This window comes from Ornithodoros turicata, chromosome 3 (assembly GCF_037126465.1).
Source record: "Ornithodoros turicata isolate Travis chromosome 3, ASM3712646v1, whole genome shotgun sequence".
NCBI lineage: Eukaryota > Metazoa > Arthropoda > Arachnida > Ixodida > Argasidae > Ornithodoros > Ornithodoros turicata.
In genome coordinates, this window is record NC_088203.1 from 58,483,244 (window position 1) to 58,555,332 (window position 72,089).

The window sequence follows — 72,089 nt, forward strand, 5'->3', positions numbered from 1 at the left end:
CTGAGACTCCAAGTTGGGCAGCTTCCCCCTTTGAGATTTCATCTTGTCCACACTTGCCATGTTTTGTTTGATCTATTACTCTGATCTATTTTAGCACAGGTATGCTCTTTTTATTGCTGTTTATCCAGGTGCGCGCGTCTGCGATCAAATATATGCTGTATCCCTGTAACTCCAATTCGTGCACATTCTCATCTGAGGTGAATATCATAACATATTAAGTACCAGAGAAATGTAAAAAAATACTACTCAACAACAACAAAAATTAAGCTAAATACTAGAAGAAAGACAACACAAAAAAAGAAAAGGTAATTGCAGAGGCTGATGGAATGTGAAGTCGGAAGACGCCACGGCAACTCAAACTTCAAACGGCGAGAGCCGAGAGAGAGAGGAGAGGGCGAGAGGCGAGAGTGGCAGGTGGCAGCAGTGTTGCCACACCTACAGATTTATCATGACATCTACCTACTTTTTGAAAGATCTACAGATCTACAGAGATTTCTGAAAATCTCATGATTTCCTGCTCCAACGAATGAGTCACTCAACCCAGTGTTTCGCATTAGTGCACAATTAATGCACCATTGGCGAGCGAGGAAATTTCCTTGAGTGTTTGTGTTCGCGTTACCAGTCTGCCTTACAGACTTGGATTGACTAGCTTTGAAGTGAATCCACAACGTTTATAATTCACGTCATGCATGTACGCTTTCATTATGTATGGTGAAATAATATATTGAACATTATAACAACAACAACTTTATTTTCGACCTTGGAGAGTGGGGAGTTTCATCGCCACAGGCGACACTCTACCCCAGTGCTGGGTGGAATGGGGGGAATAAAATAACGAACCCCTTCACAATAACGATCGAAGTCCGATGGTGTCCAGAAATGTCAGAAGAGCTTTGGGCGCAGAGCGTTGCTGGGCTGGATTGGGCCAGGCACCAAGCAATTTCGATAGGGAGAAAGGGCGATAGTCCAGCTGACGAAGAGACTCGGAGAACATTGAACATTATTGTTTTTGTGGTCCATCGCGATCCTCGCTCACCACTGTGATGGTGGAACAAAAGAGAGAAATGTTCCTACTACACGCGATACGGCGCCCGTGCGTTATTCTTGCGTTGGAGTGCCACAGCTGATGTGAATGCACATGTCAAAGTATTAAAATCTACGTGCAGAGACACTTTTCGTTGTGTTTTAAGTACGCGACATCGCAAACCGAAACCGAAAGTTCCAGCGCGTAATGGCAGTGCGCCGCAGCAATGAATTCCGGCTGTGGTCTTCACCAGTGGACCGAAATAAGCCCTTGCTCTTCCACTAATTTAGAGACGCAGGCAGACATTCCAGATTTGAAGGCAAAACGTTCAAGAAACTGAGTTTTGAGTGACTACAGATTTTTAGCACGATCTACAGATTTTTCGGACTCGGATCTACAGATAATTTTAATTTACGTGTGGCAACACTGGGTGGCAGTTGGAAGCACTGATCTCTATGTATAAAGGCTGGATAGCGGATGGGTGAGGGTATCGCGGGAAAGGGTACGACCACCGGCCGCCATATTGCGGTGCTCAAAAGAGCGATTACAGCCCATAGGAATGCATGTAAGCTGTGACAAGTTTTGCTGTTTGTGAGCGCTTCCCTTGCTGCTTCGCTAAGATTTTGCCACGGATTGCTGCAGAAATCCCTCGTGATTGAGTTCCTTACGTTTTTTGTGTGAAATCCCGTCACATACATGTTATTTCCTGTCTATTTTGTACTCGTGTGAGCGCGTGTCGTTCCAATCTTGTACTTTGAACTACGATTATGTGATTTGCTGGTTTTGTGTGGTCTTGTATTTGTTGTGTTACGTTTCCTTTGTCGTCCGTCAGCGTGTTGCTTCCCGTGTCTCTCCCATTTCCTTTCTGCTCGGGGGTGCGGAATGCCAGGGAATGTTTGGCACGTTTGTTTATGCTTTGAGTTTAGATTAAGTTTTGTTTAAGTTTAGATATGACTGGTTATGACACGAAATGCCGAACGGCACTAAAGCACTTCCAAAGGACTAGAATGATATGTGATATAAAGGCTATATGACGGTAAAAACATACCGACTAGAAATATGTGCACTGGGGAAATAAATGGCGGTAAAGACAGTTCAAAATGACTAGAGGTAGAGTGAATAAGTCATAAAAAGGCTAAGTAGCAAGGTCTTGTCGTGAAAGTTCCAACATCAAAGTATCACAAGTCCAGTTGCAACAGCAAGTTTGAAGCAGTCAAGCAGGTAAGTGGGCAGAGTGCATTACTGGTTGTTGAATATGATCAACCTTGACAATTTCTTTCGCAGCTGAGGCCTGGCTGTCACCTTCTCTGTATATTCTTTGGCAAGGTGGTACAGTCCGATACTGCTGTAGCACTGGGAAACTTCTTTGATCAGACGGATCACATTGTTTTCATTTGGGCTGCATTCAAACATGTGTTGTCGCAAGCTTAAGCAGCGAGAATAAAGAGTAGACATTCGAGGTTGAAAAATTATTTATTGTCTCTAAGTAAAGTAAACATGCTGGAATGCACCAAAGAGACATGTGGCTGGTGTGTTTGTATGTCCCACTAATACGAGTTTGTACGTTAGTCAACATGTTCATGCAATACTTTTTTCTTTATATGCTTTTGCCCGTCTTAGTATTGTCCAATCCAATATGGAGTGGCTTTTAACTGCATATGAATGCATAATTCGGGAGTGTTTTCATATATTGGACTAGCTGCAGCTTTAAGGTGCTCTTCGTGCAGTACTGATTCCAATCATCAACCATCGCTTGGAACTCTTAACTAGGGAACATGATTCTAGAGGCTAGATTTTCATGCAAATACACACTTTCAACCAGAGTTCGAGGTAACTCGTTACTGTAACTAAGTTCCTTTTCTTGGACTTTTGTGCCGTGTTAATTTTCAGAGGAACTCCTTTTTCAGGTAACTTTGCCAAAGTAACTTAAGCTACGTTCCAAGTTACTAATTCGCTTTTCACTCACGTCCACTTATTTCCTTGCTTTCTTTACGGTTCTTCCACAGCATTTTATGTCATAAAACATGATGTCCAGCCAATGACAGTATTCTGTTCAGGAAGTAAGAACTGCTGCTATTGAAATGAAGCTGAACCATCGTGTGCAGACAGGGAATAAGATGTAACACGTTCGAATTGTTGGACATAAACGAAAACTCAACGCAGGCAACTCAGGGTCGAACTCAGCTGCACCTGTATAGTGTTATTTTGTGTCCGAAGTAACTTGGGAGCAACTCGTTCTTTTTTTTAAGTAACTCTGTAACGTTTTAAGCTACGTTTCGGGCTGAATAACTTAGTTGCAGTTTTCACACGGCAACTTTGTAACGAGTTTCTTTTGACAGGCAACTTCTCGATCTATGCTTTCAACTCTGCATGCTTTTTGTACACTACATAAAGTAAGATACTTTTGCCCCAGTGTGTTTGTTGCGTATTTTAAATGCATGCAAGTGAATTCCTAGAGGTGCATATTTTGAGCAAGATAAATGAGTTTTTCATGCATGTGTGTTCAACTAGCTTTTAGTGGATATATAAATCTGGCCTCTACATATGTTGCATGCATTATTACTTTCTGGAGGTGTTCTGGGAAGTCGAACTTGTTGGGCACAGTGTCAGGCCTCAGTCGAACGGTTTGGCCCGTTCTGTCGAAGCATTTGTTTTTAAAATGTTTGCTGCAGACCAGTGATGTCGTCGACGGCGTCCAGTCCTTTCGCCTGACATTTACCGCACACTTTGTTTAAATGTTCTGGGCGGCCGTGAGGGAACCTGCATTGAACAATTTATGCCATCGATTATGGAAGGGATGACAAGGCTAATCCAAGCAAGCAATCGTCGATACCGTGACCAACAAACTGAGCCGTAGATATCACAGCTGACAAGCGCACTTCAACGCTTGCTGAGTGCCGAGACCATACCCGTGAACTGCAGGAAGGCTAGACTATCACAATGACTCTATGCAGATAACGTACGGCTTAAAGTTTAACGCTTACATCTTGAGATACGATTCACAAAGTGCCGCGCACATGCATCAACAGCAACGTTTTGTCACTCCGCTCGTGGACTAATAAATCACATTTATTTGTAAAATCATGTCACTTACTTGTGAAATGTCGTCCCCGGTGCCTTGCCAGTACGGTCAGCACACCCATAACCACAGCAGGCGGGCATGACACCACAAAAGTGCTACGCAAAGGCGCATGCACATAATGCAGCTGAGTGGCGGACGGCAATGTTTTGAGCTTCCCAAGATGGCGGCCGGCGACCGTACGGTTGCACCCTCAATCCGCTATCCAGCCTATTACTATAGAGATCAGTGGTTGGAAGGGTTGGAAGTTGGAACTTGTACGTTGTACGCGTCGCAGCAAGTTGGTTTTGCTTCAGTAGCCGTCGCAAGGATGGTGTATCTCCTGTGCAGTATTTACATGTGTTTCAGTGCGCTTTGTAAGGCAATGCGATGACAATGGTTCCTGTGCAACACATTGTCGATTTCCCGGAAGAGTTTTGACGCCAAGAAGACGTAACGGCGTAGGGGCAAGAAGGCACTGTGAAACGCCGAATGGACTGCACGTCAAGAATGTTTGCAGGTATGAGTGATAACCGTGATGTTTTGATTACTATTAATTAGATGTTTCACTTCGGAGGAACTTGAAGAGAAACAGGATAAGATGATTCTGAACGTACTTTGAAGAGGAATGGAGTGTATGTCGCGACCTGCATGGAAAACAGGAGTGCCGTGTCATCCTCTCTGAGAAAATACAAGATGTGAGGTGGCCAACGAACGAAAGCTCCCAGTGGTCCGTGAGTGCATCGCACAGTCAGGCATATGCTTTGTCTAGGCACAGTGAGTGATCAGACTTATACTACGTGGTATGTACATGTAGAGATGTATTGATTATTTCTTTCTGCTCAGTGTATGCTTTTCGCAGAATAAAAGGTAATTACTTGAGCAATATGTGCATTTCTACGCATTATTTTCTGTCATGCATTCAGTGGTCCCAGCTGCTAAGTGGCCGGATCCCGGACCACTTAGCAGAGGGGACCACTGGATCAATTCCACTGGTTCCACTTTCAACTGGTCCCAGTCACTAAGTGGTCCCACACTCAAAGTGGGACCTGTCCAATAAACCACTTGGAAGTGGTCCCACTCCAGATTTTTGCCTGGGTGTGCTGCCAGGAGCTCGAAAACACTGCCGAATGACTGCAGTATGAGTGCATTACAACCCACGAAGATTTCCAACTTCTATGCTTCAATATGACTGTCCTAAAGGTCGCATATTGAACTCCGTGGGCAGCGCGAACCTACGAGCGACTATATTCACAAGTAAGTCACATGTGTCCTTGTCGAACGATGTTAAAATTTGGGCGCCCAAAACTGGTTTGGTCCTGCATTAAAGTCGTTAAAAACTCCAGTACAGGGCGCAGCACGTAAAAAGACTGTACAGTACACAACCCTGAACTGGAGAAAACCAATAGTTTGTAATTGTCAGTGTGCTGTGTCCTGAGCACGTTTTTATGTATTGCCCTGTGCATAAGGTTTTGGCGTAGGTTTTTAGCGATATTGAGTGTTCTTGATTGTCGATTCAGTGAAAAGTAAAACAATGTTGGTTTCTAAAAGAACACAGCATGTGTAGTAATGTACAGGGTGTGGGCAGGTAAACTGCCGTTGCTCTCAGGTACATGTAGAAATGACAATGCACACACACTGTACTGTAACCGGTTACCGATTTGCCTAAACTATATTTTATGTACATCTGTGTAGACGATGCAGATACACTGCGTATCGCCAGTTTCCAAGGTGAGTATGGCACAAGCTTGGGAAAACAAGAGCATGGTCATCCCAGCCTGTGCAGTGAAGAGGGTCTGGCAAGCCTTTCCCACAGTAAATGCCACAGGCTTCAAGTACCCAAGATCCTAACTGGAGGTACCTCTTCGCACAGCTCGTCTATCGCATTTAAAATAATTCAGCATCTGTATTTGGGATGATTTATAGCTCTCAGGATGATGCATGGTTCATGAGTTCAATATGTTGTGTTGAATCACAACACTAGTCCTTTTTAATGAGTCTTGCGGAACGATAGATGAGCACTCCTTTCGTGACATTGTGTACCATTGCTACAGTGAACAATTTCTTGAGCAAGACTGATGAACGAACGAAAAACAGAGTCTGTCTTCCAAATATGTATGTTCCTTGTAACTTCCGTATTTGTTAAGTGACCCATGTTGATGTCCCCCTTCATGTAATGCCTGCGAGGGCCTTTGAGATATATTCATAAATAAATAAATGTCAAAACGGGAAAAAGATGTAACACCTATCCTCTCTTTGTGTGAATTATACATAAACATTCTCAGAAGATCCATGACTTGAAAACCCGAGACGAGGTAGGGACGATAACAGACAAACACAAGCACGGTGTCAGAGACCGTGTTTGTCTGTTATCGTCCCTACCTCGTCTCGGGTTTTCAAGTCGTGGATCGTCACCACCAGCTCACTTTGCTACCTAACTTTCCTTTCGTTATCATTCTCAGAAGATTTATACATAGTCACACTTTGCCTCATTTTGCCTAAAGCCTAGTTCCACCTCTTACATCATCTCCACATCTTCAATCCCCAAAGCAGTACAAGGCTAAAGTAATCAGCTACTACATAAAAAGAAGGAGGGGGAGGAAAACAAAAGCTGGCACATCTAAAATTCGAAGAAACCCTGGTGCTTTCACGGGGCTACTCACGGCTCAGTCCTGGATCAGATCCCGATGGAAGACAGCTTTTCTGAGCCTCAGTGATAGATTCCCTTGATTGCACTGACTGTGAGGCACAACTCATTGGCTTGGTGGCAAGTGGGCTTGCGTCTGATAGTACAATTTGGAATAAAGGGAGCAAGGAACATCTCTCTACGGTCTTAAGAAGGATATCAACATTACCTGTCAAGGTACAGCATTTCATGTTGCTTTCAGTAAGTACAACACTCCTCATAGCCGTTACCATTCGTGTTGGGAAAGCGTGCTGAAGTTAGCTCAGGCAGTGCATCCAGAACTGTGAATCAGGTTCATAGAGAGCACCCGGTGAGAGGGACAGCAACAGTGTCCAGTAAAGACTCTCCAGGACTTTTATGCAGGTTTGGGGGTAACACCTTTTAATAGTGTTGATGGAAAGCAGGGTGTGTGAAACACTGACCTCTGGTAGATGAATTCTTGTTATTTATAACCAGGTACCCATGCTCTAGTAATCTAGAAAAAGCCTTGGCTCTCTTGGAGGAAATTGCTAATGAATCTGAATGTCTTTTGTGGAAACATGTTGTAACTGCCTTTCTATCCACCCTTCTTAGTTGCCCTAGCAAAAGCAAATATGTAATGCTGTACACCATATCTGATGCTAGCACACTAATTGCGTTGAGTGTTCTCAGGCTTCTGAAATGGAGCTACCTTGTACATATGCTGTGCAATTTCGGCAAGAACATAAATCAGACTGCCTTTACTTTTTAAATTGGCCCTTCAGTGCTTCATGTGACTGCAAGAATGGCACCCCCAAAATGATAGGCAATGAGAATGATTTCTGCAATGTATTGAGCTTTGTAAAACAACAACTTTATTTGAAAATATATTCCAAAAGCCGGGTGACGACCTCATAATGTAGCCTCCTTTACTGCAAACACCGCTCAACACAACGATTAAAAACAGAGCGTAAACGTTGTGTCGCCTATCCGGGTGGCATCAACAGTACAACACAGGCCAAAGACGAGCATATCAGCCTATCTAAGGGGGCATCATACACATCCGATAGGGGGCCACGGTTTGTATTACAGGCTGAAGCATCACGCATGATAAAGCAGGATTCTAAGAACTTTCTAGGGCCCCATCGCTAGTCATGTGCAAAGGTTACTGCACCATCAAAATATATGTCCTTTAGGACAGCAATGGTAGATTAATTCGGTCTTGGTTAGTTAAGCTAAGCACTAGTAGCCCTGGCAACGTCCCTTGTGTGCTCTTTTAGTCTTGTCCCGCGTCTTTTGTCTATCTCGCCAATGTAGGTTGCATCACATTCTATGCACTCAACTTGATATGCACAGTCAAAATGCCTGATGGGCATAGTGCCCTCCAAATAGCGTATGAAATACGTTGGATGAAAGGAATGCGCACCACCGATTTGACTCCTTTGATGTTGTTTTTGATTGTTTTCTGTTGTAGGGATGATGCCACCTGGATAGGCAATGAAACGTTTACTCTATTCTTAATTGTTGTGTTAAGCCGGTGTTCTCAGTAAGGGATTTTACATTATGATCTTTGTTTGAATGATGATTAGTGGCGAGCTTCATACCCTGGGCCACTACTCTAACAATTGCTTGTGGTAGTGTGGCGAAATGGAATAACGAGCCTTGTAAACAATGTACTTGGAAATATATTTATTTATCTCTCATAGGTTGAAGAACCCAGTGTGGGGTTACATAACGGAGGGACATGTAATCATACAAGACCGATCACCAAAAGGCCTTGCTTTTGACTAGATTAAAATGTGAAGCGATTGTAACATAACAAATGCTGCATGGTGGCGATATGATAGGTTCTTCTCACGAGTTGTCGCAACGGTTACGGTTAGTTGAGAAATTGCATATCCAGTTAGCAAGATCAAATTTTAATTAGGCTACTTTGGCCAACACGCGAGCATACAGCACAGTGTCAAAAGCCCTTACAAAATAAAAAAATACTACATCTACGTGGACCCAGAAATCAAGACAGTTCAAAATGCTGTGAACGAATTCCACTACGTTAGTTTTGCCTGAATACCCTTTTCTAAAGCCATGCTGGAATTTAAAAAAAGAAATCGACAGGCTCAACTTGGTTGACAACATGGTAGTACATGATGTGCTCCATTACTTTACAGGGAACCCTAAAAAGTGGAGCTGGTTAATAGATAGAAGGAGCATAGTGGTCACCTCTTCTGAAGACAGGAATTAGCTTGAGACCTATGTCCTCGACTCACACACATACTAAGCACCTTTCACACAGGTTAACGTATCTTCGTTCCAGCTCTTTCACTTTCAGATGTTCATCTCTGTTGAGTGGTCTGTCATTCTTGTAATACAGATTGGAATTGAAATGCAGGTGCATAAGGGATGCTCTGAACGAAAAGTGTTTGGTTTTAGTCCTCTTAATGTTTCCGAAAACGAAAACAAACTTCACGGTGACTATTATTCTGAAATGAGGAATTCCAGGATGACAGCAAAAAATATATCTCGCCATATTATTATATCCACCTGGCTCTTCAATTGAATAATGTCAGTTGAAGATGATGATGATTCAATTTAATGGCGCATAAGCAACTCGGGCTAGAGTGCGCCAAAACCATGGTAAAACTGTGACTTGTTAAATATCAGACGATTATACTAAAATAATATACTTTGTTGGTTGGTAAATTGAGATATAGACAAAAACATTATATGATAAAAATAAGTAATTGAAGAAAAGGCAATTGTTGGCTTTGTGTGATTGATGTCGAGTTTGCCACACTACGTGTTGAATAATAATGTACGCTGATATGCTGTAGCATATAAAGTACAATCATACACACGCTCAATGTTATGGTGGATATGTGAAACCAATATACACATACTTACATTTCAAACTTTCTTGAAAAAGGCAGTCCAAGTCTGTCGGATTTGCCAGACTCTATACAAAGCCAGTAAGCACAGTGTGGAAAGACTGTTTCATCTTTCGAAAGCGGAGGTGCAGCTACCACGACGCTTCCCCATCTCAGTGCTTCGGAGCGGCATAGCCTAGTAAGAAGTCATCAGAAGGATCTCATAAAGATGACTTGGTTGAAAAAGTGCAGGGTTCTGTGGGATACGTAAGAAAGCATACGCCTTACACAACAGCTACGAGAATGATCGACTGCACTTGCATGGTTTTCAGTACGTAGACTTGGAACTGAAAAATAAATCTGCTAACCTTGTTGAAACTACTTTTCCGTCAGGACCACACGAGAGCACACTTGGTTTCTTTAGTTGAAGGTATCATCAGGTCCCCATGCTCCTTTGAGATGCAGCAGACAGAATTTCGCTTAGGCGAGTGACTGCCGTTGCGGTTCGTCGCTTCGCAGCAGATCAAGAACAGTACACCGCAACGATAGGTGAAACGTTCAGAATATGGCGACCAACTCCAACACCAACCCAATGACCCGAACAAAGAGAATCGGGAATCCCACAAGTTCGCAGTTCGCAAGCTCGGCATACGGCATCCATTACAGCTGAAGCTATATATGGAACGCGTGTACAGATTGAAAAGAAAATCGTAGAAACTGTTGCAGGTGATAAATGCAGGGTATATTTTTCTTTTTGAGGCTCTGTCATAAAAACATATTAACATAGAAATGCCATTTCATGAAGGAAATTGACAGGTATTGCGTGACCACGTGACGCGTTTGAGCCAATAGACGATTTCAGAAATTGCATGGATGGCCCACCAGAGAGCTCCGTGTTGCGAAAGCCCCGCTGCACCTTGGGATCTAGTTTTCATGAGTCAGAGAGAAGAAGAAGAGCGCAAACAGTTTCGGTTTTCTCTCTCCTTCACCTCCCGCACCTTCGAGCAACAGGCAGACGAGCACGAATGTAAACCATTTCCCACGACGCATTGCGCGTGACTTGGGCGACGGAAGGCCCCCGTGCGGAGCACAAGGGCAGTATCTGAAATCGCCTATTGTGGGTGTTGCGAGTGGTCCCCGTGTTGACGTCATCTTGATGGTGGGCCGGGGTGGATATTCTATATAAACGTATGTTTTCTCGGTCTGACGCTAGGCGTGCTGCACTCGGATGAAGTTGTGTGTTTAAAATTCGAGTTTAGAGAAATCGCGGGGTTTTAATGCATGAATTTTCGCATGGAGAGTCCTTGTTGGGTGCTTTATCGACTGCAAGTACGAAAGAGCTCCCACAGTTTCTGGTCCTTTAAGGAGTTGATGGTCCCCATTATATTTTTCAGCTGCCCATTAAATCGTTCGAGCCTGTTATTTGTGGTATTGCTAAACGACCCTTCCATGAACTGGGGTCCCGTATACCACTCATACTTGGTCGTCCTCCAATTCTTCTCGCAGTACTGGATCACGTTAGGTGGTGCAAGTTCATACAGCTTTTCTTCGGCTCTTGCCATAACCATACCCTGCAACACCTGCAAAATCTTCTCTCTTAAATTACTGGAAATATTCATCTTCTGTGTAGTGATCTCCCGGTTGAAGGTCCACAGCATATGATATCCTTTGAAAGTACTATCTGGCCTGTCTGCTCTTGAGGGGCCCGTGCAACACGCTTCTTGTTGCAGCCCAGCTGAAGGAGCCTTTTGGTGTCCTTTTGCGCCTCGATGGTTAGCTTTCGATTGTGGGGGAGGTGCAAAAACATCTCCTGAAACAGTGTTGAAAATGAACATATTTATGTGCGCACTTTAGAGTCACAATCTGCAATCTTCACCTCTGACATATCGTGTTTGCTATGCTCATCTGCCATGTCCACAACCTCTATAGATTCTCCGTCAGTCGACACGCGGCAATCAGTCCGGAACGGGCAGTCCTTGACATATGTGCTGAAATTAGAAAAAATAAACCACACACAAGCCTTCAAACATGTTCATTGCATGTAGAATCCAGGCAAGCGTGACCATACCTTGTCTTCCGAACTCCCTTTCCGCGGTTTTTGTGCGTCCTGCCACCGTGTATGCAGCAGTACTTTATTTCGTACACGGAGATGTTTTCGTTGACATGACGCTTGAGACCTTTCGTCCTACGGGCCGTCGCAACTGACACGGAGCTCCGCGTATACAGCTGGGTAAACGATTCCTTGCAATAGGACTTAATACGTTCTTCCAGCTCCTCAAACGTTCGGAACCTGGCGCCAAGTTTCATCACGACACCTTAACCACAAACCACACAAACAGCAACAAAAACACAACAAACAGGTGAAGTGCACGTGGTAACTGTGTACACGGGAGGACCGTGGCGGTGGTGGTGGCACCTGTCGGCGCTGTGGTCGGCGCCGCCGAAACGCCCGCCTTGTCTCAAAAAAGCACATGATACGAAGACACCGAACGAACTTACTTACATTATCAAAATCGTGATCAAGACTTTTTTTTCTTTCACGCCTGTAGCGCTTGACGTCTGCCCTGACTCAAAACTGATGAAGTGCATTCACTCAGCTTTATATTTACATTACTCACGTTCACTACTCATCGGCCATCGGATTTATCAGTGCCATAACTTGACTACCGCTGCTGTAACGCCAACCGGCCGTTCCCGTTACCGCTGCTGTAACTCCAACCGGTGGCACCCGTTACCGCTGCTGTAACCCTAACTGGCTGTTGCCGTTACCGCTGCTGTAACGCTAGCCACAACGCAAAAATAATTCCAGGTTTACGTCGCGAGAGAACTGAGATCATGAGCGACTCCATAGTGCTTGGTCTGTGGATTAATTTTGCCAACCCGAGGGTTCTTTAACGTGCGTGAAACCTCACACACCGGGCACACGGCTTGACGTCCCTCCCGGAGACGGCGTGCGCATACAATTCGTACCCGCCACCGAATCGCTAGCCTCCTCGACGGAGTTCGAATCAGCGACCTCGAGATTGTAAGGCCGACACGCTACCAACCAAGCCACCAAGGTCGCCGTAGTGTAAACACGAGAGGTTAAAATAGGATCAGAGGTTGAACTGGAAGCGCGTTACGAGGTTCACTTACGAAGAAGCGTCATGGACTAGGTCAGGCTGCCGACCTGTTAGCATTAATAAATATCATATAACGAATTCTCGAGCAGAAAGTACAGGCGGTGGAGTTTGCAACCTGACTTTTCATGACCCTCCCTGTGAAGTTTACGCCATGTCTGTTATGCAGAGTGCTGTGTAGAACGCTGTGCGTTGAAGGGCGTACGGCCGGACAGTTGTCTGTGTTAATAGGATGCATTAAATTAACATAACTTAAATCTAGTTTCATTCCTGTCGGTGATGAGGACGCCCGTATACTAGTTGTAACTTAACATTTTATAAAAAAGAAACGAATGCATGAGGTAAAAGTTGTAACCTGGTTGCATGATGCCAAGTTTTATTTGCGACCCAGACCGCTGGTGTGCATAAGCTATTATCAGCCGAATAATTTATTTCCGCTGGATAAATTGTCAGATTTAGGAACATTTTTCAAGGCCTTTAAAGGGACTCTGACCAGAAACTGTGGGAGCTCTTTCGTACTTGTAGTCGATAAAGCACCCAACAACGACTCTCCATGCGAAAATTCACGCATTAAAACCCCACGGTTTCTCTAAACTCGAATTTTAAACATTCGACTTCATCCGAGTGCAGCACGCCTAGCGTCAAACCGAGAAAACATACGTTTATATAGAATATCCACCCCGGCCCACCATCAAGATGACGTCAACACGGGGGCCACTCGCAACACCCACAATTGGCTCAAACGCGTCACGTGGTCACGCAATATCTGTCAATTTCCTTCGTGAAATGGCATTTCTACGTTAATATGTTTTTGTTACAGAGCCTCAAGAAGAAAAATATACCCTGCATTTATCACCTGCAACAGTTTCTACGATTTTCTTTTCAATCAGTACACGGCGTTCGATATATGCTTCCGTATCCGGTCAGCTGTAATGGATGCCGTATGCCGAGCTCTCTAACTGCGAACTTGTGTGACTCCCGGTTCATCCTCTTTGTTCGGGTCATTGGGTTGGTGTGGGAGTTGGTCACCATATTCTGAACGTTTCACCTATCGTTGCGGTGTACTGTTCTTGATCTGCTGCGAAGCGACGAACCGCAACGGCAGTCACTCGCCTCAGCAAACTTCTGTCTGCTGCATCTCAAAGGAGCATGGGGACCTGATGATACCTTCAACTAAAAAAACCAAATGTGCTCTCGTGTGGTCCTGACGGAAAAGTAGTATCAACAAGGTTAGCACATTTATTTTTCAGTTCCAAGTCTACGTACTGAAAACCATGCAGGTGCAGTCGATCATTCTCGTAGCTGTTGTGTAACGCGTATGCTTTCTTACATATCCCACAGGACCCTCCACTTTTTCGACCAAGTTATCGTTATGAGATCCTTCTGATGGCTTCTTACTAGGCTATGCCGCTCCGAAGCATTGAGATGACGAAGCGTCGTGGTAGCTGCACCTCTGCCTTCGAAAGATGAATCAGCCATTGCACACTGTGCTTACTGGCTTTGTATAGAGTCTGGCAAATACGACAGACTTGGACTGCCTTTTTCAAGAAAGTTTGAAAGGTAAGTATGTGTATATTGGTTTCACATATCCACCACATATTGAGCGTGTGTATGATTGTACTTTATATGCTACAGCGTATCAGCGTACATTATTATTCAACACGTAGTGTGGCAAACTCGACATCAGTCACACAAAGCCAACAATTGCCTTTTCTTCAATTGCTTATTTTTATCATATCATGTTTTTGTCTATATCTCAATTTACCAACCAACAAAGTATATTATTTTAGTATAATCATCTGATATTTAACAAGTCACAGTTTTACCATGGTTTTGGCACACTATAGCCCGAGTTGCTTATGCGTCATTAAATTGAATCATCGTCATCTTCAACTGCCATTATTCAATTGAAGTGCAAGTGGATATAATGATATGGCAAGATATTTTTTTTGCTGTCATCCTGGAATTGCTAATTTCAGAAGAGTAGTCACCGTGAAGTTTGTTTTCGTTTTCAGAAACATTAAGAGGACTAAAACCAAACACTTTTTCTTTCAGAGCATCCCTTATGCACCTGCATTTCAATTCCAATCTGTATTACAAGAATGACAGACCACTCAACAGAGATGAACATCTGAAAGTGAAAGAGCTGGAATGAAGATACGTTAATCTGTGTCAAAGGTTCTTAGTATGTGTGCGAGTCGAGGACATAGGTCTCAAGCTTATTCCTGTCTCCAGAAGAGGTGACAACTATGCTCCTTCTATCTATTAACCAGCTCCACTTTTTAGGGTTCCCTGTAAACTAATGGAGCACATCACGTACTACCACGTTGTCAACCAAGTTGACTCTGTCAATTTCTTTTTTTAAATTCCAGCATGGCTTTAGAAAAGGGTATTCAGGCAAAACTAACGTAGTGGAATTCGTTCACAGCATTTCAAACTGTCTTGATTTCTGGGTCCATGTAGATGTAGTATTCTTTTTATTTTGTAAGGGCTTTTGATACTGTGCTCTACGCTCGCGTGTTGGCCAAAGTAGCCTAATTAAAATTTGATCCTGCTACCTGGATATGCAGTTTCTCAACTCCCGTAACTGTGGCGACAACTCGTGAGGAGAACCTATCATATCGCTACCATGCAGCATTTGTTATATTACAATCGCTTCACATTTTAATCTAGTCAAAAGCAAGGCCTTTTGGTGATCGGTCTTGTATAATTACGTGCCCCTCCGTTATGTAACACCACACTGGGTTCTTCAACCTATGAGAGAGAAATAAATATATTGCCAAGTAAATTGTCTACAAGGCTCGTTATTCCATTTCGCCACACTATCAGAAGCAATTGTTAGAGTAGTGGCCCAGGGTATGAAGCTCGCCACTAATCATCATTCAAACAAAGTTCATAATGTAAAATGCTTTACTCAGAACACTGGCTTAACACAACAATTAAGAATAAAGAGAGTAAACGTTTCATTGCCTATCCAGGTGGCATCATCCCTCCAACAGAGAACAATCAAAAACAACATCAAAGGAGTCAAATCGGTGGTCCGCATTCCTTTCATCCAATGTATTTCATACGCTATTTGGAGGGCACTGTGCCCATCAGGCATTTTGACTGTGCATATCAAGTTGAGTGCATAGAATCTGATACAACTTACATTGGCGAGATAGACAAAAGACGTGGGACAAGACTAAAAGAGCCAGGGCTACTAATGCTTAGCTTAACTAAACAGGACCGAATCAGTCTACCACTGCTGTCCTAAGGGACATATATTTTGATGGTGCAGTAACCTTTGCTCATGACTAGCGATGGGACCCTAGAAAGTTCTTAGAATCCTGCTTTATCAGGCGTGATGCTTCAGCCTGTAATACATACCGTGGCCCCCTATCGGATGTGTAAGATCCCCTCTTAGATAGGCTGATGTGCTCATCTTTGGCCTCTGTTGTACTGATGATGCCACCCGGATAGGTGACAAAACGTTTACGCTCTGTTTTTATTCGTTGTGTTGAGCGGTGTTTGCAGTAAAGGACGCTACATTATGAGGTTGTCACCCGGCTTCTGGAATATATTTTCACATAAAGTTGTTGTTTTACAAAGCTCAATACATTGCAGAAATCATTCTTGTTGCCTATTGTTTTGGGGGTGCCATTCTTGCAGTCACATGAAGCACTGAAGGGCCAATTTAAAAAGTAAAGGCAGTCTGATTTATGTTCTTGCCAACATGGCACAGCGTATGTACGAGGTAGCTCCATTTCAGAAGCCTGAGAACACTCAAAGCAATTAGTGTGCTAGCATCAGATATGGTGCACAGCATTACATATTTGCTTTTGCTAGGGCAACTAAGAAGGGTGGATAGAAAGGCAGTTACGACCTGTTTCCACAAAAGACACTCAGATTCATTAGCAATTTCCTCCAAGAGAGCCAAGGCTTTTTCTAGATTACTAGAACATGGGTACCTGGTTATAAATAACAAGAATTCATCTACCAGAAGTCAGTGTTTCACACACCCTGCTTTCCATCAACACTATTAAAAGGTGTGACCCCCAAACCTGCACAAAATTCTTGGAGAGTCTTTACTGGACACTGTTGCTGTCCCTCTCACCAGGTGCTCTCTATGAACCCGATTCACAGTTCTGGATGCACTGCCTGAGCTAACTTCAGCATGCTTTCCCAACACGAATGGTAACTGCTATGAGGAGTGTTGTACTTACTGAAAGCAACATGAAATGCTGTACCTTGACAGGTAACGTTGATATCCTTCTTAAGACCGTAGAGAGATGTTCCTTGCTCCCTTTCTTCCAAATCTTACTATCAGACGCAAGCCCACTTGCCACCAAGCCAATGAGATGTGCCTCGCAGTCAGTGCAATCAAGGGAATCTATCACTGAGGCTCAGAAAAGCTGTTTTCCATCGGGATCTGATCCAGCACTGAGCCGTGAGTAGCCCCGTGAAAGTAAGGGTTTCTTCGAATTTTAGATGTGCCAGCATTTGTTTTCCTCCCCTCCTTTTTATGTAGTAACTGATTGCTTTAGCCTTGTACTGCTTTGGACATTGAAGATGCGGAGATGATATAAGAGGTGGAACTAGGCTTTATGCAAAATGAGGCAAAGTGTGACTATGTACAAATCTTCTGAGAATGTCTATGTATCATTCACACAAAGAGAGGATACGTGTTACATCTTTTTTCGGTTTTGATATTTATTTATTTATGAATATATCTCAAAGGCCATTGCAGGCATTACATGAGGGGGGACATCAACATGGGTCACTTAACAAATACGGAAGTTACAAGGAACATACATATTTGGAAGACAAGACTCTATTTTTTGTTCGTTCATCAGTCTTGCTCAAGAAATTGTTCACTGTAGCAATGGTACACAATGTCACGAAAGGAGTGCTCATCTATCATTCCGCAAGACTCATTAAAAAGGACTAGTGTTGTGTTTCAACACAACATGTTGAACTCATGAACCATGCATCATCCTGAGAGCTATAGATCATCCTAAATACAGATGCTGAATTATTTTAAATGTGATAGACGAGCTGTGCGAAGAGGTACCCCCAGTTAGGATCCTGGGTACTTGAAGCCTGTGGCATTTTCTGTGGGAAAGGCTTGCCAGACCCTCTTCACTGCACAGGCTGGGATGACCATGATCTTGTTTTTTCCAAGCTTGTGCCATACTCACCTTGCAAACTGGCGATACGCAGTGTATCTGCATCGTCTACACAGATGTACATAAAATATAGTTTAGGCAAATAGGTAACCGGTTACAGTACAGTGTGTGTGCATTGTCATTTCTACATGTACCTGAGAGTAACTGCAGTTTACCTGCCCACACCTTGTACATTACTACACATGCTGTGTTCTTTTAGAACCCAAAGTTGTTTTACTTTTCACTGAATCGACAATCAAGAACACTCAATATCGCTAAAAACCTACGCTAAAACCTTATGCACAGGGCAATACATAAAAACGTGACTCAGGACACAGCACACTGACAATTACAAAATTGCCTATATTGGTTTTCTCCAGTTCAGAGTCGTGTACTGTATAGCCTTTTTATGTGCTGCGCCCTGTACTGGAGTTTTTAACGACTCTATTGCAGGACCAAACCAGTTTTGGGCGCCCAAATTTTAACATCGTTCGACAAGGACACATGTGACTTACTTGTGAATACAGTCGCTCATAGGTTCGCGTGCCCACGGAGTTCAATATGCGACCTTCAGGACAGGCATATTGAAGAATAGAAGTTGGAAATCTTTGTGGGTTGTAATGCACTCATACTGCAGTCATTCGGCAGTGTTTTCGAGCTCCTTGCAGCACAAGCATTCGATCTCCTTCGGCATTATGACACACCAGCCACACCGGCACCATGAACAGCAAGTGCGCATTAGATATCAGAACACGAAATTTCTGCGAACGTTTACATGTTCGATCACAGTGTGCGTTAAAAAGCTCATCGCTTACCTGAAGACAGGCGACTCATGCTGTTTGCTTCATCTGTAACTGATGTTCGTAGAGCTCTAACTTCGTCTCGCATTCGCGGCATCGGCGACGTTTCGAAAGCCTACCGAGCTGTTCAGCACGCAGAATTTTCTTCTCGATGTCTCGATCGCAGAAAGGTCAGAAAGAAGTTCCGGGCTCGAAGTCTCCGCATTTCTGCCTTCGACGTCCATATTGCCCGATCGGGCATTCCGGACGGATGCCGGCGCTCTCACAGACTCACTAACAACAGAACTTCCGGTCCGGGCGCCCAATGAAACGTGGCCCTCGTGACTTCGTCACGCACACGGAAATTGGCGGATGTCCACTGCAAAGAGGCTAGATTTCGGCCCCGATTGCGCGAGTTGAGGGGGAAAAGCGAAGCCGGTTTTCAGCTCCCTGTTTGGCAAACTTTGCCTCCGCGCACAGCCAAAATATTTCGCGTGTGGCTTGGAGGCATATTATACCTTCGTAATAGATGCAAACGAAATATTTGTCGAACTTCTGGTCAGAGTCCCTTTAAACTCTTTTACTATCAATGTTCCACACCTGAAACCTCACGCCTCTCAGAATGTACTTTCAGATTTTCTATCGTCGCAGCTGCCGGCTTCGGGCGAAGGCACACGATCGGCTAATGGAAGCAGCAGCGAGAGAGGAGCCCGCAGCTAGAACACAGTGCCATCACCTTTTTTCGCCTTCACAAGCTTATCTCTTGGAGGCAACCAGCAGGTTAAATTTCTAACCAATAGCGGAATAATAATTCCCGCTACAAATTTTGGCAACGTGTCCGATGCTGCTACCGCTACTTTTTCGCTACTTTAGTGGGCAAGACAAAAGAAGTAACTCGTATTCCACGCCATTTCACTTCGACAAGGCAGTATCCGTGTCTGAACACTGAAGTCTTACAATCCGGCATGACGAAAGTGATATTTTCTGATTTCTGTACGCTCTTATTCTGCCTAAAATAAAGTTTTCAGAGCTGTTATCGACATTTTTCCTGGTTATTGTTCCTGCATAAAACAATATTTTATTGCCTAAGCGTTGTGTGGGCTCTACTCATCATGGTTACATGTTCGTCATACAAAAAATATCTTACGAGGCAGCTTGGCAGTAGCGCCGGTACATATTTCCTTCCGGGAGCGGTACCGCGCTACGTTTCGGAATGAGTAGCAGCGTTTCAGAGGAGTAGCGAATAGCGGTACTCCGCTACCTAACTGTCGACCGAAGGGCAGGACACAGACAAGCTGGTGCATAACCCGGTTCCTTCCGTTCGATTAGAAAACAATGAAGCAAAAAAAATAAAAAATAAAGGAACAAGATGAAGAAGTGTGTGTTTGGGAGACGGAAGAGAATTAGCTCGTAGCCTTTTCTGTGTTCACGTTCATTGCCTAGCAGTGACAATTCTTTTGTAGGAGCCTGCTTGTTGCCCCTAACAGCTTTATCTAACACGCAGGATGTCAGTGACACTGCAGTAACTGAATATGATTCAGCATGCGCAGTGAGGTGCGCAATTGCTATTATTCAAAAGTATTGCGATAATTAGGTTAATTACGATAATTATGTTGATGATACCGATTACAGTTTTATATTCCCCTGAGACCATGGCTGCTTGAGTACCGAAGACAGTGCTGCACGAAATTATACAGTCGTTCATTGTACCGCTACATTTGGTCCACAGGCACACTACACGCATGTATTGCTCTCTAGGCGCAAAAATAGGGTTCTACGATTTTTAGTTCGTCCACAACAACGATTATGATCCAAGGCCAATACGTTAGGCCGAGGAAACGTTTCGAGAATACGAGAAAGACAAACAAGGAAGCACACAAGAGACACGTTTCGAATAACAGTCTTATGCGTTCTCCCACGATTTTCTTTTACAATTAGACAGGTGGTACAACAACCGAAGGAATGTGAACGGGCGCGCTTTCCCATTATTTGTCTCGGTCATCTGTCCTCCTCTGGCCGTGTGCCATGCTAACCCGATTGCAGCATCTCGTGCAAGTTGGTCTAGTATTTCCTGCTCTTGCATAACGTATTCCAAGTGTTACAAGACTTTTGTGGGAGAAGAATCTATTTTGCTAATAAGCACGGTAACTTTTCATGAGACCGCAGGACGTTGGAGAAGGTAAAAAAAAAATAATAAGAAGAAGACAAGAACGTAGGGTGAGACTAAAGGAATCTACGGGTCAAATTTCAGGTATGTTAGTACGGGCATTGTGATATTGCTATGAACATGCCCATGCTGAGTTCATCGTGCTGCGGAAGCGGCCATTCGCTTGGCGAGGGTAAAACAACGGGATGAGGCAGTGAGGCAACTGTAGCAAAGATAGAAAAAGAGGAGATGGAACACAGCCATTAGAAATTGGTAAATGCATATATTGTTTATGATAACATCCGGGTCGAGCTGAACCGCATCACATTGTACGCCTGTGTCTTGGATAGCCGCAAGTGAAAGTTGACACCACTGTGGTAATCTGAAAAAAGCAAAATGCACAAAAACTGGGCAATGCTCTCATGGGCAGAAATGAAATATCGAAGTGAGATACACAGCAGAAGACAGCTGTTCCAAACCTAGAAAACACTGTCCATTCTAACCCTTTTACTCCTGTACTGTACCTCAGACTATACAAAAAAAATCATCGCGGGAGAGTCGTAATACAGGTGTAAAGGAAGATGAGTCACCGCTGGCTTCGTGACCTCGCGCCTTGTATCCGCCACCGACTTTACCTTTTCGTTTTGGCAATAAACCCGAACGGTTCCTTCGGTACGGACGTCTTGTCTTCACTTCTTGCTATATTTGGTGCCGAAACCCGGGAGCCCCGGACTACAGACGACCAAGGAGCGTTGACAAGACTTTGAAGGAGGGACCGTACCGAAACAGGACAATGGCGAATCTCGAGCACCTGAAGAAGCTTCGAACGTCAGCACGATCTTCGGTTACTCGCACTATCACCGAACTGAAGACTACGACGCCTTTGCCTCGCGATCAACTACGAGATAAACTAGGCTTCCTGGATGAGAAGTTTTCAGCCCTTAGCCAGCAAGACCAGGTGATTCAGAATCTCATCACAGACGAGCTTGTGGAAAGTGAGTGCGAGGCCTGCGACCGCTATCTGGAGTCGGTCATAGCGATCAGGTTTCAAGTCCGCGCTGCACTGGGCACTTTGACCTCGGCGCAAGTGTCGCCCGCTACAGGTGATGCCCCATCATTGCCGACAGTCCAACGTCTCGCATCCCCTGCGGATGGTATTACCCTGCCGAAGCTGAAGATCGACACCTTCAACGGAGACCTGTCTAAATGGCAGGGTTTCTGGGACCAATTCCGGGCAACAGTTCACGATAACCAGCGTCTGACTGACGTCAACAGGTTGAAATATCTTGTCTCCCTCGTTATCGGACCAGCAGCTCGTGCCATTGAAGGCCTTACGATCCTCGACGGGAATTACGCGACTGCAGTTGAGATCCTTAAGAAGCGGTTTGGAAAGAGCGAGCTTCTGGTGACCGAACACATGGGATCGCTCTTTGATCTCAAGCCGGTGACGTCCATCAGCGATGTCAAAGGTTTGCGTGAGCTGCACGAGACGGTTACAGTCAGAATAAGGAACCTGAAGAGCCTCGGAGTGGCGCAGAGCCAGTACGCGATTGCCGTTCGTGAGGCTGTTCTGCGGAAGATCCCCAAGGAACTCGAATTGGAATACTATAAACAGAAGGATGAACAGTCGACTGTTGACACACTGACATCTCTTCTGGACTTCCTTGAGACTGAGATTGAGTGCCGCGAGCGAGTTCGACGTTCAGCGGAGGACGTTCCCCTTCCGAAACGCAGGGCACCCTTAACACCTTCTGCGTCGTCACTTACGGCCAATGCTACGGACTCTTCATGCATCTTATGCAAGTCCTCCCAGCATCTTCTGGAAAGCTGTGACAGAGGGCTGAGCCCAGATGAAATCAGAAATACCCTACGTCGCGAAGGTTGCTGTTTCCTCTGTGGAAAGAAGGGCCACCGCTCCAAGGACTGCCGTGTCTGCTGGAAGCTCCGATGTGGACGCTGTCACAGGCGACATCTCACTCAGCTATGCCTGGGCTCGTCGAGGACTGAACAGCCCGCCGCCTCCAACCCCTCTTCTGCGCTTGCCTCCACTACCTCCACCGAAGACGTTGTGACGTCCTTGTCGTCATCCACTAAATTTTCATCTCCACGCGCTGAGGTACTGCTGCAAACTGCTAAGGTGTGGCTCGAAGGAAGCAACGGCCGGAGGATCCTAGCCAGAATCATTCTCGACGGCGGCAGCCAGCGTAGTTTCATCCGTCAAGAAGTATCGACGAAGATCGGGTGCAACATGATCAGAACCGAAAATTTGAGGGTCCATACTCTTGGCAACGTCTCTTCGCGCCGCAATAAGTACCGTTGCGTTCAGGTGCTTTTACGGCCAGTTCTCCTCCTCGAGTATCGTGATCGAAGCAGTGGAGTACGACGACATCTGCTCGGACAGCTTACCGTCCTTGAATTCGACAGCGGCACAGCATGTGAAAAGCGTGGGTCTCCAGCTTGCCGACGAGCCCTCAGCTCCTACCGAAATCTCCCTGCTACTTGGATCCGACTTTTACTGGAAAGCAGTCACCGGCGTAACAGTCCGGTTGTCCGAGTACCTGGTAGCAGCAGAGACGCTCTTCGGGTGGACAGTTCAAGGCGCAAGTCGAGACGGCAGCATCCGCAGTCGAAACGTCGAGGTGATGCGGGTAGGCGTGCTATCCGAAGATACTGCGAGTATCGACTCTCACCTACAAGCGTTCTGGGAACTAGAACATTTAGGCATTACTGACCCCTATCCATCTGAACTCGACACCGATTCCGTTCTGCAGGATTTTCGTGCCACCACAAAGCTGGTTGACGGTCGTTACGTTGTACGCCTACCTTGGAAATCGGAAAGGCAACCAGCCTTAGGAGACAACAAGGCGTTAGCGGTTCAACGACTTGAGGCTACTACAAGTAAACTACGACGAGACTGTTCCAGCACTGATGGAACAGTATGATTCTACCATTCGGCAATACCTTAATCTCGATCACGCCGAGCGTGTTTCTGCACCTGAGTCAGTGTCGGGACCTCTGTATCACATGCCGCACCATGCAGTCATACGAAGGGACCGCGAGACTACAAAGGTCCGTATTGTATTTGATGCGTCGTCGAAGTCCCCTGGTTGCATCTCCCTCAACGAGGCCTTACACGCTGGGCCAAACCTGAACCCCGACGTCCTACAACTGTTGCTACAGTTTCGCACGTACGAAGTGGCTCTAACGGCGGATGTAGAGAAGGCATTCCTTCAAATTCAACTGGACCCATCCGACCGTGACTGTTTGCGATTCTTGTGGTATGCCGAGCCTCCTAAGACGGGTGAACCTTTGCCACCGGTTGAGACTTGGCGGATGACGCGGGTTCCCTTCGGAGCGAAATCGAGCCCCTTCCTCCTTGCAGCGACTATACGTCATCATCTAAAGTCAGCAGAGACGTTGTACCCGCAGACAGCTCCTCTGCTGTCAAATCACTTTTATGTGGACGATCTCGTTGTCGGCGTCGACACTGTCCAGGAGGCGCTCACTCTTTACCGCGAATCACAAGCAATATTTCGTGACGCTGGCATGAAGCTGGTGAAATGGACTACCAACCGCTCGGAGCTTCAGGGAACTTTCGAGGACGATGGAACTGCAAGCCCATCCGCTACGTCACAGAGGAAGGTTCTTAGACTCGGCTGGGACATCAGCACCGATGAAATCCGGTACTCCCTGAATTCCATCACGGAGTTCCTCGAGAGTAACTTGAACACCGGCATTAAGCGTTATGTGCTTCAAGCCGTTGCACGTATCTATGATCCCTTCGGCTACGTGACGCCATACGTTGTCACGGCCAAGATTCTGCTACAACGTATTTGGCTGGCAAAGCTGAACTGGGACGACAGGCTACCAGAAGATCTCAAGAACACGTGGTCTACGTGGTGCAGGCAGGTACCCCTACTGGCTCGCGTTTCCCTACCGCGGAGGTTAACTGCTCTCAACATTTCTGAAGCCTCCTGCTCGTTGCACATTTTCAGTGACGCCAGTCCGCGAGCATATGGGGCAGCAGCTTATCTTGTGATTAATGACGGTAGTGGATATACTGAAGCGTGCCTCGTTTTGGCGAAGACCAGAGTTGCTCCGCTGAAGACAGTCTCACTACCAAGGTTGGAACTGATGGCCGCAGTAATCGCTTCTCGGCTTTTGAAGTTCGTTCAGAGTGCGTTAGCAATAACCCAAGCCGCGACTATTCTGTGGACGGACTCGGAGATAACACTGCACTGGATTTACGGAGCACCAAGCGACTGGAAACCGTTCGTGCAGAACCGAGTGGCTGAAATACAGGGCGTTACGGATCCTCATCAGTGGCGATATTGTCCGGGCTATGACAATCCTGCAGACCTGCTCACAAGGGGTACTTCATGTCTTCACCTGATAGAGAGCAAACTCTGGTGGAAAGGTCCGTCATGGCTGATCGATCAGCAGTCTTGGCCTCCACCTTGGCGGGTTCCGCAAGAAACGTCTGAGGAGGTGCGAAACGAGGCTAAGGGCAACGACTTGTACTCCGCGCCCGCATCTGTAAAGGTTCCCATAATGAATGCGGACAGGTACAGTTCGCTTCACAAGCTGCTGCTGGTTACCGCCTGGGTCTTGAGGTTCCTGCACAACAGTACGCACACCTCCCAGAAGAAGACTGGTGTCCTTACAGCCGAGGAGATCTCAGCGGCGGAACAGTACTGGATTTTGACGGCTCAGCTTGAGTCTTTTGGGCCTCATCCGACCACTCACAAGTCCCTTCAGAATGTATCGCTGTTTCATGACGAGAAAGGCGTCCTCCGCATGACAGGTCGACTGCAGTACAGCGATCTCCACGAATCAGCGAAGCACCCCATTGTCATACCTTCGGATCACCCGATTACGGCAATGCTGATTTCCCGGGCACACACAAGACTGCTTCATGCCGGAGTTCAAGAAACCTTGGCAGAACTGTGCAAAGAGCATTGGATTATTCGGGGACGTCAAGTGGTGAAGAAGACGCTGCACGGATGCCGTATCTGTCGCCGAGCAAAGGCCCAGGCCTGCTCAGAAGCCGCTGAGAGCAAAGGAGAGCCAGGAGGACGGACACTCAGGCCGGTCCAGCTTCTCTACAGACTGGAAGCAGACAGCTGACCACCTTTTCGGCAGGCGGAGTGTGAAGGAAGATGAGTCACCGCTGGCTTCGTGACCTCGCGCCTTGTATCCGCCACCGACTTTATCTTTTCGTTTTGGCAATAAACCCGAACGGTTCCTTCGGTACGGATGTCTTGTCTTCACTTCTTGCTATAACAGGTGCTTATCAGTCTTGCCCCCAGAGTCAAGGCAATGACACTAGACTAAGACCACTGATGCCTGAGACCATACAAGGGGGTAAAGACCACAGCTTGGATTGCCTGCGGGGAAGAACAAATAAATAAGCGCAAGCGCACTGCACCAGTACAAAGTTACAACCACTTGGTTACAACTTACCGTTTCTCTCTCGCCAGCCGCCGACGCAGCTTGCGGACCGATTTCCGACCGCAACTCCGCGGTTTCCGAGGATTCTTGCACGGCCGTGTCATTGCCGCACGTTTCCAGTTTGTGCGAAGCAGCGGCAGCAACGATACTATGAACGTGCAGCGTACCGCAGTATCAACAGTTCAAATCAGAACACGACAGTCAGCAGCAGAAGTCAACACGGCGTGGATGAATCCGTCCGCCGCAGCACAGCAGTACGCAACCAACGTGACGTAACGAACAGAAGTGACGCAAGCGCCACCTTTCGCAAAATACTGGAGTTGATCACACGGTAGTTACATGATTTGCCACGATGTGGCCACCGGAAATCTTGTATAGTTTCGGTTTGGTCTGAATATTTTAAAATGACTTCGGAACGTAATAACCTGCGCTGTGCTCTTCCAATCATGCTGAAATTTTCAGCAATTGTTTTGCGCATAATTGTCCATCCACTGCCACTTTTAGGCTTGTGTGGTGACATTAGAACACCTGGAAACAGGAGGCCAAAGAAAGGCATTTTTTCATGTTTTTCTGAAGGCGCTTTCGGATTATCGGCGTCATATACGAATAAGAGCGAGACGGTCCACCCTCCACGTATTATAGAACAACACAACGCAACAAATTGTGCGCCGCTATCTGCTCCCCCTTTTGCGCCAGATTCGTACAAAGACCACCATTAATCGGAGATATTTGCATCTTCCGGGCCTTATGGCGCCGCAACCGCATGCCTGGCCGAAAATCGGAAGACGGTTCCCACCAACAGACGAAAATGAGAGCTACAGGTCTGGTACAAAGTTGCCTCTTTTTAAGAGGGGAGTGAGACCATATCCTTAATCTAAGTAGATAATTATTATTAAATCTTTAAGCACTGACTATTGCTAATTGTTGCTACGATTCTGTGTGTCTGATTTTACTCCTCCATACTTTCTCCATCTATATACACGTTCTTAACTTGTGCTTGTTCCTCTTTTAGCATAATATTTGTAGTGTTGACTAATGATAATTGTTGCTGTGATCGTGTGTCTGATTCTACTTCAACTATCTGCATGTTCCTGTGTTTTGCTCTTCACTTGGTAGATTCGTATTTGGTAGCTTTCGATTAATATAAGCAGATAAGTATTATAACACATGAGAGAAAGTGTCGCAACACCTTTAAATTGGTTTAACTGCAGATATTACAATATCATAAAATTTGTGGTGTGTGAGTGTAGGATGTGAATGTTGCCTTCAGAAATTGCTCGTTTTAACTTTACACCTCTCTATGCTGATTGCTAGTACTTTAGATTAATAAAATATTTTCACTTGTACAGATGTGTATGTCTGTTGCTTGCATGTCTGGGCGCGAGAAGGAAAGTACGCTATGTTAAGGGGAAGCATGGGGAGATGAAACACTCTTCCATGGAGTGGGCCTCCTCACTCAGGATGTATTTTATGTGGAACTGGGCCGGGGAGGTTATAAGATGGGCAGGCAATACAATTTTGGTTGGTGGTTATGTACTTTGCATGTTCATGCATGCTCGAAGGTGAGAAGGAAAGCCCTCTGTACGCAGCGCGCGACTGCGAAACGCGTGGGGCGGTCTCTGCGCGCGCTCCTCCTTGGCGCAAAGTATCTTGCTCTAAATACCTTCCTATCTGGAGCGGGGAGGTATCTCTGGCTTCCTACTACTTGTGTAATCGCGGCTAATTCTGCGATCAGTCAAAAACGATGGAGACAGAGAGAATAAACTTTCTGAAGGAAATTTCCATGAAGCAATCTTCACATATCGCCTAACAACGGCATCTAATCGCGCGACATTGGTCCTACCAATACAGTTGCATGCGACTGATCCAAACTCAATCACTGGCAGTAATAGCAGTAATAGAGATCTAAAAAGCACATGTAAACAAATAGGGTCGTTCAAGTCCTTAGTGGTCCTACAGATCAGGCCAAGAACTCGATAAGCCTTGTTCACAACATAGTCTACGTGATTATTAAATACGAGGCGTCGATCAACAAAGACACCAAGATCTCTCACAGCTGACTGCCTACATAATTCAGTATCATACAATGTACAGGTAAAAACTACAGGATTCACCTTATTGGTAAGTGCCATCATTTTAGTTTTGTTGGAGTTCAATACAAGGCCATTCAAAATGCACCACTCACCAATTGCATCGACATCAGATTGGAGAGATAAACAATCAGACATGATAGAAATAGCAAGGAATAATTTCAAATCGTCAGCGAACTTAAGAAGATTACCACATTTGATGACGTCATCAATATCGTTAATAAAAATGATAAACAACAATGGCCCCAGAATTGAGCCTTGGGGCACGCCTGAGACCGCCTGAGACGCCTGAGGGACGGCAGAGAATGACATGACTTGCTTGTTTCACATAAAACTGTAGTTGTCATAATGAGCATATTGAAATCTTACAGGATAGAAGATGCACACTATCCTCATATCAACTCTTGTTTTAAGCACAAGTTGTATTCATTTGAAAAGCCACGTGAAACAATTACTCCCTACATACTCTCAACTTGTAGGATTGGAAAGCTTTGCATATACTTTGAAATGTTTAATGCTTTAAAAATTGGCAGCTATATTTAAATCTGAATTCTGCATATTCTTAGCAAAATTTCTCTGAAGCAAAATGAATTTGATTGTGTAATTCAGGCCAGGGAAAGTATGTTAACGAGAAAATTAAATGGGGGTCACAACAGGCTTGTACACGTTGCCAAAAAAAGAAAAAGGAACTAAATACCGTTACTCGTTACCACGAAAAAAATGAACTAAATACGTTACCCGTTACCAAAGCAGCAAAAGGAACACGTTCCCGTTACTCGACAGTAAGAAGTTACTCTTACGTTATCCTGCTATTACGGAGCCACAACCATGTCAAAATCAAAATTCACACGTGCTGTATTTGTTCCGACAATTTACATGGAATTCTACATTGAAGAAAAGTTGGTACTCGAAATGGGCATCTGTTATTTTTGGTGCGTTTCCCCGAGAGAGCCTCTATGGCAAGAGTGAAAAATTGCTGTGGAAAGGCATGACTGCATCATATACAGACACCCTTATGCATGTATTGGAAATAGGATGCGCCTGATTAGTAACGAGGCTGATTTCCCCTTCTTCCCCTGTAAATTCAAGGTTAACAGCTGCTTTCATTCTCGCATTTTTGCACCACTCTTACGAGTGTACACGACGTCAGTGCGACTATGCGCTTATGTGAAGTGATAAACGCTACTCCAACGTCTGTAAGCCGTTGTATAAGCAGGCTCTTTACATGGTTAACCTTTCCTTTCCTTTCTTTTTTTTAAATAAAGATATCCCACCAAACCAGCCAAAGTTATCTGGCTACCTCCTCATTACACTGCATTGGCTCCACTAGGTATTCCATTGATTAGTGAAAAGCAGCCTCTAACATATAATTCTCGGTGCGGTAACTGCTACAGCTAACAAAAACGTCGAAGATGTTTACCTGAGCATGCTTCTTCAAATTCGAATACGACGTGTGGGATGTACAGAGTCATTTTGGTTTTGGAATGCATTGACGCTAAAATACCACATTCCTGTCACATCCTGCGGTATTCACCCTCAACATCTTGTCCAACCCATGCCACAGTGACGCGATTATCATCTGTGCCATCCAACGAGTGATCCTCACTGGAACCCACAAGTATGGACGTGGGACAGAAAATACAGGAACTAAGGTTTCTTCCTGGGATACGCTGCTTGGCTAATGACAAGCACGAGCTGCGTGCAATAAACCCGGGATCTCGTCGTCCAGGTAATGTGAACACACTTTACAACAACACAGCGAATCAGCAGAGGATAACAATGCCATCTCAGAATCCGAGTTTATGCGAGTTTAGGGGGGGTATGTTTATTAAGCAAAAAGAAAGGTTAGCCAGTATATCCATTGCCAACAGCTGGAAGATAACACAAACACACAAAGAAATCCAGCGTCTTTTCCGATGAATGCTTTCACGGTCAATGACATGACCGGAAGGCGTCACAAGATTTGCCATGCCGGTCACCTTAGGTCTCAACAAAAGAATGACTACCGACCACAGGCTCCGAGGAGCTCAACATCCAGTTCAGGTCACCTCGTGTTAGAAGCGTACGGAATTTCGGGAATTTCCACATAGTAATAGACCTCTACCTGTTTGTAAACAAATGACGTCATAATGTTCGCCAGCGCCACGAGTTTGGTAGAGTTGAGCTACGTTCAATGCTAGTGGCGAACAAGGTCGCACCCGAAAGCCACGGTCTTGAGGGGATTACGATGGTCTCTGAAAAGGACGCGACCTTCGGTCGTACTTTTCTTTCAATAGGAGGCAGCGAACAATTGCCCATTCGTGGAACCCAGCTCTCCCCTTCCGATCTGTTTTGGTTTCGGTGTGTCTACCAGTGTCATGATGACGTTTCTCTGGTCGAGGTTTATTGACCATGATGTCCATGTTGAAGCAGAGCGCAAATGATCGAAGTAATGGAGCGAGTAACGTGAGTTACGAGTTACCGATTTTTGTAACTGAATACGTTAGCAGTTAAAATTTTTAGAAAAGTAACTACGCCGTTACTTCGTTACCAAAAAAGGTAACTGGTTACTGGTAACAAGTTACGTACAACTCTGGGTCACAAGTAGCGTCAGTTTCGGGATTTGAAAAAAAGAAAGAAAAAGAAGAAGTAGCTGCTGCGGTGCAAATAAGGCTGCGTCTACTAAAGCAGCGCCGCTGCCAGCGCTGTCAGCGGATGGCAAGTTTCCGTCTACTAGGGCAGCGCGCTCGTTTCGTAGACAACCTGCTCTCGCTGGCCAGCACAGGCAGCACGGGAGCCGCTGAGCGCGCTGCTGCTGGCTGTGTGACGTCACGATAGCAGACGACATCGCCCGCTGCGTAGTTTGAACATGGTGTCCACATCGACTGCTGCGCTCATCACTGTCACAATAAAAACTCCACAAGGATGCGTGAACGTTCTTGTCACTCCAGAAGAAGCAAGCCGACTGCATCACGGTACGTACACGGAACTAATGCGTGGTTCACACTACAACTTCTCTCCGTTGCGGTTACGGTGCGGATCCAGTGCGGAGGCGGCTGTCGTACGACACGCTGTTCAGACATATGCGTTCTTGATACGTCAAACGCTTGTGGTTGACCAATCACGTCTCCACTCTACCACGTCTCCATTCCACAGGCAGCCATGAACGGGCAACGTGATGTGGTCGGCGAAACTTTGAATCTCTGAATGAATCTCTGTACTCGGCTCGGCGTGGGTCGTAGAGCCACGGGTATTTCTCGACCTCTGAAATTAGAGCTTCTTGTTTTGCTAACGTGCTTTCACCGGAGGCAGCCATGTTGGAAAAGCACGCGACAGCACAGCAGTGATGCGCTTGCGCGGAGCGCGTTCGCTCATTGGTCAGCTGCATCTCCGCAGGTAGCCCGTACCACATGGACTTCGGTCGAGCTCAACTCTTGCGGTGCGTGTGCTTTTCGGAGTGTCGTGCTTCGTTGTCATGACAACCGTGTCGCGCCGCATCCGTAACGCATGAAAATGCAACAGTGTGAACCAAGCATAATCGAAGTACGTTTCATGTGCCGCGATGTACTAACTGAAATAAACCTCCCGCGCCCCTTTTCGCGCGGTTTCGGTTCTGCACACATTTGCTTTTGTACAGGAGCAGTTTTGCAATGTATACGACGGATCAACGGATTATACAGAACTGAGACGTCCCTCGTGATAAAAGGGAGTCGCCTTTGGGCATATATTGGTGTAGAAGCGTGAGGGAGGCCTAGATGAGGGCGTCACAAAGCTTTATGCCCCTTCTCTCGTCCTCTCTGCTTGCAGATCCCTACTGTGTTGGTACGACGTGCTCACAGTTAAGCGTACACCCGCATTAGACTACTATTGTCTTCCTTGAATCAACCTTTTGCCAAGTGTGGCATCATAAATCTATGGCAAGGGACCGAGAGACGCGGAACACACCTTGAACCTATACGAGCTTCCCTGCACCTTCTCCCTTTTTGTCATTTCTTCCAGACAAGACCTACTTCAACGACTTTTTGGTAAGACACCCGGTAGGGCCGACATTCAGCAATGGTAAGTTCGTGTGGCTGCCTGCCCTGGCTCTAGACAACTAGCGCCACTGTTTTATTTTATTATTTTGTTTAACCGCCGGATATCATTGGTGCAGGAGGTACTGATATGGATTGTCCACTGACAGAGAGTCAGTCAGCTACAACTTCAGTGACAAGTTTGCATTGTTGCACTTGCTCGTTCTCATACTGATATTTCACTATGTGGACGCTCATAATGTGACACATCACCCCCCTGCCTCGTTTTATCAGATGCTTCCCAGCCCTCTGCAACCCCTGCTGCTACGCACGTGTCAACAAGTTAGTGCATGACAGACAGTGTAAACAGTGGCAATTATGCCACAAAAAATAACTGCAGGCATGTGTTGCAGAGTTCCACTGGACGGCAGAGAGTACGGCAGAGAGCACTCTTTTACTGTTGTATCTCTACAGGTCCCGGCACAACCAGTATTTATCTGCATCACCAAAAAGGAAGAAAGAAGTCTGGGAGGAAATAAGCAAGGAGATGATGAACACTGGTGGCCATGAAGGTGCATATTTTTTGTTTATTTATCAAATTTTTTTATTCATTTTGGTCATACACTGAGGGACCACTATAGTCTTTATGCAGCTTGCATACACACAGTTGACAAACATGTACCTACCTAAGAAATGTGGCCTCAGTCAACATGCCTGATTGGATGGAATTGTCATGAATGATACTATGGAAAAGTTACAAAGCAGAGATGGAATTAGTACACTGTACTTCAAGCGGAAGGAAAACAGCTGGTTCACCTTCATGCTCAGGGCGGACATTACTCTAGATGTACCGAGCTGCTGTGCTATGGACGGCTGCTGCTGCTGCTGATGATGATGATGGAGGTTTTCATGGCGCATAAGCAACGAAGGCCATAATGCGCCAAGACAATGATAAGGAAAGTACTAGTTAAAAGTATAGTGATTCAGCTAAGATAAAACTACAGTTAGAGAATAAAAGGACATCAAGCTAAAACTACAATGCGTTTAAAACACCAACGTCTTCAAAGAAACTAAACACCCGTTCAAATGGTACAAGAGCCTCATCCCCCAGCAAAAGGGATGGATGTAGAGGTGTGCGGTATGTGTAGAGCTCATGGAAATGGTGAACTCGGTGTGTTTCATGTGATGGGACATGTAATAAGCATGTGGAGGACAGACTTCATCTCGTCGCATCGAGTGCAATGTGGAGCCTCTTCATTGCAGAGGAGGTGACTGTGGGTCAAATGAGTGTGCCCAATTCTCAACCTGACAGAAACAACTTCATGAAGACGACTGTTAAAAATCTATGTCGGTTTTACAATGGTGGGCTTAACCAGGTGAAGTTTGTTGGTGTGCAGTGTATCCCAGTGCTGCTGCCATCTGCTATTTATGGCCCTCATAAGTGCAGGTCGGAGGTCTTGGGACGGTACATCAAAAGGATTCACCTCAGATGAAAGAGCAGCTGTAGTAGCTACATCAGCGAGTTCATTCCCGGATATACCCACATGACTGGGTACCCAGCAGAATGTTAAAGAGAGACCCTTTTTAACTACCTTACCAGCAAGGCACTGTGCCCTCTGCACAATGAGGTTTTTGGACATCACACCATCATCATGTTGCCTATAGCTTGAAAAGAGCTCAGAGAATCTGTGTAAATGACTGACGACTTGGTGTGACTTTCTAAGATGTAGTTCAGTGCGAGGATTATTCCGTATACCTCGGCATTAAAAACTGAGAGCATGTGAGGTAGACGATATGACTGTGTGAGTCCATCGGTTACCATTGCGCATGAGACTGAGGTGCGTGTTTTGGAACAGTCAGTGGAAAAAGCTCTGTGTTGCCCAAGACTTTCTTTAAGGGACTCAAACTCCTGCTGGAGCACAACAGGTGGTGTGTTCTGTTTCTTAAACATAGTCAGGGAGCTATTGAAACATGGAGGTGATTGCCACGGCGTGACCCGAGGACTAGCTTCTACTATGGTGAAATCATTATGTGGGAAACTGTAATCCTCACATCCCTGAAGAACACGCATGCTAAATGGGGGAACAATGCTGGGCTTATTAAGAAACAGCTGCTTGAAGCGCGTGCCTCCAACGCAGGTAATAACTGGGTTATTGGGATAACCTCTTACCCTCAAAGGGTACGAAACAGATAAGTAAAATCTTCGTCTTTCGAGTGACCATTCGTTGCTCTCAACATAGAGGCTTTCCACTGGCGACGTGCGGAAAGCGCCAGTTATCAAACGCAGTCCCTGATGATGTACTGGGTCTAAAATCTTCGGGACAGATTTCCGCACAGACCCAAAAACAACACATCCATAGTCCATTCTAGACAGCACTGTGGACACATAGACCCTGTGCAGGGTGTCACGATCTGCTCCCCAAGATTTGTGGGACAGCACCTTCAATAGGTTAAGTGACTTAATGCATTTTGTTTTAAGGCTCTTGATGTGGGGTAAGAAAGTGAACTTGCTATCGAAGATGACCCCAAGAAATTTGTGTTCACCCCTAAGAGCAAGGTCCTCTCTGTTCAGCTTAACAGTAGGTGAAGGAAACAGCCCTCTGACCCTCGAGAAGTGAACACATACGGTTTTGTCATGCGAGAACTTGAACCCATTCTCGAGGGACCATTTGGTAAGTTTATTTAAAGCTAGCTGCACCTGTCGCTCACATGTTACTAGATTCGTGGAAGAGAAGGAAATCTGAATGTCATCCACGTACAATGAATAAGACATGGAAGGTGGGATTATGCTAGCTACTGAATTGATTTTCACGAGAAACAGAGTGACGCTAAGGACAGATCCCTGCGGCACCCCGTTTTCTTGGGTGAAAGGACGGGATAATATCATTCCAAGCCGTACTCGGAACGTCCTGCTTTGAAGGAAGTTTGTTATACACCTAAGAAGGCGCCCCCTGATTCCGAAGGAGTATAGATCTTGTAGAATGCCATACCGCCAAGCGGTGTCATATGCCCTTTCAAGATCAAAAAATACTGACAGGCAGTGTTGTCTTCGGACGAACGCTTCACGAATCATTGTTTCCACTCGAACGAGGTGGTCTGTTGTGGAACGTCCAACGCGAAAACCACACTGTAGTTCAGAAAGGCATTTATTTTCCTCTAGGAAATGGACGAGTCGAGCATTGACTATACGCTCAAACGTTTTGCCAATGCACCACGTGAGAGCGATTGGTCGATAACTGGCCGGGCTTGAAGGTTCCTTTCCGGGTTTTAACAGAGGAATTACAGTTGAAATTTTCCAGGCTGAGGGTAATGCACACTGTGCCCAAACTTGGTTAAAAAATTTGAGTAAAACCTCTTGAGATGCATCAGACAGATGACACAGATGACTCAACATAGAATACATCACCCTGTCTGGGCCTGGTGAAGTCGCTTTTGTACACTTTAAGGAACGATGAAGCTCTATTTTCGTGAAAGGTTGATTATACATAAGACTGTCTCCAGAATGCATTGGAATTTTCCTCTTCTCTGCACTACTCTTTAATTTAAGGAACTCACTGGTGTAGTTGCAGGAAGAGTAAACGCTTTCAAAATGCTCGCCGAGAACGTTGGCTTGTTCCTGTAGGCTTGTTCCTGTAGACTTTCACATGGCTGACCATTCACTACTAAAAGAGGGGTAGCGCGGCTCATGTGTACACCTCTGATCTTATGAAGGCTATCCCAAATAAGTTTAGAAGGAGAATTGGAAGACTGGGATGATACGAAGCTCTGCCAAGAGGATCGCGAAGAGGACCGCTTGGCTTGCTTGCGCGTCCACCTTGCTTTGGCTCTCGCCTTTTTAAAGAGAACAAGGTTTTCACTGGTGGGGTATCTTCGAAATCTACCCCACGCACGATTTTGAGATTTTCGTGTTTCTTCACACTCCTTGTTCCACCAGGGTTTTGGTCGCTTAGGCAAGCGACCAGAAGTTTCAGGAATGCATTGTGTAGCTGCGTTAAGGATGACATTAGTTATGACATCGTTTGCTTCGTCAGTTGTCATCCTGTCAACAGGGATTAAAGACAGGTCGCATTTCTCAGAAAAAGTCTTCCAGTCGGCTTGTTCCAGTTTCCATCTAGGGGAACACGTCAAGATACCTACTTGAGGCAGATACTTCAATACCACTGGAAAATGATCACTTCCCATTGGATTTTCTTTTACTGACCACTCTAAAACTCCAAAAAGAGATGAACTACATAAAGATAGATCAAATGCCGATAAAGATTGTGTAGCGGAATGTACGTACGTAGGTGATCCTGTATTCAAAAGACAGATGGAAGATGATAGCAAGACCTTTTCTATCATCTTTCCCCGACAGTCGGTCCTTGTACTACCCCAGAATGGGTTGTGCGCGTTAAAATCGCCTAAAAGAATGAACGGATTTTGAAGTTGGCTGCATAGATCTTCTATGTCGTTTTGCGTGATGGATACTGTTGGCGGCAGATAAACGGAGCAGACAGTGATTACTCTGTCCAGGCACACCTGCACTGCTACAGCCTCCAACTGTGTGTTGAGGTTAACTGCCTTGGCTGGAATAGACGCTCGTGTGACAATCGCCACACCTCCAGATGAACGATTCGTGTCATTTCGATCCTTTCGGAATATGTTGTGTCTACGTAAAGGAGTTGGAGAGGTAGTATACAAATAAGTTTCCTGTAGACAAAAGCATGCTGCATTATAGGTATCGAAAAGATCATTTACGTCATCTAAGTTTGAAAACAAACCTCGGAAATTCCACTGGAGGAAGTGGTTCATAGTCGCGCTTATTCCAAGAAGAAAGAAAACTAAGCGCAGCTCTTGGTTATGCCGACTAAGTAACACTTGTTTCATTTAGGGGGTTGGACCCTTCGCGGGGGTGGCTTCTGTGGTTCACCTGTCTTTACTCCTCTTCATCTGCCTTTTTCTCGTTTTTTTCTTGGATGCATTTCAGGGAGGCTTGATGATGACTTTTGCGACATTCTGTCGTCATCATCAACCTCCATGCTTTGAGTGCTTTTTTGGGTGGGGGTTGTCACGCCTCCGTCCCAAATCGACTGCAGACCATCGGCTTTAGAAAGAGCCGTGGCTGCTTCTTTTTGGCCAGTTGGACGGCTGACCTCCGTCGCAGCTGGGGACACCTGTGTGTCCCCAGCTTCCTGTAGGGGAGTGTGGGGTGGAGACTCAATAATCTGCGAGCAGTTTTGAGTCTCCACGGATTTCCTCTGTGGTGCCACTCCTCTGCGCACCACTTCGGAGAAACTGCCTTTCTTTTGAAATTCGTGTTGCGTTCTAGCCGCTTTATAGGAAATATTCTGCTCTGTTTTGATTCTGATTACTTCTTTTTCATCTTTCCAGCGCGGGCATGATCTTGAGTATACTGGATGGTTACCTTGGCAGTTAGCACAACGGTATTCATTGCTGCAAGACTCTCCTGTGTGGTATTTGCCAGCGCACTTTGGGCATGTCAGATGTCCGCGACATGCCAGTGAGCTGTGCCCAAAACGCTGGCATTTGAAACAACGCCTCGGATTTTGCACGTAGGGTCTAACATTACAACTCAGGTAACCTGCCTTTATGTTAGTGGGTATCGTGTGCAGTTTGAAGGACAGAATAATGTGTTTAGTGGCAATTTCCATGCCGTCCCTTCTGATCATGATTCGTTTTGCGCATTTTACGCCTTGCTCACTCAAACCCTCTTGAATCTCAGCCTCTGTAGATTCGATCAGCTCGTCCTCCGAGATCACGCCCTTCGTCATGTTCAATGTACGATGTGTGGTAACAGTTACAGCAACATCCCCAATGTTTTTCAATGTTTGCAATGCAGTGCTTTGTCGTTGGTTCTGAACTTCAACTTCTTCATCTTCAACTTCTGATGTCCCCAGTGTTCAGTTTTTTTTTTGCCTTATATGATTTTTCCTATGACTTTTTCCAGCTCCTTTGCCACGGCAAAAGGGGAGATTTTTGTCAGTGATTTTCCGCCTTCATTTGACTGAATGACAAGAAACTTGGGGAACCAGGGACCTGGGGTATGGTCAAGAAAATTCTGCGTAAGCCTTTCGGTGCGGCTCCTTTTCAGGTGCCGATCAGTTTTTTTGGAGTTTTCGTTATCGATATATTTTGGTTTTGCATTCAGTGCAGTAGGTGTGTCGGCCACCACCGACCCCAACCAAGGGAATGTGCTCTGCACACTAACACATCCTTCTGCACTATACCCAAGTGCAGCATCAACGGAGACTGAAAGAACTGCCCAAGGTTGACCCTTGCCGCCAAAGAAGGTGAGTAAGGAAAATACAGGAAGGAAGAGGAGATGAAGGGAGAAAGTAAGGAAAATAGGAGATGGCGACTAGCTGAATAGTCCTGGCCGGGCCTTCCAGGACCACCCGTCTATGGGAAGCAGGGGCCAAAGCAGTGTGTTGTTTTCCCGGAGGGGCCCCTAAGGGTCCAAACCAACCTCCAAGTCCACTCAACTGCCAGGATCCCCCTTTCCCCAGACACGGGAAAGCCACGCACAGCTATACGTGGGGCTCTCCCTCCTGCGGCGACCCAACCGTGAATGCAGGAGGGGGCTACTGCGGCTGCTGCCGTGCGATGGGGGCGCCAATTTCCCGACACCGGGACGGCTGATGCTTGTGCATGATTTGGCACGGGTGGCATATAGCAGGGGCGCATTCAAGCTGCAAACATACAAGCAAAGTATATATGCAAATTCTTTCACAGCACTAGAACTGAAATGGAGATTGCCGTGCATAAGCGTCACGTGCAAACTTTTCCAAGGGAAGGGCCACAAAGCTGAAATACATTGGCAGTGGGGGAGTGTGCAGTTGGTCCCGAAGCCACCTTTCGTGAGCAGCAGGCTGGGAAGAAGAACAACTGTCACTCCTAGAAAAAAATAGAGCTTGACTCTTGCATGCAAAGTTTTGACCAGCTGAAGACAATTCTGTAAAGTGGGCTTCCTACAATGCTTAAGGCCTGCGTGCGTACGGTGAAGCCCACTTCACCAACAGACCAGAATTGTGCAGTTCCATGAAATTCCATGTCAAGCGGCTGATTCTGTGCAGCACACCGAATTCTGCGAGTTTTCACGAGCTCAACATCACACAGAAGGGCTTCTTCTGAAAATAAATATCGGACGATTCCAGTTTCACTGGCACTGCATGTGGCTTTGTTTCCCTGAAGTTTTCTTGGTTCGAACAACGTTTATTTGGAATTTCGTTAAAGTCCTCATGAATTTCCAATGAGCTTTTACTGTAGAGGTGTAGTCCACCCTGAATGTGAACAAGAGCATTTTGCATGCAAAATCTATCAAAAATGGCAACATTTTTGTGCTTCACGCTTGTGCTGTCCCGAGCGACCGACCAAAAATATGCCCCCCGTTATCCCCTGTTAAGCTGAACTCTCTTAAGACAAATTTCTGCGTATGACGAACAAGGTGTAGGCACTTGGTTGGTTTTCCGTACCTTCTAGCACCTCTGTTTAGACAAACTTCTGATAAGAGGAACAGATCTCTGTGGTCCCTTCGTGTTCGTCTTGAAGATATTTCACTGTATGTGCATTTATATGCAACATAAAATCGTCGTTATCGGCCTCAAACAAAGCCCAAAGGTTTTTCTCTATGCCCAGATGCTGCACCATATCGAGGACAGAAACATGCATTTGCATGAAAATCTACACGCCAGTGATCATGAACGAAAAACGCAGACAGACTGCCTCTGTCTTTTTGTTCTTAGCCATGTCCACCCGAAGACATGCCGCAATACACACCCAAGCAGCACAATGTACTGAAAGTCGAGTGCAAAAGGGGTGGACGGTATGTGTATTATCAATGTTCTTTAGTTTCAGGAGTCTGTTCAAGGCCTTCCGCCTACCCGTCCACCCCTATTGCACTCGACTTTCAGTACATTTTGCTGCTTGGGCAGGACCCAAATCCGTGGCCACAGATTGGCACGATCACCATCGCAAACGCCTTGTCAAAGCCTGATGAGTGCAATCATCAGTGCACTTACGGAAGCACTAGTAAGGCGTTTGTGGTCATGATCGTGCTATCCTATGCTTGTGGACCACCATTTTACGACATCCAAACAAGATGACCTTGCTTCTGTCTATAATGATCAGTAACACTGACAATTGGTTTAGGTCTAAAATTGCAATAGAGTGCCCAGTAGAATCAGAATAGAATTTTGGAACGAGCCTTTCCCAAAAGTGACTGTTTTCTCCTTCGTAGTGTGTGCAGATGCTTGTGCGCGAAAGTATAGGAACCTGTTTGGCACATACAAGTCCATATCGGACTAGGAATCCAGAACAGGCCAAGGACACAAGAAGTGGCAATACTACGATTTTTTCTCCGTGCTGAATCTTCTGCAGCTGTTACGACTGGGCCTGAGGAAATGTCAGTGGATGGCGCCAGTCACTGTAAGAACAAATTTTTAAGCACATCTCTGTTTGAAACTGTCACAGCTTCATTTGATTTATTAGCAGCAGATGTAGCAGAGGATGGCACACCCAGAGGCAACGATTCTACACTGTCAAGCATTGAAAATACACCACAAGGAGTAGCAAGAAGGCGCCGACGCCCAGTTCACCACCAATCAGAAGAACTACTGCACGAATTTAAGATGTATAGGAGAGATGTGGTGCAGCCCTTGCAGGAAAGAAATGCAATTTTGCGTGATATTTTAAACTCTCTGCGTTCCAACTCATGATGCTAAGATTGCGACACGAAATAAAAACACTTTAGTCAAGAGTTTGTGTGCATACTGTTCAAGTTAGCATCTCAAATCAGATGTATTGTACTGCTTCAAGCAGTACATTCCTGTCCACTGTAGAAAAAGGCATTGTACTCAACAGTTTGCTGCAATCCAATCTCGCTTGTGGCAGGCGCTGGACTGTCCTGTCTCGTTGGTGGCTGGGAGACCATCCTCATCATCACTTGAGTCTTGGTCCTCTTGGTTTTGGTCATCTTCACTAGCCCCATCGGTCCTGATGATATGGTTGTGCAGCACACATGCTGCAAGGATCACCTGATAGGGAAGAATGCTTTAATGGAATGTGCACATGGTAGTTATAAAGTGTAGCTATGCAGCTAAAACATACCTCGTTTATTAGGAAAAGATTGTCCATTTCCAGGTACTTTAACCTCCGAAATTTGCCTTTTAAGAGGCCGAATGCTCGCTCAATGCAGCTCCGGGTAGCGCTGTGCACCGTGTTGTAGCGACGCTGGACAGCAGTGAGGTGGCCATTGTCACGGTATGAAGGGAGCAGCCAGGGCTGCAGAGGATACGCTGAGTCACCAAACACATGAAACTCCGGTGAGCAACTCGACTGCAGTTTTTCCATGGCAGCGCCTTTCCTCCACACTCGTGCATCATGGTAGCTCCATGGGTGCCCCCCACACACATCAATGAAGGCTAGAGTGTGGTCGCAGGTACCTGTAGAAGAAAAGAAGCCAACTTCTGGATATATTGTTGCCGTGTGCAGACGAAGGGGGGTCAGGAAAATTTTACACCGTTAGTGTTAGTCTATTCTGCAGATATTGTGCATATATTGTACAACTGGAGCAATTTTGAGACGTACCTTGCAGGACTATGGATGTGAATTTCTTCCTGTTGTAATAGGCCTCTTTATTTTCCCTTGGTTCTCTGATGGGGATGTGGCAGCCATCCACACAACCGATGACACCTGGGAAGCCATACTTTTCCGCGTAGTATGCAGAAGTATCTACAACGCATATTTACATGGTTGTGTGTGTCTGTCATTGCAGTGAAACCAAAGTTCGCACCACCAGACATACTCGTATACGGAGATAAGGCGAAGTGCATCAAGCAGCATATAAAAGAGGTCCCCACTGATTTCACACGAGCGTTATTAATTGTGGCAATCTAAAACAAATCCTGGAACTGCCTTTCATATCTGCATACGTCGGCCACAAAACGAGATGTTGTGCCAGTTCGACGAGTTTCCGTATGTACTTGGCATACAGGTGGTGCGCAAGGCCCCTACTGAGTCCGAACCTGTCCGAGACTGTTCGGAAAGGCTCTTTCCCGGCAAGGGTCCACACCGTCAGCAGAAGGCACACCTTCGGTTCGACAGAGTATGTCGTTTGCCCAATGGCTGTAACCCGTTGTAAGAGCTCCTGAAGCAAGTGACACGTTTGTCAGTGGCTACCTGACGCTAACATGCAGCCTATACGGGTCGTGGATACATGAACTAACCTCAAACGATGTTGGTGACATTCTAAAATCGGTCTGGAAGTGGTAGGGGTTGAACCGAGATACGCTTTCGGCGAGACTAACCTGAAGGCGGCTCTCGTGCATGACCTCAGATTCTTTGTCTATTTGCCTTTTTGTAGTAAGGACGGTAAGCGCGCCAGTTATGCACAGCTCTTCATCTGTCTCGGAGGCTTCGGAAATAAGAACATCCAGTAATCGACTGCGCGGTACCATCGAGGATCTCGTCGTCTGCTCGTTGGCCGCCATTTTCAGCAAAACCAGCGACCCTTGTCTACTAAACCAGCGCCTGCTGCCGCTAGCGCTGCCCCCTACCGGTGCTGTCGGCGCTTTTTTAGTAGACGCAGCCTAAATATATGATAATATCGATGTGCATTTCGCTTTCCCTTCTTCATACGTGCACACTTTATGCCTTCAACCCAGTGTCTTCATTACTGTATGCCGCCTGTGTATAATGGTGTAATTCCCTGTATATAACGCTGATACAAAACGCTGAAAGCTGCTTTCAGCGTTTGGTTTCAACGTTACACACAGTACATGATAAAGCTTCCACGGCAAATTATACATCAGTTTTTGTGTTGCCACCATTCGTTAAAAGGCTAGAAAGATAGTGAGTGTGTTATTTCTACGAACCAGATAAATTCCGGTGCTCTAGAAAATAGTGCAGTATGGCTTTCCAGCTCCAATATTGCGTGCCCTTACTTTACATGTAGTACTTTTCCCTACTTTGATGCAGTGCTTCTAGTGCATCAGTACTGGCCACAACGAGCAAGACATCCCGGAGAGTGGTACTCTGGCCTACATGCAATACAGTGCATGGTTCTGTTAAAAACATGGCACTCGTTGAAAAAGCCAGACACCAGCGGGCTTTTTTGACGACTGCATTTCTGTTGGCGATTTCTGAGCACTTTACGGGAGCCAGGACGTTTCTTTCATGCTTGGTCTAGCTTTCCACTGACTTTAATAGGCTGGCAACTTTTTGTATTTCTTTGCAGTAACCCTGGTTCTTGTGGAATTGCCTGTTTACTGTACTCTCCATAATGCCATCAAATGTGGAGCTAGAAAAAGAGATCAAAGCTACGAGGGCTAAGCTGTTGTCGGCCATTCATAAATCTTGTACCAAATTTAAAGCAGCAAACTCTCAAGAGTTGGGGCAAGTGAAAGAAATAACCAAGAGTATTTGATTTATGAACGAAAAGTTCAATGAACCCCAAGAGCGGGTGGAAGTTGCACTGAAGAGTGTCAGTTTATGGAAAGCACAAACTGAGCTATCGCAAAGAGTCTGTGATATTGTGCAGTACTTGAGTCTGTGGCTCGCCCAAGAGACTTGTGTCCGTTAATGCAGAGTCCCGAGTTGTTTTGTACTGGATTCTCCCTGGCTTCCTGAAGACTGCTGCGAAGTAGTTGTTGGGGGTTCTTTGGACAGATGTGGCCACTGTCGCTCGGGGTTGATGCTGTCCCGATTCTGCTTTAAGGACTCTAGAGGTACCTTTACGAGTTTTGACGAATTCCATGTTCGTCTATCTTCTAGAAGGAAGGTAGCTGCACCCTTTTGCTTTACAATCTTCAGTGGATCTGTGAAGGATGGTGCAGCCTTGCCGTCCTTCATTGGTTTCCGCACCCTGACGTAGGCCCTGAAAGTTAGGCGATCTTGCACTTTTTCTTGCATCGAAATACTGCTTGACACGCATGTGCTTGTCAGTTGTCTTCTGTCGCAGTGCGGCCATTTCTGCTTCTGGTTCTGAAAAGAATGTCTTTGTCGGAAGTCCGACGATGTCGAGCCTTGTTCTCGGTTTACGACCATGTAGTAGCACAGCCAGAGCGATGCCCGTCGTTGCTTGGGGAGTACACCTATAGACACCAAGGTAATCTCTCACTGCAGTTTTGATTGGTCGCTTCTCAAGCACAGACAACTGCACAAAGTCTTTTAACACACGGTTAAATCTTTCTATCAGTCTGTTAGACTGTGGGTAATATACCCAAGGCACAGAATGCTTAATACCCCGTTCACACAAGAAGTCCTCAAACACTTTAGACTTAAATTGTGGACCATTGTCCGTTACAACCTCTTCATGATACCCCTCTCTACTGAACAATGAAAGTAAAAATTCGATAACAGACTGCGATGTGACACTGCCAGCGAAACATACCTCTGGCCATTTTGAATGGTAATCAATTACAGTAATAGCAAACCTACAACTAATTTGCGCTTTCTCAAATGGCCCTACAATGTCCATTGCTAACTTCTGCCACGGTTGATCAGGAAACTGAACTGGTTGTAATGGTGCACATTCGTCTTGGCAGATCTATCTGCCGCTTGACACACTTTGCAGCTTCGTATAGCGTGTTCAACTTGGTTGTCAATTTTTGGTCACCAGAAAAGATCCCTCAAGCGTTGCTTGAGGCCTCACTATTCAGGGACGCGCCTCATGTGCGAAGTTAACCAGTACAGATGTTAACGCTGTTGGCACAACAATTTTCTCCTCTCTGAACAGCAAATCCTCTACAACAGAGAGTTGTTCCTTTACGTGAAAGAGGGGTAACAGGTCGGACGAAAGTGTTTTCCTTGCGGGCCAGCCTTGCGAAACATACTTGATTGCGCTTTGTAATACTTCATCTTTGGCCACTTGATCCTGAAGTTGTTCCTTAGTTATACACAATGAGACAAGAGCTATAATCTATTCTTCCATTTCTTCCACTGATCCAGCTGCCAGTGGCAACCTCGATAGGGCATCTGCGACTGCGTTATCGCTTCCACGATGATATTCAATGTTAAAATTATAATAAAGGAGTCGCGCTGCCCACCTTGATATCCTGAGTGGTCTTCTGCCTGATCCTTTTGAAGAAAGCAACGTCACCACGGTCATTTCGTCATTTGATCGAATTGTAAAGGGGCTCGTTATTTTATTCCCCCATTCCACCAAGCACTGGGGTAGAGTATCGCCTGTTGCGATGAAACTCCCCACTCTCCAAGGCCGAAAATAAAGTTGTTGTTGTTGTCGTCATTTGTAACTTCCTTTACTTTTGCAGATGATCTGCACATCACTTGATAATGCCCAAGTTTGTTGCATTTCCGACATCGTTTCTTTCTAGCAGGACACTCTGTAGCATTAGCGCGATGCCGCTTCGAGCCACAGCGGTAGCATACCATCTGCTTTGTCCGCTTATGAGAAGTGTTCTGCACACAATTTACAACATCGCTAAACTCTTGCAGCTCCCGTTGTGTCTGCTCAATATGCTTCCCAATTTCTATTGCTCATGCGAGCGTTAGGGCAGTCCCCTCGTACAAGAGACGCTCTCGAATTTGCCGTGACGCAGTTGCTTCCACTAACTGATCTCGGATAGCATCATCCGCATTTGTTTCGCAGTTGCCCGTCAATGAAAGGTCACGTAAGCTAGTACCGATGTCTTCAAAGGACTCACCAGACAGTTGTCGTCTTCCTCGAAAACGATGCCTTTCAAGTAGCACATTCCTGGTTACCTTGTAGTGTAAATCCAGTGCAAGCATAGCTTCTTCGAAGACATCTCCTGAGCTTTGCGGGAGTTCAGTGCTCGTCGACGGTTCCGTGTTGAGCCCCATCCTGGAGTCCGTTGGAATACTGTAGAACACTCTTTGACCTTCCAGTCCAAGTGCATTGAGCAGGATCGCCTTGCGTCGTTTCGCTGTTAAGTCATCACCTCCCATCGCTTCCAAGTAGTTCAGGAACCCAAGTTTCCACTGATGCCAAGGCACGTCAAGCTGGCCCGGTGTAGGTAAGAACGGTGGAGGTGAAGCGATGGCGTAGCAACTCATTGCAAAAAACCTGTGAGCCACGTCAAATAGGATGTAACGACGCCTACCAAGCCTACCCGCTCACGGAGAACGTTCCGCTCGTCGCCATGTTGTGAAGAAGAAGAGGCAGACTCTAGGGCTGCCACGGTGAATGCGTTTATTGGCTGGTGTGTCAACTTTTATACCAATACACATGGAAGTTGGCCCAGGACGCACATTTCCCCAGGGCGTCAGTCGTGACGTTGCCCACATACGTGAGGCCGACAACGGCAAGCCCTTTCAACATCACCACCACCACCACACATGGTTGCCCGATACCAAGAGTAAATAATACATTTTATGACATGACAACCATGTTCGGCGTGATTCGGCCACTCAACATCCCAATTTTTTCGGCAAACCAGCAGCGAACCACCCTCTAGCAGGCAAGGCGCACGGGGCCACTGTTCCACCGGGGACCCGCAGGGAGACCACAGTAAGCTGAGTTTCCGGCCTCCACCTGCTTCACGATGGTCCTCCCCGGCACTTCTCTGGCGACAAACAGCATCCACGCTTACGTACCGGTCGCGGTACTGTCGCCCACTCAGCAATGCACTCACCCAGCAACAAGCAACGCAGCAACGATTACTCAACGCAACACAACGCACTCAGCGCTCAACACGATCAGCAGCCACTCAAGCATACAGGCAGTCAACCACTCAGCATTCACATCTCATCACTGCAATCCGCCCGGATCGCAGCGCTCTTGTTCCCGCCATCCCGCCGCTGCTGCATCAACTGCCACAGTCACAAGCCTTGTGTCTAGTCGTCCATCATCAACGAGTCGTCCTTTTTCTCTTCTTCGTGGTATCCACGCGACCTCAACCGCATACACCGCTCCTCGTCTGAGGGCGGAGAGTGATGTGGCGGCCCGCGGACGACGACGCGCCTCTGCTGCCGCGCGCTACTGCGCCTGGCAGCCAGTTCTACCGGCACCGTCCTAGCGTGAGGGCATGCACATCTGCCCACTGGGGCATTCCATCATCGCCGGTCAGGACGCATGTAGAGGAAGACCATCGTCCTCTACAGACCCGTTGGTACTTTTCTGTGCACGTACTTCTTAGTCTCTATTACCCATTCTTTCATTCTCGTTTAACATAGTGCACTAGTGTGGGGGGCTTATATACAAATCTCATTTGTTTATCGCCAATTACTCAGAACTACAACACAGTATTTACGGGATTCACCTAACTCTCCATAAATTGTTTTATGTGTGCATTGTTTCTTTTCATGTGTGTTAACATGTCATAATGTCAAATGTTATTGGTCACCTATACACATATGTTTCTAATAAATCAGAGGAGCGTTTAACTGTGTCCTATCACTCTGGCTCCTGTGCACGTAATTTAAAGGTGGTTATGTGATGTGCTGTTTGATCAGTAAATGTTGATTGACTGCCATATTTCAGTTGGTCATGCTCTTAGAGGCATGCGTTCTACTTGTCGGTTTGCTTCAGCCTCAGAATGGTAACTTTCCATCATCACTTTGTGTTTAGAAGTGCCGTAAAAAATATGGGAGTCATTGACGAGCTTCTTTAAATGACTCTTCCAAGCAATCCAGGCAACCCAGGTGGGGAAAGCCATCTCGCATTCCTGATTGTATGTATGTATGTAGTTTGAGGTTTTTTGGCGCAAAGGGCATTCCTGATTACTTTGAACTTTGAAGCAAAAAAGAAATTGTTGTCCAGCAAATATTTGTTCATGGTTTGTCAAATATTTATTCAAGGTTTGATTAAGACAAATTTATAGAAGTAGCGAGTTTTAGCATATCGGAAGGTAGTCACAATAGCAGTTCGGAAAACATAGTAAGCCCCCACCTTCCAACACCCCTGAATAAAGTATAGTATGACACAGGAGAATCACTAAACGGTAGGTATGCATTCAATAGTGACATTAATCTGTGTTTTTGAGAAGGGGGAAGACTGGATCTTAGAACTAAAGACAAATATGAAATTTCTCCATTGCGAGAAGAAAGGTAGGCTAAACAGTACCAGACGGAAAGAAATGTTACTGAAATATAAACAAAGCAACGTGATCTTTGCACAGATTCCAACAAATAATTACTGAAAGTTGCCATGATGAGGTCATTATGGCTACCCCAAATAATAAGAATAATTTGGGGCTTTACGTCGCGAGACAAGTGCGATCATGAGCGAGCCACAGTGGTCAGGTATGTGGATTGAATTTGCCTACCCGAAGGTTCTTTAACGTGCACTGAAATTTCGATACGTGGACTACCACATTTAACGTACTATCCCAAATCGTGACTGTCATATGTCTAACGCTCAATACTATGCGTTTTTGCTAAGGTACAACAGGTAAGTCTAATGAGAGGTTGATGTTTTTCATTCCAAATTTCAAGACACAGGACAGACGTCACCTATGAACTGTGCATTCCTGGGGCATATATTATTATATAATTAAATCAAATTATTTACAATTTCTATGTCTATACTTGAATTTTTCCTTATGCTACATCTAGGGGTGCGTTCTGCAACCACGTCCTCGAATTTTCGGAAATGTGGAAAATGCCTCTGTGCACTTGTTCAGAGACAACACAGATTATAGGCTTTCACACAATATATGTTGTCTATCAGAAGGTGGGAGAAATGCAAAACGAAGCACACGTATATACAGGTCACGTGCTTGTATGCTGTTTGATGTTGCTCCCAATTGAAAAGTTATTACATGGCTGTATGCAAGATGGGCATTCTGAGATGCACAGTGAGCTTTTTTTTTCTTTTTGCACTGGCACATAACAGCTTTGAGGAAGAATGCGGATGCAGTTCCTCTATGCTGCCTGCAAGGCACTGCGTTATTTCTCTTCATGTTTATGTGTCATGTTATTATTTATATATACTGTGAGCCATAAGTGTCCCAGGCAGGAGGGCTTTCGCTTTGCACTCACGGCCACATATTTCCTTGCTTTCTCTCCGGTTCCTTCGTGGCATTTTTTGCCATAAAATATGATATTCAATCAATGAGATAATTTTATTCAGGAAGTAAGAACCGCTGCCATTGCAATGAAGCTAAACCATTGTGCGCCCACAGGGAGTAAGATGCAAAGCGTTCGGTGTAGACCTCTGCCAGAGAAACGTCATGATGACATTGGTAGACTGACTGAACCCAAAACAAATCGGAAGGAGGGCTGGGTTCCATGAACGGGCACTTGTTCGCTGCCTCCCAATGAAAGAAATGTTGGACCGAAGGTCGCGTCCCTTTCAGGGACCATCGTAATCCCTTCAAGACCGTGGCTTTCGGGTGCGACCTTGTTCACCTCGAGCTTCGAGCGTAGTTCAGCTCTACCAAATTCGTGGCGCTGCCGAACACTATGGGAAGAACAGGGAGAGGTATATTGTTGGACATAAACGAAAACGACTTAAGCGTGTTGTACTCCTCCGCAGGCAACTCAAGGCTCAACTGCTCACGCGCGCTGAACCTGCCTAATGCTATTCTCTGACGGAAGTTACTTGGAAGTAACTCGTTCTATTTTTTTAAGTAACTCAATAACTGCGAGTTACATTTCAGGCTGAAGAACTTCGTTATTAACTTAGTTACATTTTTCACACCGTAACTTAACTCATAACGATTCTTTCTGACGGGTAACCTCTCAATCTGTGTTTGAGATTAATCAAAGGTACAAATGCAACACAGAGAACAGTATTCTTTTTGATACAGATAAACATAAATTTGGGACAAAATACTAAAAGCACCCTGCTTTCTTTTTAAGCAGTGGGATTGGCCATTCAAAATTTATTCCCGTGGATAGTACAGCGAGCAAAGAGGTGTTACCTGGTCATTTTATGCTTTCAGCGCTTTTTTGCTTTTTTATGCAACCTTCAATTCGGGGCACAAATCCCGGGAAGAATCTGGTTCAACCATAAAACTTCAGGCTCTAAAAATGAGACATGGTGAACTAAACAACGATATCATCTATGTGATGTTACACGACGTTGGTCCCGTTTCACAAACTATTTCACAAACTTTTTCACAAACTTTTCACAAACTTCTTCACCAACTTCACAACTTTTCACAAACTTTTTCACAAACTTTTCACAAACTTTTCACAAACTTTTTCACCACGAATACAACCAATGTTGATTCCACAGCCTCCTATTCATCATCCTCTGCTCCTATATGTGCTACCTCATTGCGCTGATGACGCCAAAGGCTTGCCGACGATCTCCATCGTCGGCTGAGCTGAAGGAAATAGCAAGCAGGAGACAACATGGGTGGTTTGAAACAATGGATTCCTGTGCTGCTTAAGTCTTCGGGATAACTAAGAACAGTGCAAAATTTTGATTACTTTGAAGGTGCCTCTGGATCAGTGTCTTAAAGGGACTATGAAACGATTTTTTTCTTGGTTTCGTTCGAAAGAAGACATTTTTCTGAGTCTAGAACCGAAATTTTACCTTCGTCGCGCGAGCGGATTTCTCGGGAGCGAATTTAAACGGAGCGGCGAAGGGAGGACAGCTGGCGCCGCGCCGTAGCGAGCTGCCGAGCGGAGACACAACGGGCAACTTGACGCGACCACGGCCGGCTCAGCAACACGTCATCGTGACGTGATGCCGAGCCGAGGAATCCCGCCAGGAGCATGCGCCGTAGGATCCCGCGTATGCGTTCATCGGGAGTGGAAATCTCCATGACAGCAGCTTTCGCGCGATCGGCAGATTTCGGCAGTGGCAGCAGCCACAGCGCGAGCTCGCGGCATTACTTGCCATTGTGCAACACCGGTGACGTAACGGGGAACCGAAGTGCGGTCCGTACAGTTACACCATCGGCAGGGAAATATGCGCGGGAGAGGAGGAACGCGGAAGAGACATTTCCAGCGCGCGCTCCTCGCAGAGTGGAGCGATTTCGTCCGGAAAAATTTGTGGCATATTAGTTTCTCTGCGGGAAGAACAGTTTCCATCAAAAAAAAAGTATGGGGGTTCGGGAAATTTCATAGTCCCTTTAAGTCTTACATGAAAGAAGGTGTAAGTAATGTGCTCGACCTTTTGATCTTACTTTTCTTATCTTCTACGTCCATGCCAAATCGTAAAGGTACACTTACACTTCTTGTCTGCTGTTGATGTGTATCTGCAATTTACCACATTCTCATGCTCTCTTACATTTCTTATTTGTTTCATCTATTTTGCCAAAGACTATATGAATAGTAATTATGTTCTATGAGCTTCTGTTGGAATATTTTTAAGTACTGATCTTGAAAAGAAAGATGTCTGCAATACACAGCTGCAAAAAAAGTAGTGAGAAACAACAAGTTTGTTTTGTGTAAGTGTAAGTGCTAGGATGCCCTTTACATAGTGTTCGTTCTCTACAGCAACATTTGTAGTACAATTTAATATGTAGCTCAAGTTAACAATCTGAACACTTTTCTTCCTTTCGTATCGAAACTCTAGTATTGATGACTTATGTCGACTGCAACTGGATATCGCTCATGCTGACATCGGCCAGTTCATCTGGCCCTGCTCACTTCTTCCACACGATACGGTAAAAACGTAAAAGGTGAAATATAGTCATGTTCTGATCTTACATGCGGAGAAACACAAAAGACAATGAGTCAGAGTCGTCCTTCCGTTTCTTTAAGTATTAGCGAGAAAATTGTACAAAAACACCTGTACTGTCGAACCCATGTATGGCGCTGTCGGGTGTAATAGGAAGATACTAAAAGAATATATAGATTTAAAAAAAAGAATAGGAAAACACTCGAAACATTGGTTACGCTTACTTCCTTGCATTGCGTGTAATCCTCCGTAACAACGAGAGTAAAACGCACAATTCCTTGCACATCCGCAACTCTCGTGCATTGAGACTCCAGCACGAATGAGTAGTCGAGATGCCTCTTTAGCACTACTAGCCTCATACAGTGACGTTGCGCTTAACAGGTCTGAGCCATATACGCTCCGTCTAGCTTTCTTTTCAATGTGTTTCGGTTCTCAATCTAAGAGGAGAGGCGTGCGGTCGGTGAACATAGCAGCAGTTGTCGAAGAAATTCTCTCTTGAAACTTGTGCTTTGTTTCCTCTGCAGCGATCCAGTGATGCACATCCTTACAAACCGTACGTTAGTTCACTAAAGGGAGTTGTAGTGGCAGCTGTGACAGGGACGTCATATAGTACGACAATGGTGAACACGACTGAAATATTATATTTATTGCCATTCACAAACCACATTTCCGACTTCCAACATAGTGCTCAGACTGCTCGCGACGCCTGGCTCCAACAGCTCCCCATGGAGCCCATAGTTTGAGATAATTCACACAACACTGGGCACACAACCAATGAAATTGCGACGTGGTGGATATTATGCACAACCAGTCGGCCAATCAGGAGCCTCAATGTCTGGCAGGCTTTTCGTCCTGGCTACCATCAACTTCTTCTACTGGATTTCAGGCCTGGCGCCGTTACTCGGTATTCAAAATAACTAAAGCGATTTCTGGGTAAAATAAATATTTATTTGATACAATGCACTGATTCAAAGATCTGATACATGGGCGCAGTCTTGGGTAAGTTACTTCTAAAAAGTAACTGAGTTACAGTTACAGTTGATCTGCCAAAAATAGTAACTAAGTTACAGTTATAGTTACTTACTTGGTCGATTAACGAGTTACAGTTACTGAGAGAAAGTAACTTAGTTACATTACAGTTACTTTTTATAAAATTGACCATGAGAGGGTGATACAATTATTAAAAACATACATTTATTTACATTTACTGAAGTGCAATAAAAGTTGTCTTGCACTAAACCAGAAGCAGTATAAGTTAATACGCGGTTATCCCACACGGAAAAATACGACATGTGCATGCGACCTGGCGCGTCGCGGTGAAAAAGAAGAGCACGGTGACAGTGACACGCACGCGTTCCGTAGCGTGTAGAGAGAGAGACATACACAAGAACAAGGAACTCGCCTTAGGTGCTTTTTCAGATTTCAAGTTGACGTCCTGTTTGCGGAGTACGTCTTATCCCATAGCTTGCACTTTACAGTTAAATTATTCTCGTCCTTCCATGATAAAAACTCAAAGGTTGCTTCATAGAGCGGCCACGGAATCTGGTGGCAGCAACCGGAGAAGGATTAGCCATTGCACAGGTCGTAGCGCACCGGGACGGGAGCACTGGTGAGCTGGCCGGGAAGTTTCTTTGTGCATAATCATTCCCTTGTCCATATCCACAGGAGGCAGGATCCCGTGCTAGGGCAGTGACACTATTACTCACATATGACCTTTGAGGGTCCCTAACTTCAACTAATTTCTGTTCGCAAAGCTGGAATTCCCCGCTTGGTCAAGAGCCTAAGGCACGGGGCACATACCGATTACGGATAAAAGGAACGCTTCGGATAAAAGGAAGGAAGACACTGTTAGGGGGAGGTAGGGGAAGGTAGAGCAAAGAAAAAAAAAGGAACGACATTTATTCGAGTAACTAGTTACATTTTGCAGTTACTTTGACAGAAATAGTAACTAGTTACAGTTAAAAGCTACTTCTCTGGAAATGTAACTAGTTACTGTAAGTAGTTACTCCCAAAAGTAATTAGTTACAGTTACAAGTTAAAAGTAACTTAGTTACTACCCAAGACTGCATGGGCGCACTGTGTGTACAAAGCCCACTGCGTTGCTGACACATTGGGACAAAGTTTGAACATGAAGCAGAAGGAACACACCGTTCAACTCCTAATACCGAGCCAGTCTCAATAGTGCGTACCATTTCAATGCACAATGCACGCCCGCATACCGCGACACGCACCTTACAGGAAATTGGCTGGGAGTTGCTGCCACACTCCCCCTTACAGTCGAGACCTCGTCCTCAGCGATTTCCATCTCTTCGGGCCACTGAAGGCGTTTCTTGAGGCCGCCACTTCAGCTGCGACGACGAGGTCAAGAATGCGGTCCGATCATGGCTGCTACGCGCCGGTAATGATTTCTACGCTGCTGGCATCCAAGCCCTCGTGAAACGCTGGGACAAGTGCGTTAGTGCAGCTGCCTGATTACGTTGAAAAATAAAACTAATTTCTCCCGTGTAAGTGCATTTCACTTTTGCGAAAAATGAAAAGTCCCGGTTTGACTTGAACACCCTTCGTACACTCTGGGGGATTTTCTTGATCTTGCTGGACCTCTATAGTGCAGCGTGTTCAGAAGTGCAGGGTCCAGGAGCACATACAGCCTCAGATCGTCTGTGCCACCAAAAATTTTCATGCATAAGTACCCTGCCAAGCAATAACTGTAATGCTGACATACTTAAATTAGTGATAATTTCGAACTTCGAAGTACAGTCCGATATGCTATATTGCCTCACCCTGTACATGGTCTGCATACTATAAATTTTCTGTTTTAACAACTTGCAGACAAGCCGTATTTGACGAAACATGACACCAGCCCAAACAAACTGCATAGACACCAGCCTTCAAGTACAGCGCTTTTGTAGTGCGTTCGGAGGATCGGTGCCTATTGCTCTTCTTTTTTGTTAGCTTTACACTTCGTGGGGCGCAACCGTGTTCTCCTACCTCTTGTGTCGTTCCGCGCTCAGCGCTTTCTTCCGATACTGTGGATTGAAGATTGACGGCACTTAGGAGGGGTGCATTTGAATGTCACTTCTGCAGTTGTCCACAAAATGCACACTACAGATCCTTGCGGCCTCACCTGGCACCCAACAGACCCGTCATCGCTGTTTTAGAAGGAAATACGACTGAGTTGTGATTATTAAGACGCTGAAAATGTGAAAATATTGTGAAACCACACCACAACATCGCCTTAAATTGTACTGAAGTCTCATGACGCAGATTGAATTTTAACGTTGTCGGATATAAATCTGCTGCTACTTCCTGGCAAACCTGACTTGCCTCTTCGAGAACATGGACAAAAGAACGAACGAAACATATGTGTGCTCTTAAAGGGACGGTCTCGTATCCCCTGCCCCTTTCATAAAGTGTACCATTCGATTGCCCTTTGTTAAAAATGGAATACTGCGAACTTACCCGACAAAACACGCCACAGTTATTAAATAACCGAATTAAATTGATAAAGACTGCAGAGCTAGCCGCTATCTCTGTTTGCAACAATAAGAACGGCCACGTCGCACTGCGGGTAAGTCCGTGATAGGATACAGAAATCGTCTGCTTTTGCTGCGCGCTAGTGCATTGGCGTGAGCAGACGACTTTCAGAAGTTACTGGGCACCGCGGCAACTCTCGTACATTTTCTTTCAGTTCTCAGGTGAAAAACGCTCATTCTAAGTAGTGGCAAGCATGGTGGTCCAGAACAACTATGTTAATCATCAGAGTAAAGTTAAAAGTCGCAGGACAACCCGATCCACAATCACAAATCTGAAGTCGCTGGCCATCGGCGCGCGCGGTCGCATTACAGCTCCGACCAAAAATATATTACGCGCGCTTCCATTACACTCCCCGTTGTACAGTGATCATGCTTCGAAATGAAGTGTCGCCGACGACGTCCATGGAGAAGGAGTGCGTGTTTATTTAAAAACCGCATTAAATACTCGCGGAAAGAAAATACGTGACTTAGCTTCCACCACAGGGGTGGCATCCAATGTATTGCTCCGTAGACGAAAGCGTGCTGGGCGAACGCAATGCATCCTGGACAGGTCCTGGTCGCACGTCACAGCAAACGTCAAGGCACACGTGACCTTAAAGATGGCGGCGCCCGTGATCGGCGGCCAAACCGTTTGTAAACAATGCGGTTGTTGTTTCTGCGCAACGTTGTGGATGTCTTTCGATCACGGTAATTATTTTTATCCGATAATCTCGCAATAAAAGGCGACGTTTGAGTGGATGGCGTCAGAAGGTCACGTAACACGTGATTCCTTCCGTCAGGGTGAGATAACTCACTCACTGAAAGCCCAGTGCAAAGCCAGTGAAGTATAAAATGAAAAAAATAGCCGGAGCTCTTTGGCTGCACGTATAGCATATGTTTGTAACTCAAACGTCGCCATGCCAGTACTGGACAGCTGTTTCGGCCTTGTTGGGCCTCATCAACAGTACGCAGGCAGGCAACGTTTGAGGCAGGCAGGCAACTTGTTGGGCTTTCAGTGAGTGAGTTATCTCACCCTGACGGAAGGAATCACGTGTTACGTGACCTTCTGACGCCATCCACTTAAACGTTGCCTGCCTGCGTACTGTTGATGAGGCCCAACAAGGCCGAAACAGCTGTCCAGTACTGGCATGGCGACGTTTGAGTTACAAACATATGCTATACGTGCAGCCAAAGAGCTCCGGCTATTTTTTTCATTTTATACTTCACTGGCTTTGCACTGGGCTTTCAGTGAGTGAGTTATCTCACCCTGACGGAAGGAATCACGTGTTACGTGACCTTCTGACGCCATCCACTCAAACGTTGCCTGCCTGCGTACTGTTGATGAGGCCCAACAAGGCCGAAACAGCTGTCCAGTACTGGCATGGCGACGTTTGAGTTACAAACATATGCTATACGTGCAGCCAAAGAGCTCCGGCTATTTTTTTCATTTTATACTTCACTGGCTTTGCACTGGGCTTTCAGTGAGTGAGTTATCTCACCCTGACGGAAGGAATCACGTGTTACGTGACCTTCTGACGCCATCCACTCAAACGTTGCCTGCCTGCGTACTGTTGATGAGGCCCAACAAGGCCGAAACAGCTGTCCAGTACTGGCATGGCGACGTTTGAGTTACAAACATATGCTATACGTGCAGCCAAAGAGCTCCGGCTATTTTTTTCATTTTATACTTCACTGGCTTTGCACTGGGCTTTCAGTGAGTGAGTTATCTCACCCTGACGGAAGGAATCACGTGTTACGTGACCTTCTGACGCCATCCACTCAAACGTTGCCTGCCTGCGTACTGTTGATGAGGCCCAACAAGGCCGAAACAGCTGTCCAGTACTGGCATGGCGACGTTTGAGTTACAAACATATGCTATACGTGCAGCCAAAGAGCTCCGGCTATTTTTTTCATTTTATACTTCACTGGCTTTGCACTGGGCTTTCAGTGAGTGAGTTATCTCACCCTGACGGAAGGGATCACGTGTTACGTGACCTTCTGACGCCATCCACTCAAACGTTGCCTGCCTGCGTACTGTTGATGAGGCCCAACAAGGCCGAAACAGCTGTCCAGTACTGGCATGGCGACGTTTGAGTTACAAACATATGCTATACGTGCAGCCAAAGAGCTCCGGCTATTTTTTTCATTTTATACTTCACTGGCTTTGCACTGGGCTTTCAGTGAGTGAGTTATCTCACCCTGACGGAAGGAATCACGTGTTACGTGACCTTCTGACGCCATCCACTCAAACGTTGCCTGCCTGCGTACTGTTGATGAGGCCCAACAAGGCCGAAACAGCTGTCCAGTACTGGCATGGCGACGTTTGAGTTACAAACATATGCTATACGTGCAGCCAAAGAGCTCCGGCTATTTTTTTCATTTTATACTTCACTGGCTTTGCACTGGGCTTTCAGTGAGTGAGTTATCTCACCCTGACGGAAGGAATCACGTGTTACGTGACCTTCTGACGCCATCCACTCAAACGTTGCCTGCCTGCGTACTGTTGATGAGGCCCAACAAGGCAGAAACAGCTGTCCAGTACTGGCATGGCGACGTTTGAGTTACAAACATATGCTATACGTGCAGCCAAAGAGCTCCGGCTATTTTTTTCATTTTATACTTCACTGGCTTTGCACTGGGCTTTCAGTGAGTGAGTTATCTCACCCTGACGGAAGGAATCACGTGTTACGTGACCTTCTGACGCCATCCACTCAAACGTTGCCTGCCTGCGTACTGTTGATGAGGCCCAACAAGGCCGAAACAACTGTCCAGTACTGGCATGGCGACGTTTGAGTTACAAACATATGCTATACGTGCAGCCAAAGAGCTCCGGCTATTTTTTTCATTTTATACTTCACTGGCTTTGCACTGGGCTTTCAGTGAGTGAGTTATCCCACCCTGACGGAAGGAATCACGTGTTACGTGACCTTCTGACGCCATCCACTCAAACGTTGCCTGCCTGCGTACTGTTGATGAGGCCCAACAAGGCCGAAACAGCTGTCCAGTACTGGCATGGCGACGTTTGAGTTACAAACATATGCTATACGTGCAGCCAAAGAGCTCCGGCTATTTTTTTCATTTTATACTTCACTGGCTTTGCACTGGGCTTTCAGTGAGTGAGTTATCTCACCCTGACGGAAGGAATCACGTGTTACGTGACCTTCTGACGCCATCCACTCAAACGTTGCCTGCCTGCGTACTGTTGATGAGGCCCAACAAGGCCGAAACAGCTGTCCAGTACTGGCATGGCGACGTTTGAGTTACAAACATATGCTATACGTGCAGCCAAAGAGCTCCGGCTATTTTTTTCATTTCATACTTCACTGGCTTTGCACTGGGCTTTCAGTGAGTGAGTTATCTCACCCTGACGGAAGGAATCACGTGTTACGTGACCTTCTGACGCCATCCACTCAAACGTTGCCTGCCTGCGTACTGTTGATGAGGCCCAACAAGGCCGAAACAGCTGTCCAGTACTGGCATGGCGACGTTTGAGTTACAAACATATGCTGTACGTGCAGCCAAAGAGCTCCGGCTATTTTTTTCATTTTATACTTCACTGGCTTTGCACTGGGCTTTCAGTGAGTGAGTTATCTCACCCTGACGGAAGGAATCACGTGTTACGTGACCTTCTGACGCCATCCACTCAAACGTTGCCTGCCTGCGTACTGTTGATGAGGCCCAACAAGGCCGAAACAGCTGTCCAGTACTGGCATGGCGACGTTTGAGTTACAAACATATGCTATACGTGCAGCCAAAGAGCTCCGGCTATTTTTTTCATTTTATACTTCACTGGCTTTGCACTGGGCTTTCAGTGAGTGAGTTATCTCACCCTGACGGAAGGAATCACGTGTTACGTGACCTTCTGACGCCATCCACTCAAACGTTGCCTGCCTGCGTACTGTTGATGAGGCCCAACAAGGCCGAAACAGCTGTCCAGTACTGGCATGGCGACGTTTGAGTTAAACATATGCTATACGTGCAGCCAAAGAGCTCCGGCTATTTTTTTCATTTTATACTTCACTGGCTTTGCACTGGGCTTTCAGTGAGTGAGTTATCTCACCCTGACGGAAGGAATCACGTGTTACGTGACCTTCTGACGCCATCCACTCAAACGTTGCCTGCCTGCGTACTGTTGATGAGGCCCAACAAGGCCGAAACAGCTGTCCAGTACTGGCATGGCGACGTTTGAGTTACAAACATACATATATATATATATATATATAAGTGAAAAAAAATAGCATAGGCTCTTTGGCTGCACGTTGAACATATGTTTATAAGTCCCAAATGTCGCCACACCAGCATTGGACAGCTGTTTCGGCCTTATTGGGCCTTCATCAGCAATGCGTAGGTGGGCGACGTTTGAGCGAGTGGCGTCGGAAGGTCACGTGGAACGTGATGTCCTCCCGTCAGGGTGAGAAACTCACCTCTGAAAGCCCAGTGCGAAGCCAGTAAAGTATTAAGTGAAAAAAAAAATAGCATAGGCTCTTTGGCTGCACGTTGAACATATGTTTATAAGTCCCAAATGTCGCCACACCAGCATTGGACAGCTGTTTCGACCTTATTGGGCCTTCATCAGCAATGCGTAGGTGGGCGACGTTTGAGCGAGTGGCGTCGGAAGGTCACGTGGAACGTGATGTCCTCCCGTCAGGGTGAGAAACTCACCTCTGAAAGCCCAGTGCGAAGCCAGTAAAGTATTAAGTGAAAAAAAAATAGCATAGGCTCTTTGGCTGCACGTTGAACATATGTTTATAAGTCCCAAATGTCGCCACACCAGCATTGGACAGCTGTTTCGGCCTTATTGGGCCTTCATCAGCAATGCGTAGGTGGGCGACGTTTGAGCGAGTGGCGTCGGAAGGTCACGTGGAACGTGATGTCCTCCCGTCAGGGTGAGAAACTCACCTCTGAAAGCCCAGTGCGAAGCCAGTAAAGTATTAAGTGAAAAAAAATAGCATAGGCTCTTTGGCTGCACGTTGAACATATGTTTATAAGTCCCAAATGTCGCCACACCAGCATTGGACAGCTGTTTCGGCCTTATTGGGCCTTCATCAGCAATGCGTAGGTGGGCGACGTTTGAGCGAGTGGCGTCGGAAGGTCACGTGGAACGTGATGTCCTCCCGTCAGGGTGAGAAACTCACCTCTGAAAGCCCAGTGCGAAGCCAGTAAAGTATTAAGTGAAAAAAAAAAAATAGCATAGGCTCTTTGGCTGCACGTTGAACATATGTTTATAAGTCCCAAATGTCGCCACACCAGCATTGGACAGCTGTTTCGGCCTTATAATAGAATATTTATTAACACCAATTACTTATTTACAGCATACCCTTAAATACAGCAATTTACATTACTTTCTAAAAAGTGTTGCCTTATCACTACACACAACTAAATCGCTCTTGAGCGTAACTGCACTCTGGATCCATTCTTTACAGCAATGTACCTAGTTCCCCACCTCTTCAGAAATTCATTTTCACCCAGTTCATGTAACTTCGTGTCTAAGTGGTTGTACAAAATCTTTCGAAGGCGTATCAACATAGGATACATTAGTCTATATGGTCTCTTCTGAACCAGTGCAATGCATCGGCTGCGCCATACAACATACAACGCTGTCGCTACAATCAAGCTTTGGAAACGGCATCGTCTTTGTCGACTAACCATCGGCCGGAACCCAAACGTTCTGCGTACTAAAGTAAAAAAGGTTTTCACTTGCACACATTGTTCAACTGCATGGCGATTAGTTTCCGGGAGACTACAATTGGGACACGCTAAATTCCTAATCATACCCCACCTACACAGTCTGTCGCGCGTGGGTAAAACACCATGTCCAGCCTCCCACATAAAATCCCGAACACAATGCGGAAGGTCACACGAAGTGAGCTCCAACCACGTGGCCTCGAGATTCCGCACGGTGGGCATAGTATTCACCCGCGACGCACACAAAATTTCGCAAGTCCGTGAAACTGGTGCTTCTCTGACATTTATTTGGGAACACAGTTCTTGGGTAACTTTATATATATTTACAACCTTTGAGTAAAACTTAGGTGTCACCTCAGCACTTGGACACATATTTCCCAGGCCACGCGGCAGGAGCGTTCGACGGTTAGGGCCCAAGAAATACAATACAAGTGACCTTCCAATGCATTCAGTCTCATCCAGCATTTTTAACACATGACGCAATGATAACAACGTACAAAATGTGGGAATGCATGGCAAACCCCAGCCTCCTTGTGAACGCGATAACCGCAGAATGTCTCTCGTAACTAGCTCAGTTCTGTCTCCCCAAAAGAAAGAATAACATAGTGATGTGAACTGTGCACAAAACAACCTTGGGGGAGAAACCACTCTTGCAATATACCACAGTTTTGCACAGAGGACAGATTTTATCAGGTACACACGCTCCTGTGCTGATAACTGGAAATTACGTGCAATACTTATTTGCCGACTTAGTTGTTCCAACAAGTGTCTCCAATTTTGCGGAGAGACACCATTGTTGTCAAAAAGGACACCCAACACTGACAAGCACTGAACAGTCTGTAACCCGTACGGCAGCGACTCACGGAGCTCGCCCAAAGGAAGAACCTTGCTCTTGTCTTGATTTAACAGTGCTCCAGAGCAACTTGAGTACAGGTCAAAAACAGCAAATACATTCAACAAACTATCAACGTCTCTTGCATATATTGTGATATCATCTGCGTACGCTGACGCAGCCACAGTCTTTGTTCCAGGAAGCGGCAGCCCTCTTATACGCTGGTTTGCGTTAATCATGCGTAGGAGGGGGTCGATACAGATTGTGAAGATTGCAGGCGATAAGGGACAACCCTGTCTTACTCCCCTGGATACAGCAAAAGTTCTTGTTGTTCGCCCATTGATGACCAGGTCGCTTATCAGATCTTTATATAGTTTCCTGATTATGTCTACGAAATGTTGTGGAAATCCGAAGTTTTCCATTACCGCTGAGAGATAACAATGTTCAACCATGTCAAAGGCTTTCTTTTGATCCAACGAGGCGACCAATCCTCTTTGCCCACAACTCGTAGTAAATTTAATCAAGTCTCGTGTCAGAGATAGAGAGGAAAAAATTGATCTACCAGCGACAGACGACGTCTGATAAGGTGATATGATGTGAGGCAATATATTCTTCAACCGGTTGACTAGCAAAGCCGCGAGCACTTTGTGATCTGCGTTCAATAAGGTTATTGGCCTCCACGCCTGGGGGCTCACACACTCGTCCTGACCGTCCTTCGGTAATAGAACAATTCTTCCTCGTTTAAAAGAACTGGGTACTTCCCCCGTTCTAAGAAACTGATTGATGAGGTCCGTTAACTTGGGCCCCAGAACACAGAAAAAACGCGTGTAAAATTCGACCGGAAGCCCGTCGCATCCCGGCGATGAAGATGCCTTCATGCTCTTCGCTATTGACCATACTTCTGCCACTGTTGCTATCTTACCGAGCTCTTCGGTGCATGACCTAGGAACTTGGGGCAAGCTCGTGAGAAACGATCCGATCGATGCTCGAAATTCTTCAGAATTATCCAGTATTTCTCTTGTATAGAGCTGCTCAAAGAAGCCTACAAACGTGTCTTCTATGTCCCTAGCGGATTGCGATAGCCGCCCATCTGGCATCCGAACCTGGGTAACGCGGGGACGAGAATTACGACTTATTTCTCCATTACGAATGAACCTCAAGACTTCAGGAGTGCCTATCGGTTGATGCCTGCTCACAAGCACCGCAGCTGTACGGGACGACAGTCTCAGGGCTCGGTAGTAACGTTCCCTGAGCAATTCTAAATACTCCTGCATGATGAGGGTCGCTGCACCACCCCTCTTTACGATTTGCATTTTTTTCCAAATGTCTCTTAACACCTTCGTGTCATTTATTTTCTTTTGTCTTCCCGCCTCGACAAACAGGCTACGCCAGTAATCTTTCAATTCATCCCATTTTGATTGACACTGTCCTTGTTCCGCCTCCTTCAAGGATTCCCTAATCTTTATCTCTATTTGGTGCATGAGATTGTCTTCTCGTAACAAGCTTACATCCAGCCGCCACGTGGAAGGACCGCCGTTAGCATTATCGGGAAATTCCAATTTCACACATAAAGGCAGGTGGTCCGAAGTGTTGGACATATTTGATGGGAACCGCAAAACTTCACATTCAGCGATCCTACACTGAGCAGAGACTGGAAAGTAAACGCGGTCTAGCCTAGTAAAAGAGTTTCTTCGTGACCACGTGTATTGGAACGCATCGCCATACACATGCACCCAAGCATCTTTTAAAGCGTATTGCCGAACCATACGCCTTAATTCTCGTGCAGTACTGGTGCTCCTACCCAGGCCCGGGCCTCTAACGTCCCTCCGGGAATCTAGGACACAATTAAAGTCCCCGATAAGGAATACTGGATGTGCATCGAGCATGAAAACATCTAAATCACGAAAAAAGGGGTTACAAGCGCTATCTTGCGCTGGTGCGTAGACATTGATAAACCTTATCTTTGTATTAAACATAATAGCGTCGAAACAAACAGCTCTACCGCTGGTATCATACCGAACTACAGTATTTAAGAACAACGCAGGACGAAAAACAATGATTCCTACACCCTCACATCTGGCTGTACCAAATGAAAAGTAACATTCAAGTGCGAAGCGCGACTTGAACTCAGCGACATCTCTCACTGAACGAAAATTGGTCTCTTGTACGAAAAGCAAATCGCAATTAACAGATCTCGCCCACTGTATAACATCTATCTGCTTTTGAACACTACGGAAGCCCCGTACATTTAACGTTATAACACTAAGGCTCATGGTTACTAACATCATGAGATTTTCACTCCATGTCCGAGTCCGTAGAACATTCATAATCTAGTTTTGGATTGGAAACCATAGTTATCACCTTCTTGCGCTTAGATGTTGGAGCCAAGTTCTCGTCCGTCGTGCTACCGCTGCTAGTTGCGAGCTGTCTCTTGGTGTCTGCACGGTCATCGGCATCCGCTTCATCCAGGCCGTCCTTGGCTGCCGCCGCAGTCTGCTGACGGGCGATTGCTGTGCCTGCCTTGTTGGCGGGGCTCCGTGTCGGGGCCGCTGCTGCTAGACGCTGTGGTAGAGGGTGCACCGCCTGCACAACCTCCGTTGACGATGATTCTTCGGAAGATGTCTCACTTGGTGAAGACGTTTTTTCAGTGGTAGCCTCAGTGTCCAGTGGCTCTGAGACTTCATCTCGTATAAAATCCTGTTCAGCTGGTGCCATTACTTGATTGGCCTCATCCGCCACAGGCGCCTCACGAGCGTCGTCCGCACCCATTGTCGAGGGCGAAGTAGCTGGAGGGATGTCGTCGCGTTCGTTGGTTCGTTTGTCAACTGTTTCGGTACACGGTACTAGCGGGGGGAACTCTGGAAGAGAACGACTGACAGCCTCTGCGTACGGCATCCGCTTCTTGCAGTCCGCAGATGCGTGTGCACCTCCACACCTCCTGCATGGGGCGTTACAGTTCTCTGCCGCATGCCCGAACACGAGGCAGCGGTCGCAATACTGAGTCGTACAGGCGTCCTTGTAGTGACCTTCCTGTTTACAACGGCGGCAGACTCGCTTCATACCTCTGTAATTGAAGGTGACACGATGCCCATTTACGCGGAGAAAGTTGGGAACTGGATTGTTCTCCATCATCTCTATCTTCACAAGTCTATCACCTGTCCGTACTGTGGGTCGATCCTTGTACATAACAAAATTCACCTCGAGCACCTTGCCGTACGGTTGCAGAGCTCGAATGAGATGTTCTGTAGCTACGTACGCAGGTAAGTACCTGCATGTTACCAGGGCGACACGTGGTCCGATGGGTTCAACAATTACTTGTTCGTTTCCGATTTCAATGTGTCCCTTTTCAATTACCAATCGACTGGCTGGCGCCGACGATACTACCACTTGGAATGCAGTGCTTCCCAAGTGTTGGACAGAGTAGATGTTATCCACACCTACAACTTCAGCTACTGCGTCGATTATATCATCAACAGAAGTGCCCGCAGAAACACTTACATTGAAAGCCCAGTCCTTGCTAGGCGCGCAAGATGTAGCCATCTTGCCCCTGGAGGCGACCGTGAAAGACGACGAACTCCGGGGCGTACACAATCCTAAACCTTGCCAACAACTGAATAAGCCTTATTGGGCCTTCATCAGCAATGCGTAGGTGGGCGACGTTTGAGCGAGTGGCGTCGGAAGGTCACGTGGAACGTGATGTCCTCCCGTCAGGGTGAGAAACTCACCTCTGAAAGCCCAGTGCGAAGCCAGTAAAGTATTAAGTGAAAAAAAAAAATAGCATAGGCTCTTTGGCTGCACGTTGAACATATGTTTATAAGTCCCAAATGTCGCCACACCAGCATTGGACAGCTGTTTCGGCCTTATTGGGCCTTCATCAGCAATGCGTAGGTGGGCGACGTTTGAGCGAGTGGCGTCGGAAGGTCACGTGGAACGTGATGTCCTCCCGTCAGGGTGAGAAACTCACCTCTGAAAGCCCAGTGCGAAGCCAGTAAAGTATTAAGTGAAAAAAAAATAGCATAGGCTCTTTGGCTGCACGTTGAACATATGTTTATAAGTCCCAAATGTCGCCACACCAGCATTGGACAGCTGTTTCGGCCATATTGGGCCTTCATCAGCAATGCGTAGGTGGGCGACGTTTGAGCGAGTGGCGTCGGAAGGTCACGTGGAACGTGATGTCCTCCCGTCAGGGTGAGAAACTCACCTCTGAACGGCGAAACACGTGTCCTCTGGTGCTGTCGCATCGTTCAATGAGTATCTGTTTCTCTACGTCCAGCCATAGAAGCCATCTTAACTGTAAGTTTGAATTTCAAACACGTCTAGCATCATTTACCTATTTTTTAATGGCTTTCCCCCCCTCTTTATAATTCACTGGCTTGGACTGTGGCATTGAGGAGTGCTCGGTCACCCTCCCAGGTGTATATCGCTCGCTGAGTGACCCCTGGTTTGCCAATCCCGAACGATGCGCAGCTACCCAGGGCCGACGAGCCGCAAACACGGCGAAACACGTGTCCTCTGGTGCTGTCGCATCGTTCAATGAGTATCTGTTTCTCTACGTCCAGCCATAGAAGCCATCTTAACTGTAAGTTTGAATTTCAAACACGTCTAGCATCATTTACCTATTTTTTAATGGCTTTCCCCCCTCTTTATAATTCACTGGCTTGGACTGTGGCATTGAGGAGTGCTCGGTCACCCTCCCAGGTGTATATCGCTCGCTGAGTGACCCCTGGTTTGCCAATCCCGAACGATGCGCAGCTACCCAGGGCCGACGAGCCGCAAACACGGCGAAACACGTGTCCTCTGGTGCTGTCGCATCGTTCAATGAGTATCTGTTTCTCTACGTCCAGCCATAGAAGCCATCTTAACTGTAAGTTTGAATTTCAAACACGTCTAGCATCATTTACCTATTTTTTAATGGCTTTCCCCCCCTCTTTATAATTCACTGGCTTGGACTGTGGCATTGAGGAGTGCTCGGTCACCCTCCCAGGTGTATATCGCTCGCTGAGTGACCCCTGGTTTGCCAATCCCGAACGATGCGCAGCTACCCAGGGCCGACGAGCCGCAAACACGGCGAAACACGTGTCCTCTGGTGCTGTCGCATCGTTCAATGAGTATCTGTTTCTCTACGTCCAGCCATAGAAGCCATCTTAACTGTAAGTTTGAATTTCAAACACGTCTAGCATCATTTACCTATTTTTTAATGGCTTTCCCCCCCTCTTTATAATTCACTGGCTTGGACTGTGGCATTGAGGAGTGCTCGGTCACCCTCCCAGGTGTATATCGCTCGCTGAGTGACCCCTGGTTTGCCAATCCCGAACGATGCGCAGCTACCCAGGGCCGACGAGCCGCAAACACGGCGAAACACGTGTCCTCTGGTGCTGTCGCATCGTTCAATGAGTATCTGTTTCTCTACGTCCAGCCATAGAAGCCATCTTAACTGTAAGTTTGAATTTCAAACACGTCTAGCATCATTTACCTATTTTTTAATGGCTTTCCCCCCCTCTTTATAATTCACTGGCTTGGACTGTGGCATTGAGGAGTGCTCGGTCACCCTCCCAGGTGTATATCGCTCGCTGAGTGACCCCTGGTTTGCCAATCCCGAACGATGCGCAGCTACCCAGGGCCGACGAGCCGCAAACACGGCGAAACACGTGTCCTCTGGTGCTGTCGCATCGTTCAATGAGTATCTGTTTCTCTACGTCCAGCCATAGAAGCCATCTTAACTGTAAGTTTGAATTTCAAACACGTCTAGCATCATTTACCTATTTTTTAATGGCTTTCCCCCCTCTTTATAATTCACTGGCTTGGACTGTGGCATTGAGGAGTGCTCGGTCACCCTCCCAGGTGTATATCGCTCGCTGAGTGACCCCTGGTTTGCCAATCCCGAACGATGCGCAGCTACCCAGGGCCGACGAGCCGCAAACACGGCGAAACACGTGTCCTCTGGTGCTGTCGCATCGTTCAATGAGTATCTGTTTCTCTACGTCCAGCCATAGAAGCCATCTTAACTGTAAGTTTGAATTTCAAACACGTCTAGCATCATTTACCTATTTTTTAATGGCTTTCCCCCCCTCTTTATAATTCACTGGCTTGGACTGTGGCATTGAGGAGTGCTCGGTCACCCTCCCAGGTGTATATCGCTCGCTGAGTGACCCCTGGTTTGCCAATCCCGAACGATGCGCAGCTACCCAGGGCCGACGAGCCGCAAACACGGCGAAACACGTGTCCTCTGGTGCTGTCGCATCGTTCAATGAGTATCTGTTTCTCTACGTCCAGCCATAGAAGCCATCTTAACTGTAAGTTTGAATTTCAAACACGTCTAGCATCATTTACCTATTTCTTAATGGCTTTCCCCCCCTCTTTATAATTCACTGGCTTGGACTGTGGCATTGAGGAGTGCTCGGTCACCCTCCCAGGTGTATATCGCTCGCTGAGTGACCCCTGGTTTGCCAATCCCGAACGATGCGCAGCTACCCAGGGCCGACGAGCCGCAAACACGGCGAAACACGTGTCCTCTGGTGCTGTCGCATCGTTCAATGAGTATCTGTTTCTCTACGTCCAGCCATAGAAGCCATCTTAACTGTAAGTTTGAATTTCAAACACGTCTAGCATCATTTACCTATTTTTTAATGGCTTCCCCCCCCTCTTTATAATTCACTGGCTTGGACTGTGGCATTGAGGAGTGCTCGGTCACCCTCCCAGGTGTATATCGCTCGCTGAGTGACCCCTGGTTTGCCAATCCCGAACGATGCGCAGCTACCCAGGGCCGACGAGCCGCAAACACGGCGAAACACGTGTCCTCTGGTGCTGTCGCATCGTTCAATGAGTATCTGTTTCTCTACGTCCAGCCATAGAAGCCATCTTAACTGTAAGTTTGAATTTCAAACACGTCTAGCATCATTTACCTATTTTTTAATGGCTTTCCCCCCCTCTTTATAATTCACTGGCTTGGACTGTGGCATTGAGGAGTGCTCGGTCACCCTCCCAGGTGTATATCGCTCGCTGAGTGACCCCTGGTTTGCCAATCCCGAACGATGCGCAGCTACCCAGGGCCGACGAGCCGCAAACACGGCGAAACACGTGTCCTCTGGTGCTGTCGCATCGTTCAATGAGTATCTGTTTCTCTACGTCCAGCCATAGAAGCCATCTTAACTGTAAGTTTGAATTTCAAACACGTCTAGCATCATTTACCTATTTTTTAATGGCTTTCCCCCCCTCTTTATAATTCACTGGCTTGGACTGTGGCATTGAGGAGTGCTCGGTCACCCTCCCAGGTGTATATCGCTCGCTGAGTGACCCCTGGTTTGCCAATCCCGAACGATGCGCAGCTACCCAGGGCCGACGAGCCGCAAACACGGCGAAACACGTGTCCTCTGGTGCTGTCGCATCGTTCAATGAGTATCTGTTTCTCTACGTCCAGCCATAGAAGCCATCTTAACTGTAAGTTTGAATTTCAAACACGTCTAGCATCATTTACCTATTTTTTAATGGCTTTCCCCCCTCTTTATAATTCACTGGCTTGGACTGTGGCATTGAGGAGTGCTCGGTCACCCTCCCAGGTGTATATCGCTCGCTGAGTGACCCCTGGTTTGCCAATCCCGAACAATGCGCAGCTACCCAGGGCCGACGAGCCGCAAACACGGCGAAACACGTGTCCTCTGGTGCTGTCGCATCGTTCAATGAGTATCTGTTTCTCTACGTCCAGCCATAGAAGCCATCTTAACTGTAAGTTTGAATTTCAAACACGTCTAGGATCATTTACCTATTTTTTAATGGCTTTCCCCCCCTCTTTATAATTCACTGGCTTGGACTGTGGCATTGAGGAGTGCTCGGTCACCCTCCCAGGTGTATATCGCTCGCTGAGTGACCCCTGGTTTGCCAATCCCGAACGATGCGCAGCTACCCAGGGCCGACGAGCCGCAAACACGGCGAAACACGTGTCCTCTGGTGCTGTCGCATCGTTCAATGAGTATCTGTTTCTCTACGTCCAGCCATAGAAGCCATCTTAACTGTAAGTTTGAATTTCAAACACGTCTAGCATCATTTACCTATTTTTTAATGGCTTTCCCCCCCTCTTTATAATTCACTGGCTTGGACTGTGGCATTGAGGAGTGCTCGGTCACCCTCCCAGGTGTATATCGCTCGCTGAGTGACCCCTGGTTTGCCAATCCCGAACGATGCGCAGCTACCCAGGGCCGACGAGCCGCAAACACGGCGAAACACGTGTCCTCTGGTGCTGTCGCATCGTTCAATGAGTATCTGTTTCTCTACGTCCAGCCATAGAAGCCATCTTAACTGTAAGTTTGAATTTCAAACACGTCTAGCATCATTTACCTATTTTTTAATGGCTTTCCCCCCCTCTTTATAATTCACTGGCTTGGACTGTGGCATTGAGGAGTGCTCGGTCACCCTCCCAGGTGTATATCGCTCGCTGAGTGACCCCTGGTTTGCCAATCCCGAACGATGCGCAGCTACCCAGGGCCGACGAGCCGCAAACACGGCGAAACACGTGTCCTCTGGTGCTGTCGCATCGTTCAATGAGTATCTGTTTCTCTACGTCCAGCCATAGAAGCCATCTTAACTGTAAGTTTGAATTTCAAACACGTCTAGCATCATTTACCTATTTTTTAATGGCTTTCCCCCCTATTTATAATTCACTGGCTTGGACTGTGGCATTGAGGAGTGCTCGGTCACCCTCCCAGGTGTATATCGCTCGCTGAGTGACCCCTGGTTTGCCAATCCCGAACGATGCGCAGCTACCCAGGGCCGACGAGCCGCAAACACGGCGAAACACGTGTCCTCTGGTGCTGTCGCATCGTTCAATGAGTATCTGTTTCTCTACGTCCAGCCATAGAAGCCATCTTAACTGTAAGTTTGAATTTCAAACACGTCTAGCATCATTTACCTATTTTTTAATGGCTTCCCCCCCTCTTTATAATTCACTGGCTTGGACTGTGGCATTGAGGAGTGCTCGGTCACCCTCCCAGGTGTATATCGCTCGCTGAGTGACCCCTGGTTTGCCAATCCCGAACGATGCGCAGCTACCCAGGGCCGACGAGCCGCAAACACGGCGAAACACGTGTCCTCTGGTGCTGTCGCATCGTTCAATGAGTATCTGTTTCTCTACGTCCAGCCATAGAAGCCATCTTAACTGTAAGTTTGAATTTCAAACACGTCTAGCATCATTTACCTATTTTTTAATGGCTTTCCCCCCCTCTTTATAATTCACTGGCTTGGACTGTGGCATTGAGGAGTGCTCGGTCACCCTCCCAGGTGTATATCGCTCGCTGAGTGACCCCTGGTTTGCCAATCCCGAACGATGCGCAGCTACCCAGGGCCGACGAGCCGCAAACACGGCGAAACACGTGTCCTCTGGTGCTGTCGCATCGTTCAATGAGTATCTGTTTCTCTACGTCCAGCCATAGAAGCCATCTTAACTGTAAGTTTGAATTTCAAACACGTCTAGCATCATTTACCTATTTTTTAATGGCTTTCCCCCCCTATTTATAATTCACTGGCTTGGACTGTGGCATTGAGGAGTGCTCGGTCACCCTCCCAGGTGTATATCGCTCGCTGAGTGACCCCTGGTTTGCCAATCCCGAACGATGCGCAGCTACCCAGGGCCGACGAGCCGCAAACACGGCGAAACACGTGTCCTCTGGTGCTGTCGCATCGTTCAATGAGTATCTGTTTCTCTACGTCCAGCCATAGAAGCCATCTTAACTGTAAGTTTGAATTTCAAACACGTCTAGCATCATTTACCTATTTTTTAATGGCTTTCCCCCCCTCTTTATAATTCACTGGCTTGGACTGTGGCATTGAGGAGTGCTCGGTCACCCTCCCAGGTGTATATCGCTCGCTGAGTGACCCCTGGTTTGCCAATCCCGAACGATGCGCAGCTACCCAGGGCCGACGAGCCGCAAACACGGCGAAACACGTGTCCTCTGGTGCTGTCGCATCGTTCAATGAGTATCTGTTTCTCTACGTCCAGCCATAGAAGCCATCTTAACTGTAAGTTTGAATTTCAAACACGTCTAGCATCATTTACCTATTTTTTAATGGCTTTCCCCCCCTCTTTATAATTCACTGGCTTGGACTGTGGCATTGAGGAGTGCTCGGTCACCCTCCCAGGTGTATATCGCTCGCTGAGTGACCCCTGGTTTGCCAATCCCGAACGATGCGCAGCTACCCAGGGCC

At 46.4% G+C, this 72,089-nt stretch overlaps 3 protein-coding genes and 1 long non-coding RNA gene across 4 annotated transcripts; 2 read left to right on the top strand and 2 right to left on the bottom strand.

Annotated features, from left to right (window-relative positions):
* Positions 1-17,383: 17,383 nt before the first annotated feature.
* On the bottom strand, positions 17,384-19,197 carry LOC135387146 (uncharacterized). Its single transcript, XR_010420891.1, has 2 exons — positions 18,372-19,197; positions 17,384-17,925 (listed from the first exon to the last, which is right to left on the bottom strand). It is a non-coding gene; the product is annotated as an uncharacterized LOC135387146 (long non-coding RNA).
* A 2,377-nt stretch (positions 19,198-21,574) lies between these two features.
* On the top strand, positions 21,575-23,723 carry LOC135389518 (uncharacterized). Its single transcript, XM_064619556.1, has 2 exons — positions 21,575-23,022; positions 23,108-23,723. The coding sequence occupies exons 1-2, from the start codon at positions 21,575-21,577 to the stop codon at positions 23,721-23,723; spliced, it is 2,064 nt and encodes a 687-aa protein (XP_064475626.1).
* Positions 23,724-23,805: 82 nt separating this feature from the next.
* Positions 23,806-25,908, top strand: LOC135389519 (uncharacterized). The gene has a single exon (XM_064619557.1). It carries the CDS (start codon positions 23,806-23,808, stop codon positions 25,906-25,908), a length of 2,103 nt encoding a protein of 700 aa, XP_064475627.1.
* A 17,879-nt stretch (positions 25,909-43,787) lies between these two features.
* Positions 43,788-46,424, bottom strand: LOC135387147 (uncharacterized). Its single transcript, XM_064616510.1, has 2 exons — positions 45,976-46,424; positions 43,788-44,403 (listed from the first exon to the last, which is right to left on the bottom strand). The coding sequence occupies exons 1-2, from the start codon at positions 46,343-46,345 to the stop codon at positions 43,889-43,891; spliced, it is 885 nt and encodes a 294-aa protein (XP_064472580.1). The 5' UTR covers positions 46,346-46,424; the 3' UTR covers positions 43,788-43,888.
* Positions 46,425-72,089: the final 25,665 nt, after the last annotated feature.

What these genes read in the sequence shown, in the direction of transcription:
- LOC135389518 (XM_064619556.1), top strand. Translation starts at nt 21,575, where the DNA reads ATGGCGAATCTCGAGCACCTGAAGAAGCTTCGAACGTCAGCACGATCT. An exon ending in GAAGTATCGACGAAGATCGG is followed by an intron (nt 23,023 to 23,107) that starts GTGCAACATGAT and finishes CGTTGCGTTCAG; the next exon opens with GTGCTTTTACGGCCAGTTCT.
- LOC135389519 (XM_064619557.1), top strand. Translation starts at nt 23,806, where the DNA reads ATGCCGCACCATGCAGTCATACGAAGGGACCGCGAGACTACAAAGGTC.
- LOC135387147 (XM_064616510.1), bottom strand. Translation starts at nt 46,345, where the DNA reads ATGAGTTGCTACGCCATCGCTTCACCTCCACCGTTCTTACCTACACCG. An exon ending in AGGAAGACGACAACTGTCTG is followed by an intron (nt 44,404 to 45,975) that starts GTGAGTCCTTTG and finishes TGGTGTCTATAG; the next exon opens with GTGTACTCCCCAAGCAACGA.